The sequence below is a fragment of the Curcuma longa genome, chromosome 5, assembly GCF_044706935.1.
Source record: "Curcuma longa cultivar G26 ecotype Majalengka, Jawa Barat chromosome 5, ITB_CL_G26_1.1, whole genome shotgun sequence".
Taxonomy (NCBI): Eukaryota; Viridiplantae; Streptophyta; class Magnoliopsida; order Zingiberales; family Zingiberaceae; genus Curcuma; species Curcuma longa.
In genome coordinates, this window is record NC_133865.1 from 3225361 (window position 1) to 3287094 (window position 61734).

The 61734-nt window shown below is 36.7% G+C and overlaps 2 protein-coding genes across 2 annotated transcripts; both read left to right on the forward strand.

The window, feature by feature from the left end:
• Window positions 1-3382: 3382 nt before the first annotated feature.
• LOC141829176 (zinc finger BED domain-containing protein RICESLEEPER 2-like) lies at window positions 3383-9456 on the forward strand. The gene is made up of 5 exons (XM_074716593.1): window positions 3383-3720; window positions 3811-5087; window positions 5176-5225; window positions 8488-9006; window positions 9079-9456. Exons 1-5 carry the CDS (start codon window positions 3428-3430, stop codon window positions 9454-9456), a joined length of 2517 nt encoding a protein of 838 aa, XP_074572694.1. The 5' UTR covers window positions 3383-3427.
• A 16934-nt stretch (window positions 9457-26390) lies between these two features.
• LOC141829268 (ABC transporter B family member 6-like) lies at window positions 26391-55014 on the forward strand. Its single transcript, XM_074716702.1, has 11 exons — window positions 26391-26967; window positions 34356-34410; window positions 34492-34667; window positions 34811-35011; window positions 36150-36409; window positions 36492-36802; window positions 36895-37115; window positions 37190-37530; window positions 49931-50709; window positions 50788-51029; window positions 53177-55014. Exons 1-11 carry the CDS (start codon window positions 26578-26580, stop codon window positions 54404-54406), a joined length of 4206 nt encoding a protein of 1401 aa, XP_074572803.1. The 5' UTR covers window positions 26391-26577; the 3' UTR covers window positions 54407-55014.
• Window positions 55015-61734: the final 6720 nt, after the last annotated feature.

A 61734-nucleotide genomic window follows, 5' to 3' on the forward strand; every position in this document is an offset into this window, starting at 1 on the left:
CTTGGTTTATGAGTATGAGTCATTACCCTCTGCTCATACTGTCTGGGTTACCCTTAGAGAAAAGTACTGCAGAGTAAGCCTTAGTAAGCTTCATTAGCTAACAATTAAATTTTACAGTTACAAAAAGCGCCCAAATATTTTTATGGCCCAACATTTGAGGGAAATGACTAATATGATTCATGAGCTAAAGACTGCTGGTCATGAGTTGACTGATGAACAACAGGTTCAAACAGTAATCCATTCCCTTTTTGATTCTTAGGAAACGATGAAACATAATCTAACACACAGTGAAAGTATTAAGACTTTTTCTGATGTCTCACACCATGTTGAATTGGAGGTAGAGAGAATTGAATCCGTAAGGATTTCTGAATAAGTTTTTGTAGCTGAAGGTTCTATTAGAACGTCTGGATCCAAGAATAAAAAAAATAGTTTAAGAAGGGAAAAAGAAAAGAAGCTGGTGCTGCTATTGCTAGGCTGTGCCAAAACAAGAAGCAATTCAAAGGGAATAAACATGGAAAGAAACCTAAAAGTTATGACTTACTTTAACTATGGCAAAAAAAGGCCACTTCGCTTAAAAATATACTGAGCCAAAAAAGGTATATCCATGTTTATCTTCCATTCATGAATATTATATTGTTAGTACAGTATTTTTAACTGATTCTTATCCTCTGTGTATTATAAATTCGGTAGCAATAAACTATATAGCTTGTGAGCGAGCTATATTTGTGGAGTATCATCGGGTAGCAACTGACAATAAATAGATATATGTAGGAAACAATGCAAGAATTGAAGTTAAAGGAGTTGACACTTGCAAACTTAATCTACGTGATGGACGTACCTTGCTTCTACATAATGCCCTTTATGGTCTTGAAATTAGACAAAATTTAATTTCTGTTAATTGTATTCTTAGATTGGGTTATTATATTAACTTTTACAGTCGATCTGTGGAATTTCGAATTAACTCTGTATTAATAGAATATGATTTTTTAACAAATGATTTCTTAGTTCTTGATATAGAACCGAATACTGATTATGAAATTGTGGTTGTTTTTCAAATATTGCTCTTACTAGTGATGTTAATATTAATAATGAAGTTTAGCATGCTAAATTAGGACATATTAGACAAGAATGTTTGAATATATTAGTTAAAGAGTGTTTGTTAAGCATTCATGCTAAGATAAACTTGTTTATGTGTGAGCATTATCTTGTTGGAAAATCAATCAGGAAACCGTTTGGTAAGGCTATTAGAGCTGAATCACCATTGTAATTAATTTATTCGAATATTTATGATCCGATGAATATGAAGGCCAGACGTGGAACTTTCTATTTCATTACATTTATTGATGACTTCACACATTTTGATCATGTGTATTTGATTTTTTATAAATATAAAGTATTAGATTGCTTCAAATGCTATATGAATGAAGTTGAGAACAATTGAATTGTAAGGTTAAAACCTTACGACTGACCGTGGATATGAATATTTATCTAATTAGTTCAAGACAATACGCAATGATAAAAGAATTATTAGACAACTAACGATCCCAAAAATTTCACAGCAAAATGGAATTACTGAAAAAAGAAATCGAACTCTTCTAGATATGATCAAGTCTATGATGATTCAAGCTAATTTGTCAATTTTCTATTGAGGAGATGCATTATTAGCAATAACTTATATACTTAACCGAGTGTCTTCTAAATTTGTTCTCTCTACTCCTTGTGAACACTGGACAGGTAGAAAATCAGATTTGAGTAATCTGAGACCTTAGGGGTTAGCTGCTTATGTTTATGATCATACTCACAAATATAGAAATAGGACTTAAGGATATGAAGTGTATCTTTATAAGGTATTCTAAGACTTCCAAATGTTATGCTTTCATTGGTGAGCAACAAGATGAAACCATCTCCAAATTAGAATCAAGAGATGCTAGTTTTCTCAAAACTGAGTTTCCAATGAGAGGTGACGACTTAGGGGTGGCAATTTTCCCCGCGGGTTCGGGGCCCCGCGGGGAAAATCCGAAATGGGGATGGGTTTGGGGAGTTTTTTCGGGTATGGGTTCGGGTTCGGGGTTTTTTTCGGGTATGGATTCGGGTTCGGGGCGGGTATGGGAATACTATCCCCATCCCCGAACCCGCCCCGATTCTTTAAAAAAGCCAACCCTAGACTGACCCTAGCCAACCCGATTCTTGTTGTGGAACCGTTTTCGTTCACGACTACCAAAGTGGTACCGCCCCTATCTGCTAGACCTTTTTCCGTGCTCGTTTGCAGCAGTAAACGGCAAACCCTAGGAAGACCTTCTGTTCTGCTGGCCTTTTTCCGTGGGGATCGAGCGAGGCGGCGTGGCGGTGAAGCGATCACTGATCGGACGCTACATCCGCGGGTTTCTCGGCTCACGTTTTTTGATTCGCTGCCGATCGACTTTGGCGTTTCTGGTTCTTTCGTTTCTTTGGATTTGGATCTGTTTCGGTACTACTTTCCGGAGCTGATTACGAGGAAGAGGTGGGATGTGAAGAGATGGAGGGAAACTTCGGCGGAGGTGGCTGTGGTGGTGTAGGAGATAATGGAGGGCCAAGCGACGGCCGGCCGCCGAATCCTTTTGCAGGACATCATCAGCAATGCTTCACTGGAACACAACGCAAGGCTGCTCTTGTTCGTCACGAGTCGCTTGTAAGATTTCAGCAGGATTGATCTCTTCTTTGTTTCCTTTGCTTGCGTATTTGCAATGTGGAAACCATGTAACCTCTCAACTTTCTTAAACTTTACTAAAATTGAGAGTGTTTACTTTGCTGATAGAGTTTTCAATTATTTATTTAGATGATAGAGTTTGTTTACTTTGCTTTCGCACACTATTAATATCTCATAACACAGACTGACCTTAAAATAAATCTGTTTTTTTCTTTACAAGATCTTGTTAATGTAAGGATTATTTGGATGAGTAAATATGATTTTTGATATTATTTCATATCCTTTCAGATGGAAATTAATGATAAAGAGGTTGAGGGTGTTATGCAAACTACTCCAACTGTGGGAAGTCAAGTTCTTGCATCAACATCATCGCATTCGCAAAATGAGAGTGTTCCAATTGAGGTAAATGAAACAACTCTAAATCAGACTTTAGATGCTGAAATAATTGCGGATACAGATGGTGGAAAGAAAAAAAAATTTAGATCTGTTGCATGGGATCATTTTGAAAAAAAGCTAATTGGAGGAAAATGGAAAGCAGTTTGTAATGATTGTAAGAAGACCTTAGGTGGTGAAACTAAGAATGGTACCAAACATTTACTTGACCACATAAAAACATGCTTGAACAAAAAACAGAAGACCATAAACCAATCTCTATTACAACCAACAAAATCCAATGATGGGACAACGCAGCTTGGGACATACCATTTCAACCAAGATCACGCAAGAGCAGAGCTTGCAAATATGATTATATTACATGAGTACCCGTTATCTATGGTTGATCATGTGGGCTTTAGAAGGTACTCTTATGCCTTGCAACCAATATTTAAAGTTGTTTCTCGGAACACAATCAAGAATGACATTATGAAGATATTCGAGTATGAAAGAAATAAAACAATGAAATTATTAGACTCAAATGCTAGTCGAATTGCGTTGACAACTGATATGTGGACGTCAAGCAATCAAAAAAGAGGATTCATGACTATCACTTCACACTTCATAAATGTTTCATGGAAATTACAAAGTCGGCTTGTTAGGTAAATTTTTCTCTTTAATTTTATACTTGTATTTAACATTAATAATATTACCATTAGCATTAAAATTTATTATATTTCATTTTTTATTAGGTTTATATATGTGCCATGTCCACATACTGCTGAGGTCCTCGCAAATGCCCTTGTTGATTGCCTCTTGGATTGGAATTTGGATCGTAAGTTATCTACTTTAACTGTTGATAATTGCACAACTAATGATGCTATGATTGAGTTTATTTTAGACAAGCTTCCTCCGAGTTCACTTATCTTAGAAGGAAAATTATTTCACATGCGGTGTTGTGCTCATATTTTGAATTTAGTTGTGAGGGATGGACTAGAATTAATCAGTGATAGTATTGAAACAATTCGTTATAGTGTCGCATTTTGGACAGCAACACCAAAAAGAGATGAAAAATTTATTGAAACAGCTCGACAATTGAAGGTTCCGTGCACAAAGAAACTGGAACTTGATTGCAAAACACGATGGAACTCTACATATTTAATGCTTAACACTGCATTGGAATATGAAGCTGTGTTTGCTCGTTTGAAACAACGTGAGACTTTATATAAAAGAGTTCCCACACAAGAAGATTGGTCAAAAGTGAGAGAGATTTCTTCTAAATTAGAGATGTTTTATGATGCCACAGAGTTGTTTTCGGGGATCAAGTATCCCACTATAAATCTTTTCTTCTCAACTATTTGCGATATTAAGTTAGCAATTGGTGATTGGCTTCTCTCAGATGATAATGTGGTAAAAACAATGGCAATAAATATGAAAGTAAAGTTTGACAAGTATTGGGATGTGATGAATTGTTTATTGGCAATTGGGAGTATTTTAGATCCGAGGTACAAGATGAAGATAGTTCAATTCTATTATCCTCTTGTTTATGGTGATATGTCTTCATATGAGATTGAAAAACTAAAGAAAAAGTTGTGTGACATGGTTGAAGAATACAAGAAGAAATTCAAACAATCACAGGAAGTGAAAAATTCACAATCTTCTTCTTCTTCTTCTTCAAGGCCTCCACTTCCCAAGCGTGGTGGTTATGCTGATAAATTTAAGATGTTCATGGATTCTAATACTAGTATTGAACATGAGAAGTCGGACTTGGATTATTATTTAGAAGAGTCTCTTTTGCCAAGAACAAGTGAGTTTGATATCTTATGTTGGTGGAAGACAAATGGGATCAAATATCCAATTTTGCATGATATTGCTAAGGATGTGTTGGCCATTCCTGTGACGACCGTTGCTTCCGAATCAACATTCAGTACTAGTGGAAGAGTTTTAAGTGCTCACCGTAGTAGCCTTCATTCTCAAACTGTGGAGGCTTTGATGTGTGCTCGAGATTGGTTATGGAGTGAAATTCAAGGTATTAAATAGTTTTCAAATAAAATTATTTCTAATACTTTCTTTATTGTTTTTCATTATAATATTTGTCATTTATTTTGTCTTATTAGATTCTACAACTTCAAATGATCAAAAATTTGACAATGATTCTGATATAGAGGTAAGTTATTTTTATTATTGTATTAAAGTGTTTTAAATTTAATTACTTTTTTCTATATGTCTTATTATGTTGTAGGAGCCGGAGTCACGCTCACTCACAAATAGTAACTGAGTAACTCCATAGAATGATGTGATGCAATGCGATGGAAGAAAAAAGTAATCTAATAATGTATCTTTTCTATTTATTAAATCATGTATTATTGCACTTATGATAGAGGGAGGGATACAGGATACTGCTAGGGAATTAAAAATAGTTAGTCTAAGTGCATGGTATATCTTGTCCTAGCACGAGACTAATTCTTCTTCCTTGTCTTGGTGCAGGTGAGGTGGGGAAAGAATGGAGTGGAAGAAGTTCTTGTGCTTGTGCCAAAATTATTTACGGATCCATGCCTTAAAGATGAAGTAGTCCCTAATATTTACTCTCCTTTTGCTTCACTAGTCCCTAATATTTACTCTCCTTTTGCTTCACTAGTTGGCATTGCACTTTTGGTGCTAACAGTTTTTTGAGAGCTATATTATTTTTCAATATCATTATACCCTTTATAAATATGTTTTAAGTTGAGCTTTTGAATTGTGTGGTTTACCTTTTTGTTTTATTTTACAGGTACCGTGATTGTTCTTATTTGTACTTTGTCGATGCATCAAATATGTTGAATTCATTTAAAAGAAAATATCCTGAAAAGTAATTGGTTTTATTTGTGCTTTGATCTATTTAATCATCCAGTTGTATTCTATATAACTTCTTTAGAGTCTGATCTAGACTTCTCCATGACTCCTATATTGGAATTTCATATTTTTGTTGCTATTTGTGCTTGTCTTCAATGATTTCCTGAGAGTCGGGGATGGGGGCGGGGATGGGGATTTAATCCCCGCGGGGTCGGGGATGGGGATTCCCCGATTAACAAAATCGGGGATGGGGTCGGGGATGGGGGCGGGGATGTAATTCGGGGGCGGGGATGGGAATGACAAACCCGCCCCCGCCCCGCCCCATTGCCACCCTTAGTGCCTCCATTATTTTCTAGATTTACCAGATTCCTTTTGACTCCCCTACCTTACACTACTTTTATCCCAAACGAGGAGATCTCAGAGTCATTTACTTTGCTGCGAGGCAGGGCTGTAACTTTTTGGAGAAGTACCCGACCTTGCATAAGGGATGGAAATATATATATATATTTCTTTGGAAAACCACTCCAACCTTACACTTGGCTGACCTTCTGGCATCCTGAACCACCTCCATAGTCTACCCTAGGTTAATATAGATTAGAGTCTTCCTTTTTGGTAGCTACTGACATCCTATCAGACCTCAAATTTAACGTAAATTCATTGGTGGATAACGAGGCTCTTCTATACCAAGTCGACTTAAGCCCTATTGCCATTCAGCTGGAGGCACCACTGAGTAAGTTCTTCCATTTTTATACTGACTAATTTATCTACCCTTTTTCAGGCCGAATCATATTGAATGCCTCAGTCAGCAAACACCTAAAGTGAGACCTCACTACCACCAATAGTTGGTGGATTTTGAAAGATGCAGCCGAGTTCTCAGTTGCAGAAGCACAGGTTGAGAAGAAAGGCCTTCCCCTGAATACTGATGCTACAACTCCAAAGAATGTAAGCTCTCTGTAGGATCTTGTAACACGCTAGAGGGGGTGAATAGCGTGTTGTCATTTTTCATTCGTTCGTTTCTATCAAAGTATTGAGCAGCGGAATATTAGAAAGAGATGTAGGGGCACGCGGATTTACTTGGTTCCTAACCCCCCAGGGTTAGTACATCCAAGGCCTATGTATGAGAGGGGTCCGTCTACTAGTTGTCTCTTTTTCAAACTTTATTCGGAGGCGAAGAAACCCGTCTTGCAGTCTGCATAAACAAATATATAAATAAAAGTACAAAGCAAGACAAGTAAAGAAATAGTAACCAAACAACTCGCCGATCTAGAAGCCCTGAGTGTCGTGCACTCCTCCTGGATCTTCCCGGTTGCAAGCATCTGACCTCGTTCGCATTCAGAACCACCACTAGAGAATAAGGAGAACTTGTAGATTGATATCTTGGTTGTGCACGTCGCCCCTCCTTTTGTTGGGTTGCAAGGGTACAAACATAGTCTCACATCTAAAGTACATAGAAAAGATCATGGGGTTAAAAGGATGGAAAATATCTCCATTGGTATGAGGCCTTTTGGGGAGAGCCCAAGAACAAAGTCATGAGGGTTTAGGCCCAAAGTGGACAATATGATACCATTGTAGAGATATTTTGATTCCATCGGTTTTAACACCTTTTATAGCATGCTCAGATCGACTTGAGCCAATCTCAGGTCCACCCCACGTAGGCAGCGATCCGCTTTCTCCGTAGCTGACTTCATTGTGCTATCCGGTGCTTAGGTCAACTTGAGTACCTACTCAGGTCAACTCCAATCCAACATGGAAGATCTTGATAATTTTTTCTTCTTCGCTGCGATTATCCAATCGCCAGTCGACTGGAGTTACCTTCCAATCGACTGGACCATCAGTCAACTGGATCAGTCGACTAGATCCCTTGGACTGATTGGTTTGGCTTTACTTTGTTTGCTTCACTTATGCTTTCTTCATCTTGCTTCCAGCTCCCGGTTCCTACAAGACAAGCATGCAAATATACAAATAATCATAAGCCTTACCTTGTGGGTCTAACTTTGGATTTCTATTAAAATCCTAGATTAGTCTGACGTCTACTATTCCACTCCAGGAATGCGTCCTTATCCACTCCAATCGGGAGAAGTTTTGCCAACAAATCCTCCAGACTTATTGGACTTCTCTGCTTAGCGTTGTCCTTGGCCCTCAGAAATTTTCTGTTGCGGCTCGATCCTTCAGATCTGCCCAAACTTCACTAACCCTCTAGTCCTCCTGACCGTACCCGACTGGACTTTGGCCATGCTTCCCGGTCCTCCTGATATTGCATGGACTTGCACCTGATGCACTTGATCTTGCTAAGACTTTTGCCTAATCCTTCAAATCAGGATTTGCCTTTGCCTATCCTACAACTAGGATTTTTCCTTGCCTAGCTTACAACTATAACTTTTTCCTTGCCCAATCTTCCAGATCAAGACTTCCACTGCCTAGTCTAACCGACTAGGACTTCTTGCTAGTCATTTGACTAGACTTCACTCACATCCATCCAAACATCAGGTCCTGTTTGGATTAACCCTTGATCAAACTGATCAGACCTAGGTGTATTATCAAACATCGAAACTCTAGACAAGATCTAGTGCTTCTTGCACCAACACTCTCCTTAAAAGAAAGATTCCGATAAAGTCATAGAGGCCTTTACCCTCGAGACAATAGTACCAGAAACTGTAAGGGAGACTCAATTAAAAAAGAGAAGTCGAGAACAAGGAGAGAGCTCTTTACCAGAGGATACAATTGAATTGAGATTAAGAGAGACCAATGTCAGTGCTCCAAAGACGCATGGGGAGCCATCTGAGGGAACCCCTTTGGTAGTCCTTCCTTTAAAATCTCTTCCTCCGGAGACTTGGACCAAGAATAGACATGATAAAGGAAAGTCTCCAGCTACTACTTCTGAGACAACTTCAGCCCCTCCTTCATCCACGAGGCCAGACAAAGAGACTGCCCCGATTACCACTCGCCCTCCCCGAGTTCCTCAAGACACCTCAGAGGAAAGACGACGTACTACCTCCGAAGAGAAAGAAGAACAATCCCGACAAGTCCTAGATGATGTCCGTCTGTACGAGATGGAGATCCTACCACATCTAGATACAGAAATTCTCTGTGAACGTTTGAATGGTTCCCTAGCGAAAGTAAGTACTACTCTTCCCTTTTCTTGGTACTATGTTTGTAGAATGTCTATATTAATATTGTCATGTATACAGATTTGGAAAGAATATCGAGAGTTAGGCCGTCGTGTTCCTCTGATGGAATCTACCCGCAGGCAGCTCGAGGCTCAAGTAGCCGAGCTAAAAAATCAACCAAAAAAACCTGCCTATGATGTGGAGGCAGCCCGAGCCCAAGCTGAAATAGAGAAGACTCGCCTGGCCAGCGAAGCAGCCAAAGCTGATGCAAATATGGGGAGGGCAGAGATAAAGAAATTAAAGAAGGATGTCAAGCTCCGATCTATGAGACTTCAACAGCTGGAGCGGCCTACAAGAAAGACAAAATTTGGGTTAAGGCTAATTTGGTCGTTATTCACTCACAATAAGGGAACTTACCCCCAGACCTACACGAGGCAGTGGCGAGAAGGTAAGACCTGAAATTCCAACTGTCTGAAGAGAAGAAGCAAAGAGAATAAATATCTTTCGACAAGGAAAAAGTATTATCTGAACTGGATTTAGTTAAGAAAGAGTTGGTAGACTTCAGGGAAGGCGAAGAGAGAAGATGGCAAAAGAAGAAAATCGCTTTCTTGACTTCCCTTGAGTACTACGAATTGTTAGGAGCTAGGACCAGCAAAATGTTGAAATATGATTTTGAAAAGGTCGATCGACAATTTCTACAGTCTGGGCTAATACTGAACGGGTCAAATTTAAGCTTCTTAGATCTATAGAAAGTTTGGGATAGCCTTCCAGAGTCCGAGAGACAAGATTGACTTACTTTTTTAACTATGTAATATTGTTTTGAGTATCTCTTTATGCCTCACCGAACTCAGTTTTTTGCAACCTAGGAATTGTAAGTTACTATCATATGTATGGGTTCAAATTCCCATTTATTCCAGTCAATGTTCATGTTATTTTGCTAATTTTCAGTATCTAATACGATGAAAAAGATTTTTATGAACTAGCATTGCATTGAACTACGTACCTGTCGGGGAGGTTAAGTGGTAGACTTGAGGCTTTACATTTCGTCCTGTTACAAGGTACAATCGTGACCTTGGAGTTCAATGTTCCAGCCTACCGTAAGGCAAATCTGCGAGCTCGGGGCTCGGTGTTCCAACCCATCATAAGGTAAATCTGTGAGCTTGGGGCTCGGTGTTCCAGCTTGTGGTAAGGTAAATCTGCGCGCTTAGGTGGCTCGATATTTTGGCCTACCGTAAGACAAATATGCGAGCTCGTTTGGTGTTTCGGTCTGTCGTAAGATAAATCCACGAGCTTGGGGCTTAGTGTTCCAGCCTGTCGTAAGGCAAATTCGCAAGCTTGGTGGCTCAGTGTTTCGGCCTGTCATAAGGCAAATCTGTGAGTTCGAAGCTCGGTGTTCTGACCTATCGTAAGGCAAATTCGCGAGCTCAGGACTCGGTGTTCTGGTTTGTCATAAGGGAAATTCGCGAGCTCGGTGGTTCGGTGTTTCGGCCTGTAGTAAGGCAAATCTACGAGCTTGGTGACTCAGTGTTCTGGCATGTCGTAAGGTAAATTAGCGAGCTCGGAGCTCGATGTTTTACCCTGTCGTAAGGAAAATCTGTGAGTTCGGTGACTTAGTGTTTCGGCCTGTCGTAAGATAAATCTGCGAACTTGATGGCTCGATGTTTCGGCCTGTCGTAAGGCAAATTTGCATGCTCGGTGGCTCAGTATTCCTGCCTATCGTAAGGTAAATTCGCGAGCTCAGGGCTTGATGTTCCGGCCGGTCGTAAGGCAAATTCGCGAGCTCGGTGGCTCAATGTTTCAGCCTGTCGTAATGCAAATCCGTGAGCTCGGTGGCTCAGTATTCTGCCTGCCTGCTATAAGGCAAATCCATAAGCTCGGTGGTTCGGTGTTCTGGCCTGTCGTAAGGCAAATCCGCGAGCTCGGTGGTTCGGTGTTCCAGTCTGTCATAAGGTAAATTCGAGAGTTTGGTGGCTTGGTATTTCGGCCCGTCATAAGGCAAATCCGCGAGCTCGGTCGCTCGGTGTTCCGGCCTGTTGTAAGGTAAATCTACGAGCTCGAGGCTCAATGTTCCGGCCTGTTGTAAGGCAAATCTGTGAGCTTGGAGCTAGATGTTCCAGCCTGTCGTAAGGCAAATCCGTGAACTCGGTGGCTCAGTGTTCCGGCCTATCGTAAGATAAATTCGCGAGCTTGAGGCTCGGTGTTTCAGCCTATCGTAAGGCGAATCCGTGAGCTCGATGGCTCGGTATTTCGATCTATCATAAGGCAAATCTGCGAGCTTGGTGGCTCAGTGTTCCAACCTATCGTAAGGTAAATCCGCGAGCTTGGTGGCTCAGTATTTTGGTCTGTCGTAAGGTAAATTCGCGAGCTCGATAGCTCGGTGTTCTAGCCTATCGTAAGGCAAATCTGCGAGCTCGGTGGCTCGGTGTTCCGGCCTGTCGTAAGGCAAATCCATGAGCTCGGTGGCTCAGTATTTCAGCCTGTCGTAAGGTAAATCCACGAGCTCAGGGCTCTGTTCCAGCCTGTCATAAGGCAAATCCGTTAGCTTGGTGTTACCTGCTCGGTTCCAGCCTATCGTAAGGCAAATCCGCGAGCTCGGTGGCTCGATGTTCCGACCTGTCGTAAGGCAAATCTGCAAATCCCGTCTGTCGTAAGGTAAATTCGCGAGCTAGGTGGCTCCATGTTCAGGCTTGTCATAAGGCAAATCCGCGAGCTCGGGGCTCGGTGTTCCGGCCTATCGTAAAGCAAATCCGCGAAGCTCGGTGGCTCAGTGTTTAAAAGAAAAACTTACATTAAATAATTATAAAATGTCCCTACAAAAATGATAAGAAAATTTATACAAGTTTAAATATGATAAGGTCGAAAGATGAGTGGCGTTCCAAGGTCTGTCAAGCTCTTTTCCTTTAGCGTCCTCCAGATAATAAGATCCGTTGCTAAGCCACTGAGTAACTCTGTCGGGTCCTTCCCACTGAGGTTCTAATTTCCTGACGTCACCTACTAGTTTTATCTTCTTCCAGACGAAATCTCTGACCTGAAAAGAACGAGGTATAATCTTCTTGTTGTAAGCCTGACACATCTTCCGACGATACAATGCTAGCTTAATTGCTGTCAATTCCCTTGTTTTAGTAATGAGATCAAATTCTATACGTCGTTTATCACCATTATCACTTTCATAAGTATGGACTCGGCTTGACTCTTCCCCGACCTCTACAGGTATCACTGCTTCTCCTCCATAGACCAGGTGAAAAGGAGTCATTTGGGTATTATCTCTTGGGGTAGTTTGGTAAGGCCACAGAATACTAGGTAGTTCATCTACCCAATTTCCTTGTACTTGGTTTAATTGTATTTTGAGACTCTTGACGAGCTCCTTATTAACTACCTCTGTTTGTCCATTGCTTTGTGGATAAGCTACGGAAGTAAAGGCTTGTACAATTCCTAACTCTTTACACCAGTCGTGTAGTCGACGCCTTTGAAACTGTCATCCATTATCAGATACTATTTTGCGAGGAATTCCATATCGACAAATGATGTTCTTCCATAGAAACTTTAAAACAATATCTTCCGTGATCCTGGCCAATGGTTCAGCTTCCACCCACTTGGAGAAGTAATCCACAGCTACTAGAAGAAATTTCTTTTGGTTAGGTCTATTGGGAAAAGACCTACAATGTCCATCTCCCATTGATTAAAGGGGCAAGAGGTAGTGGCAATTTTTAATAACTCTATCGGCTGATGAGGAAGATTCTGATGCCTTTGACAATTAAGGCAGGTACTGATCATTCGAGCTGTGTTTTTTTACAAAGTGGGCCAAAAATACCCAGCCAGTAATACTTTCTAAGCCAGAGTTCTACCTCCTATATGGTTCTCGTAAATACCTTGATGAACCTCCTACATGACGTACTCAGCCTCATTAGGCTCAAGGCATTTCAGTAGGGATCGAGAGAAGGCTCTCTTATATAGAATGTCTCCAATCAGAGTGAATCAGACTGCTCATTTTCTATCTGGCTTGCTCAGACTCGATCGGCAAGCTCCCATTTTTAAGAAAGTCAATGATGAAAATTCTCCAATCAACAATCTCGTTTGTTTCAGCGACTCGATCGATGTGAGCTATTAATTGATCATGTATTACAGGCTCCTCTTGCTCCCAACTAGTCAAACTACTGGTTAAACGAGCTAGCTCATCTGCCTTCTAACTGTCAGCTCAGGGTATTCTCTGAATAGTGACTTCCTGGAAAGAAATTTTTAACTTGTCGAAGGCCTCGGTATACCTTCAAAGTCTGTCATTGCAAATCTTGAAAGTTCCTTCTATCTACCGTGTGGCTAATTGGGAGTCTGAACAGATTATTACTCGAGTCGCTCTCACATGTTGAGTTGCTTGTATCCCGGCAAGCAATGCCTCATATTCAGCATCATTATTAGAAGCTTTAAAATGAAGTTTTATGACTATCGGTAATAAGTCTCCTTTAGGGGAACATAATAAAATTCCTACTCCACTTCTCTTTTTGGTGGATAACCCATCTATAAATATCTTCCACGTCTTTGGTTCACTGATGTTAGAGGTCTCGGTTAAAAAATCGACTAAATCTTATGCCTTTATAGCTGTTCTCGATTGATATTGTATATCATACTCTCCAAACTCTGTAGTCCATTTGATCAATCGCCCTGAAGCCTCAGGATTAGTCAATATTCGGCTCAAAGCACTGTTAGTTAATATCGTTACTGGATGAGAAAGAAAATATTATCGAAGCCTGCGTATAGTCAAAACCAAGGCCATAGACAGCTTCTCTAAAGTGGTGTATCTAGTCTCAACATCCTTTAGAAGATGACTGAAGAAGTAAATAGGTCTTTGAATACTTCCTTCTTGTTTAACCAAAACTGAACTTATGACACCTTCAAAGGAGGATAAGTATAACCATAAAGATTCTCCAGGGGTAGACTTCACTAAAATTGGTAAGGTTGCTAAATAGATCTTTAAGTCATTAAAGACTTGCTCACACTTCTCGTCCCAAATAAATTTAGCAGCCTTGCATAATATCTTAAAGAAGGACAGGCTTTTTGCTGCTGTCTGTGATATGAATCGTGATAATACAGTGAATCCGTCCTACCAACTTCTGTACTTCTCTGGTATTCAAGGTGAAACCATATTTTATAAATCTTGTACTTTTTTAGGGTTATCTCCTATACCTCTTTCAATTACTATATATCCCAGAAACTTATCATTTTTGACACTAAACAAACATTTGTTAGGATTCAATTTGAGATTATACCTCCGGAGAGTAGCACATATTTCGTTGATATCACTGATCAAATTTTCAACTTGGACTAACTTGATTAAAATATCGTCCACGTATATTTCAACATTACGACTTATCTGATGACAGATATTGATGTTATCGCATTTGTTGCCATGGACCTTCGAAATGTCGTAACCGGCTGACCCCGCCCGTGGGGGCTTGCAAATCTTATCCATGAGTCTCTGATATGTTGCTCCTACATTTTTTAGTCCGAAAGACATGACTGTATAATAAAAAGTTCCTTCAGAGGTAATGAAACTGACGTTTTCTTGATCCTCCCGAACTAACAGAATTTGGTGATATCCCTGATAGGCATATAACATGCATATATATTCGTGTCCTGAAGTAGAGTCTACTAATTGATCGATACGCGACAGAGGATAACAATCTTTGGAACAAGCCTTATTGAGATCTTAGAAATCAATGCAGACGCATCATTTTGCTCCTATTTTTGGAACCAATACTATGTTAGCAAGCCAGGTGGGGAATTGAACTTCTAGGATATGTCCAGCTCTAAAAGCGTAATGACTTCATCTTGTATCACTTTGTCTTGTTCAGGTCCAAAATGTCTCTTCTTTTGCATGATAGGTCGGGCATCAGGGAGGACATTAAGTCGATGCTCCATGATATCGGGAGCTATTCCTATAACTTATTGAGGAACCCAAGCAAATACATCATTATTTTGGATGAGGCAGGTTACCAGCTCGGTTTTCAAATCAGGTGTCAGGTCAGCAGCTATCTGAGAGACTCTATCGGGCAGCTCGGACACGACCTGTACTTTTTTCTTGTGATAGTTGAGTCACAGGATTCTTTCGCGGGGTTCTTCTTAATTTTTTAACATCAATGCGCACCATGGTTGTATAGCATTTCCGAGAAACAGTCTGATCTCCTCTAACCAAACCAATTTGATCATCTATTGGGAATTTTATCTTTTGATGAAAAGTAGAGACTACTGCTTGGAAGGCACTAAGTGTCGGTCTTCCCAGCATAACATTATATGAGGATGGAGCATCTACCACTGTAAAAATAACACAACGAGTTCGTATTAAAGGCTCTTGTCCTAAAGAAAGAGGTAGGCTAACCTGCTCCAGTGGTTGTACTTCATGTCTAGTAAATCCGAATAAAGCAGTAGTCATGGATTTTAACTGAGACTTCTCTATCTGCATCTGACTGAAGGCTTCTTTGAATAATATATTGACAGAACTGTTTATATCAACGAAACCTGAGCTACATCATAGTTTGCTATTATGGCACGGATGACTAAGGCATCATCATGAGGAGTGGAGACCCCTTCGAGATCTTGTGATCTGAAGCTGATGATGGGTCATTTGGCTTTACTTCTTCTGGTACTGATACCATAACTTTCCAGCCTTCTTCTATAAGCCTTTCTGGCGCGATTAGAATCTCCATCCATAAATTCTCTCGAGATCATGTTGATGATGCCCCGATGAGGGAGGTTATCCTGTTGAGTTTGATTTGCATGCGCCTGTTCTTTTCTTCGGTCTGTCCGATGATTCTGAGGTGAATCGGTAGAATGTCTTTTCGAAGATATGATATCTCAGCCTCGGGTGGGACTAGCTTGATTTCTTTCTGAATGATTCTTCTGCCCTTCCTGCTTAGGATATTTATAGGTAGCATGTCCTAACGTGGGGGACGAGGCTCTTTTTCCCTGATGCTTTTCCTTTATCATTCGCTCAACCTCTTGTGCTAACTGCCTGCATTCATTAGTGTTATGACCATAAGATTGGTGATATGTACAAAAACGAACCTGCTCTTTTAGAGGTCTCGGGGTAAGTGTTTCTTCTAAAATAGGAAAGGAGGAAACGACATGCACAGTATGTTTTTTCTGCCAGGAAGGTACATAGAGACCACATGATACCCCTTTGTGATGCATAGGTGGAGAAGCCTTCTTATCTGATCTATAGCTGGCTGAACTGTCACCTAGTCGGGCGAGCTAAGTTTCTTCTAGATGTATATACTTTTCAGTTCTTTCTAATAACTTAGCATAATTGGTAGAAGATTTTTTCACCAGAGATCTAAAGAATTCTCCATCCATCAACCCTTGGGAGAAAACACTGGTTAGTACCTCTGTGGGTGTGGAAGGGACATCTCAGACGACTCAGTCAAATCTCTAAATATACTCTCTGAGAGTCTCTCGAGGTTTTTGCTTTATAGTGAACAAGTTCAAGGGTGTTTTCTTATATCTTTTGCTGCTAGCAAATTGATGGAGGAAGGCAGTCTTGAAATCAGCAAAGGAATGTATGGATGAATGAGGAAGACGACTAAACCATCTCTGAGCAGAGCCTGACAGGGTGGTTAAGAATACTCGGCACTTGACTCCATCTAAATATTGGTTAAGTAGGGCAGCATTTTCGAAGTGGCACAAATGATCTTCTGGATCCGAAGATCCTGTGTATTCTCCTAATTGGGGTTGGTGAAAGTGTTGAAGTAGTTCCTGTTCTAGAATTTTTTTAGAAAAAGGTGTGTGAAGTAGGCTTACCTCTTCCTCCATGGTTGCCTTACTTTTGTAATCAGGTCGGCACATATCGGTTCTTGATTCGTGTGAATCTTCTTCCAGAAAAGTTATTCCTTTATTAAGGGAGTTCAATAGGGGCACGTTGTCTTCCCTTGGTATTGGTTGTCTTCAGAGAGGTCTTCTGGAGAGGGTGCAGGAACTCCCGAAGGGGGTAATAATGAATGTTGTTGTAATACCTTTATCATTGTTTGTAAGACCAACTCCTTGATCTTCTCGGGTGTGACCATCATCTTATCACCGCAACTTCTTTCTCCAACAGAATCATGCTCGCCAACGATTCCTCCGGTGTTAACTATCGTAGTGTCTCGACTCAATTTTCCCACAGACGATGCTAATTTGTTCCTGTCAATATTGGGTTAAACCCACAATAAACCTAACTTTACCCTATTTGTCATTCATCAAAATTTGAGTTTGACCGTTAGTACAAACTGCACCAACAAATACACCGTGGATGGTTCCAACACCGGTTCAAGGATTATCGAGGTGCACACTCCTAAGATAAGGTTGCGGAGAGAGAGAAGAGACCAGCAAAATACTCAGAAAGAGAGTTAGAATGACGCTGGAGGTGGGCCCCGGCAAGCCACTCCGACGCTCAAGTTAGGGTTCAGCGTGAGGAAGGAGTTTAATGACTTGGAAAAATTAGGATAGATGTGTGTGTACCTGTGCCCATGAATATGGGTCACCTTTTTATAGTAATTGATGTCAGAATCAGTTTTAGGAAACATTCCGAAATACTTGTTCTTATTTAAAAAGATCTCTTTAATTTTCATAAGTTCCGTGAATACGCTCCTATATTTCCAGAAGCGATGGTCCTGGGATCTCCGAATTATACGGGAGCATCATCCTTCATACGCTAAGGTTAAGATAAGAATTCCAAACGAATATCGAGGCTCATGGCACGAGGTGGGCACGTGATGCCGAAAGCATACTGAGCTCGGAGTAGGAGGTCGGCACGTGATGTAGGGAGCATGCCGAGATCGGAATAGGAGGTCGGCACATGAAGACAAAGAGCATGCCGAGATCGGAGTAGGAGGTCGACACATGATGCAAGGAGCATGCCAAGCTTAGAGCAGGAGGTCGGCACATGATGCAGAAAACATATCGAGACCGAAGTAGGAGGTCGGCACGTGATGCAAGAAACATGTCGAGACCGAAGCAGGAGGTCGGCACGTGATGTAGGAAGCATGCCGAGACCGAAGCAGGAGGTCGGCACGTGATGTAGGAAGCATACCGAGACCGAAGCAAGAGATCGACACGTGATGTAGGAAGCATACCGAGACCGAAACAGGAGGTCGACACGTGATGTAGGAAGCATGTCAAGACCGAAGCAGGAGGTCAGCACGTGATGTAGGAAGCATGCCGAAACTAAAGCAGGAGGTCGGCACGTGATATAAGAAGCATGCCGAGATCAGAAGCAGGAGGTCGGCTTGTGATGTAAGAAGCATGTCAAGACCCGAACAGGAGGTTGGCACATGATGGGAGGTCGGCCCGAGGTGTCAATGGTACGCAAGGACCGAAGTGGGAGGTCAGGTTTGGAGATTCGTGCATAAACCTTCAAAAATTGAGCAATGATTCTGCTTACCCTTCCTTTCTACACTTCCCTATACCTATCTCCACATGTTGTCTACGTAATCACCAAAGAATCTTACTGGATCACACACTTTTAAAAATAATAACACCATCTATAGAAGAGGTTTTAAGTTTTTAGATGACTCTAAAGCATTAAGCAATAATAAAGTGATGTTCAAGATATTCTTCAAATATCAATAGTAAGAGGTTAGAATCGATCCTTTTTAGCATTTAATTATCATATTTATTTAGTACAGAGTAGATGTAAATTCTAACAATTCATAGATTTAATTCTAAATTAAAAAGTTCTAATTCTAAAAATTAAATCCGAATTCCACAATTAACTATGTTTCAAGTCCAAGTCTAATGATACTATCCTAAGCTCCAATACTATATTTAGAGATTAAATTATATTTTTATATTCGGATCAATAACTAGTTCAAAGTTAAAGGTCTCAAGTCATAAATTTAATTTCAAGTTCTAAAAATTTAAGTCTGAAGTTCCATATTTAACATTGTTCAAAGTTCAAGATTTCAAGTACAATATTACATTTAGATATTTAACTAAGTTATGTTCAAATATTTAAGTATATTCAATAGTTCAAGGTTGTACATCTCAAGTTTATAGATTTACTTATAAGTAGAGAGAATTCCAAGTCTAATATTAAATCCTAAATTATAAGACTTATACAGAGATTAAGTTATAGGTTCTTATTTAGTTCTATGTTTAGAGATTGAGATAATTTAAACATCAATTAAAGTTCATTTTTTACAAATGATAAAGTTCTAAGTTCAAGGTTCTAAGTTTAGAGAACTATGTTGAAACCTAAAGTCTTAAGTTTAGAATTTTAAGATCAGCGATTAATAATTAAGTTCAAGATTCTAAGCTCAAGGCATACATATTTAGTCCTAGGTTCTGAAATAAAAATTGATATGTTCTAATTTTTAAAATAAAAAATTTTATTATTATTTTATATAAATAAAATAATTAATAATTAATAGACATTTCATGACTATCCAATGAATAACAAACTATAATTTTTTTGTCATAAAACTTACTCTCTTAAATGACTCTGGAGTTTTTATACGGAATTTTAATATATATTTTCATCTACTTCTCCTAATGTCCTACTCAATGAATAAAAAAATTAACAAAATTTTCAGTTTTAACATGAGAAAAAAATTCAAATTTTAAATAAATAATTAACTCCTTAAGCTCTTTCCAGAATAATAAAAAATTAAAAAAATTAGATCAAATATTTGAATCCCAAAAGATAATTTATATAATGAAATATTTAATAGTTAATAATTCAAACATTAAATGATATTAATTTCACATAATTAATCATTAATCATGATGTTTATATTATAAATATTTAATAGTAATAAAAATCTCACTCCATTTTGATAGATTCTACTAACCATTTAATTTTTTACTCATTTGTATTTGTCTCATTTTAAATTTACTGTTCCACAAACTGTACAAGTGGTAGATGAAGACTTTGCTCCTTGGGCATAGTTACGATAAAGCAGAATTATTGAAGTGGACAAAGGTTAAATCTCGATGAAGCCGAAGTAATACTCTCCTTCGTCGTGGTCAACTGTAATTTTTTAATTTTTCTCCTCACGGATAATCATGGGATTGACCATGTAGGATCGCTAGGATAGTGAATTCCACTTTTAACTAAAGAAAAGTAGACGAAGGCTTTAGCAAGTGACATTTTTTTATTTTTAATTTATATTTAATAAAATAAAATAATTAAACATATAAAATATCATATTATTTACCTTTAATAAATTTCAATATACTAAAAATACTTTTTAAATATTCCTAATTTTTTAAATTTTAAATATAAAATAAAATAAACAACGCTTAAATTCTCCGCATCGAATCTTCCCTTAAGTTCTCCTTTTGTTTTTTTGTTTTTTTACTTTCCGTTATGGACTTTATTGGCAATTAATTAAGTCTTAACGATAACGCAAATGCCACTTTTCTTTTAAAAAGTTTGATTAGGACAGAATCTTTATTGTCCAACAAATAAACAATTTGCAGTTGATTAGGTCTCGAGTCAAGTAGAGCGAAAAGGGGGCTTAATGAAGCCATTTGAAATTTGAATATCTTGTCGAATTTTTTTAGATTAAAACGTTGCAAAGAGCATTTATTTCAATTTCAAATACTAATTTGTGGAATTACCTACTAAGTCTCTTGACATTGCAAAGAGTAGTTATAACAACCGCCAACGCTCTCCATATTTGAAAATGACTTTTTTATTTTTTTTTTATCCCCGTAAGTGTTCAAACTACTAAGATCGTTGGACTATCATATCATGAACTATTACGTTTTCAAATTTATTTGATGGACGAATTAGAGAGAAGATTGCTCATCTTTAAAATTAATTGGATGCAAATTCAGATACTTAAATTATTAAATAAATCTTTTATATAGTTTTTGTAAGCTACGCTTGTGTTGAAAGAAAGATGCACAATCGAAATGGAAGGAATAGTTGTGTTGCGGAGAAACAAATGAACAACAACTTAGCTTGAGGAGGGGAACACATGCGCAACACAAGTTAATTTGGAGCCATAACTATGGGGCAAAAATTAAAAAAGTGCTACGATATAATATTATAACAACTATTAATTAATTAATTATTATTATATTATAATAATCATTTAATAACTATAATATTATTAAAACAAATTATTAAATAATTGTTAAGATAATTTTATAATGATTTTAATCCTATGACTTCAATTAATTTAAATAATATAAAAATAGTTTATATTTTAATTAATTTATTTTAATATGTTATAGTAGTTACATTTAGTTGATATTGGAAGAAGTGTCTTTTGACGATTGATATAATTTTTTATTGTCTTTTTAATTTTGCACTTTTAAATATGATATTTTGATAATTTACTTAACTACATATCTAAATTTCTTAAATTTCTAAACGGCTAAATTAAGTATTAATTTCTCTAAAAAAAACTTTTTAAAAAATTTTGTATTTCATGGTCTCTTAGTCTAGATTTGATGGCCAACTCAACGGTTTGCAATTCCATAATCAAGTCTGAGATAGACTTATATTTTCTTCTGCAGGTTGATGGAGAGATATTTTTTTAACAAATAATATATGATGGCATGTAATAATTTAAAAAATAAGGTTTATATTTTGAATATTTAAAAAAGTTAGGTGAGCAGTTCATTAAATTATCAAAATTATCAAGATTGTCTAAGATATTATATATATATATATATTATCAAAAAAAACCTATCCACCAATATAAATGCATGTTTTTTTTATCGATCTAGAGAATCAAAATAAATCCAAAACAAATAAATTTAATGTATGGAAGAATTTTTACCGTTGTTGTTAAAAAATATTTATATATTTATTGCAGTGTTTTATCCATATCTTTTCCCTTAAATTATGTGTATGTTAAAACATTTCCAAAAGAATCTGTAACATTAAAATATTTATTCTATGGTTTATATACGCTTGTATGATGTCTATATTTAATTTTAAAATTTATAATATTTGAAGCTCGCATAGTCCCATTATTAGCAACCTAAAAATGGATCTAGTTCTTTATCATTTAAACTCATATAATGCATTTTTATTGCAAATTGAAACAATCAAATATTAAATATAAACTCCTTTCGTTTTTACGTCTTCTATTTTTAATTTAGATAAATTAAAATTTTTGTACTAACTTTGATAATGGCTGACTAATTTAAATTAAAAAATAAAATCCTAAAACTACATTGTTAGGTAAAATCCTTGAATTGCTAATGGCCTAAGATGCAGGATAGAATAGGATGCTTGAGACATATGAAGGTTAATCACATCTAGACGGGTCCAGGTGAATTGACCCAGCAAATGGCCTAGGTCAATCTCTATTTTATGTGGTTTTCGAACTTGGGTGAGTCGAAGTCGTGTGGGAGTGTCTATGTGCGTGGGACAAGTTGTGGACGAGTGGGGAGGCCACACTTAACCAATACATGGGGAGAGTCGGGGACTCTTATTTTTGCTCTTCCTCACTTCTCACTTATATAAAGTAATACAGTAGTTGGAGAGAGGTATGTGATTACTCGTTGTCTTAATTATTTTATCACTTTCTCATTCTTAAAGCCTGACTTAAGTATCGGAAGGGTTTTATCAAGGTCCGCTTTAGTGCCCTTCTAATGTTCATCTATCGAGTGCAGTACTCCGGTGATCATAGCCTCAATTGGAGGGAGTCAACTCACACTTTCCTCGATCCGAGAGTTATTGGTGTTTTTATGTAGGCCAGTCGACTCGTCGACCTACTGATTCGCCGACTCATCGACTCGCTAACTCGCTGACCTATTGTCCTTATGACCACTCGACATTCAATCGACCTATTACTAAGCAAACCTGTGAAGATCATGTTGGTGCAATGCAATCAGTCTCTAGGATTTTAATGTTTGACAATGTATATGTATTTAATCAAGTTTGACCAAGAATTGATTCAAAATAAGACTTGATGTTTAAAAGTGATCTAAGTATAATCAAGTCAAGGTCGATATATATATCAGGTGAAAATTACTAGATGACTAACAAAGGTAAAGTCTAGTCAGATGTAAAATTGATCGGATGACAAGAGGTGATGACCTGCAAAGGTAAAGTCTAATTAGCTCAATGGTTAGTTAGCTCAAAGGTTGAATGACTAGTAAGAAAAAGTTCAAACATATCAAGGGTGACTGGATGCTTGGCAAGGGAAAACCCTAGTAGGTTAAGAGAAAACTGGATGTTAGATAAGAGAAAATCTAAGCAGATCAAGGCTGACTCGATATCTGGCAAGGGACAAGTCCAAGCATGTTAAGGTGATTAGATGCTTAATAAAGAAAAATCCTATGGGAGTGAATCCTAGGTTTTGGAAGAACTCCAAGCAAGAAGCTTAGTAGGTCAGGTAGACGTACAAAAGTAGACTTGAACCTAAGATGGTAAAATCTTAGAAGAAGTAAACTTCAAGCAAGAGGTAAGCCTAGCTAGTAGGCAAAGTAGACTTACAAGTTAAGGCTTAAGTCAGTCTAGTAGATAGTAAATCAAGTAGACTTATATGATTAGACTTGGTTGTTTGCATGCATGCCCTATAGGAACTCGGAGCTGGAAGCAAGATGGAAAGTAGATGAAGGCAATCGGATGCAACCAGACCAAGTCGAGGTGAATTAGACTTGACTTGGGTCGAACCAGACCCAAGCCAGTTTGGATTGACCTATCCCAAGGATATGTAGATTAGTTGGGTTTGATTCACCAGGTTCAGATCCAGACTCGGATCGATGATGTGGCAAGGATTGATAGACCAGTTGGGTTCGATTGATCGGGTTCAAGTCCTGGACTCGGATCGATGATGTGACAAGGATCGATAGATTGATCCCAAAGATTGGTAGATGGATAAACTTGATAACGATGAGATCGTAGATCACGATGAACTCGACTATGGGGATCAAGTTTGCCCAAGATCGGTAGACCAATCAAGACTGATTGGTAGACCGCAAAAGGTCTATCAAAGCAACCTTGAGCACGATGTTCAAAGCAACAAATTATTGCTACTACTCCTCGTCTCTGTGCTCATAATAATGCTAGAAGCTTTGCGATCAAGGAAGCTCTAGGAGGAGAGACGCTCGATAAACTCGGATCACTTCAACGAGTTTATTTGTTTTCTTATTGCAAGTATGATTATTAATTTGTATATATATTCTTATGTTGATACTTAACTTTTAAGAAAAGTCTCTCCGTCTTCTTATTAAAAGCATTCTTGTGTTGGAAAAGAAAATGTTAATAGATGAGATGTCTCTGATACATAAATCTTGGAGTATCAATTCTGAAAAGTTAGGATCCAAGTAAAATATGATGTATACTCTTATATTCTTTCTTTAAGTTATTTATCTATTTCCATTTAGACTAACTTTATGAAAGAATGAGCAAAATAAAAATTCTCGATATATCAATCCCACCACCACCACTATCTTACAGATTAATCGTGTCCGAGCTGACTTAGAGACAAGTCACTTCAACCTCACTCTGATTCTCGATCTCCACCGTGTCTTAGTTCCCAATCTGGTATTAGTCCATCCTCATCTCGATCGGGTCAATCCACAAACAAAAAAAATATTTTTTTGCATGTTAACTTAAATTTAATATAAAATATAAATTTAAATAAAAAAATAAAAGTTTCTCATAATTTGAAAACGATCGAAAATAACTATCAGCGAAAAAAAAACAAAAATAATCATCCTAGTATACGACGGCGCTTCAAGTCAATTCACATGTTGTCGAGTCAACCGTCTTTGACGTGCCAATAAAATTCTTTAATCAATAATCAAACACCAAAAATAGAATGTAGATTAATTTAATATGCACAGTCAAATAAATAAAATGAATCAATAAATAAAAAGATATAGAAGATGTGTATGAGTTTCTCTTTAGATATGCATTAAATAATCCCATTAAGTGCTGCAAATATGGAAGAAAATACTTTTTAGTGACAAATTTAATCAACAAACTAATTAAAGCTCATACTACCTTCCTTTCATAATATCCACTCCCTCGGCACTGTGTTTGTGACGCTAGGTGTCCTATTATTATAATCCATTAGTGCTTTTCATATTTTATTTCACAGTCGATCAATAAATTCGTTCATTTTTAAAATTAATTAAATATTTAAATTATCCAAATTAATATTTACTTTTTTTAAACCAGTCTTTGTTTTTTCTCTATTTTCTCTCTCTTTTCCTCCGATGGTGCGAGGTAAACGAACAAACACCATTCCATTTGCGGCTGCTTTCTGACTCGGACAGACAAAAGGTCATTATTATAATTATTTTATTCTGCCCCTCGAGGTTGTAGTTTTTAAAAAATACTCTAAAATTTTAAAATTATCAAAATTTCACTTATAATTTATTATTATTATTATTATCATTTTATTTTCCACCGTTACCATTATAAAAAAACATATAGTTCCAACTCTTAATTTATAATGGAACATATCAATTCGTTAAAAATCTATTATATAATGAGGTAAGACGGAATGGATCCATCAACTTGATCTATTGAAAAATCTTCAATTCAATTCAATTTAAGACGGATTACGAATTAGATGGACTAACCCACAAGTCTATTAAAAAATAAAAAATATTAAAAATTTTAAATTTGAATTGTAGTTTAAATGGACTAAATTAAAATTTTTAAATTTGGATTGCAATTTAGACAGATCAAACCCACTAATTCATTGAATTTTCTTCTTTAATTTTAAATTTTAAAAAAATTATTTTTTTTCAATCTGCAGATCAACTTTTGCGGGCCACGGGCAGACTCACATGGGTGGCGAGGGCGATCCACATGAATCACGGACTGACTTACACGGGTCGCAAACCTAGACAAGTCGATCTACTTGAATCCATTTTAAAATAGATTGATAAAATTTTAATCCAATCTGCTTAAATTATTCGGTGGGACAGACCAATTCGACATGTCTAATCTAAATTGATAGGTCTAAATATTTTTATCAAAACTATTTTATATAGCTTTAGTTAAAATGATTCTAACCAATTTTAATCAATTGTTTTATATTATAATAATTTTGCTTAAAATTATTTTAGTAATATTTAACTTTTCGATCAAGTTAAATCAGCTTTAATTAAATTGGAGTAGTTTTTAATATTTAAACGATTTTAAATAATTTTAATTATAATTTATTTTATAATTTTGAGTATTTTGGAGTAGTTGCTACAGTTTGTCAAAATATGAATGGCCTTTCGATTATTTTTAATAAATGACGTACTGTTTTGTTGATAATGAAAATAAAGGGGCTGTTATAAAATATTTTAAACAATAATATGGCTGATTTCATTATGGAAGGTATCTTTACAATACGTATAAACTTTTGGCGTAAAATGAAAATTTTCCTAAAGATTTATATTTACCCGCTATTGTTTATTATGTTTACTATTATTATCATGTTCTTCGTCCTGGAAGAGGAAAGCGACGACCTCTCGTCAGCCACCGCTGCTGTGGACGACCAAACAAGACCGGCGTAGACGAAAGTAGAGAGAAAGGGCGGAGCCGAAACCCTAGATCTGGCGTCCCTCTGGGGGTTTCGATGCGGTGCTAGGGTTTAGGGTTTTCTTCAGCAGCCGCAGCGGGAAGAAGAGATCGCGGCGAGGATGATGGGCTCCAGGGGGCTGTTCGGGTGGTCTCCGCCCCACGTCCAGCCCCTGACTCCGGTTTCGGAGGTGTCGGAGCCACCTGAATCCCCCTCGCCGTACACGGAGGGCGGGGCGGACCCGGTGGCCCCGGAGGACGAGGGTGGTGAGGAGGACATGGAGGAGATTGAGCCGCCTCCGGCCGCGGTTCCGTTCTCTAGGCTATTTGCCTATGCGGACCGGGTGGATTGGGTGCTGATGGCAGTCGGCTCCGTCGCGGCGGCCACGCACGGGATAGCGCTGGTGATCTACCTGCATCTTTTCGGGCAGGGCATCCATTTATTGCGCTACGAGAGCGGGAGATCCGGCTTACACCATGACGGTGACCTGCTGTTAAGGAAAATGAACGATGTGAGTTGGATTCTTGTGCCTCTATCCTGCCTTTTATTTACGAGCTCTTTTCCTCTTTTGCATCTTCATTGGCGGACAAGTAATTAGTTCCTGGATTTTGTTTCCAGCCCGTTTGAGTGTATTTAACTTCGTAGGATTATCAGAAATAGTTAATTATATACCCATTTGAACCAGTTAATCCTTGAAGCTTTGAGTGATAGATTAACCTTTGATTGGGGGGACATCAAGCTACAGTAAACACCTGTGGCCCTTCCCTCACTCTGAATATATTTTTCAATACAAACTTTTACTACTAGGAAAGATGTGGAACTATTGTATTTCTTTTGGCCGCTTTCGGTAGTTGCTTCAAATAATTTCTATTGATACTGGACTATAATTATGCATTTTAAACTTTTAGTTTCTTTTACTTTTGTAATATGACGTCATCATTAAATCATTCTTGCCTTATTTCTCTGGGGTCAACTACTTCAATTTTATCTTCCTATTTGAGCTTTATGTAAGACTACATCACTTACAATATTCAAATTAAATTATTTTTTGATCTTCCCTTGCCTTTTACACATTTCAATTTAATGGATTTAACTCATTTAACTATAGAAGCTATTGCTTGTCTTTGAACATGTCCATACCATTTCAATTTATCATCGCTCACTTTATCATTACTGACAATAGTGGTTTTTATTTTATATTTTATACCGATATTTATGTTCATCTCAACATTCACTTCTCTATTTTTTTTTTTTTTTTTTTACATATTTGTTACTTTCTAACAATCCAACACTCCAAAATATGACACACCATCAAATGTTTTCTAACTTCACATTGGTCATTGAGTCGGCTAGGTACTAGTTCCATTTTAAACTTAAATAACAAAATTTTCTGAATCAGATTCAAAATTTTATGAAAGAAATATAAAAAATATTTAGAAATTGGGAAATTGTGTTGGCCAGTTTGTGTCGTTCTAATTTGACGCCAGTTCTTGTTCAGTTTGACTAGTGTTGACATGTTTTCCCCCTAAATTTACCACTTTAAAAAAATATAAACGATAACTTAGAAATAGGGAAGTTGACCAGTTTGTGTCATTCTAATTTGACACTAGTTCTTGTTTAGTTTGAGTAGTTTTGACTTGTTTTCCCCCTAAATTTATCACTCTAATTGGAATAGTTTGACAATGAAATTGTGATTGAATGGATTAATAGATGATTCTTACATTGGCTTCACCCACTCCTTTTTTTGTCCCCACACATTGTTGACAATTGCATAAAAACCTTGTTGATGAATAAACTAACATAAATGATTGCCATGTGTTCACTTGGACATTTCCTTCTTGATGCTCATTGGCCATAAAATGATGCTTCCAAAGTGATAAAAAAGAGGGATTACTAGAAATGTAAAGCTCTTTATTCGGTGTCAACCAGTGGGAAGCTATTGTCTCTTGCCAATTACTAACTAATGATAATTGTTTCCTTCATTGAGTACATAAAATATTTCTTGGAGAATTGTTTTTTACATGACTAATTTGATATACGAGAACAATTCATTTCAATTGGTAAGGAAGATCTCAGATCTTAGTTAAGATGCCATCTTTGTTAAGGAAGATCTTGGACCAAAAACATAGTTTAGAGATTTATAATCACAACAAGTAGTCTAGTACTCTTCAGGAGGAGGAAAACTATCAAGAAAGTTATCATTAAGTTCAAATAATCTATAACTCCTTGTTTTAGAGAGCTCATTAGCTTTTAAGGCATCTACAACTACATACCTTGACTAGCCTAATCAAGGGACTACTAAATTTTCACTTATTTATTCTCTAGAACTAGTGACATCTTTTGACTCTAAAGGATCGCCTTTTCATTTTGGTGTGTTTGCATTAAATTGGACATAGTTTATATTATTGTTCAAATTTTTGAGCCATGTTGAAGTTTCGAACTCTGACTGGAACGAAGTTTCGGTATTGTGCTGATGTTTCAATACATGGTGTTGGTAGTTGATTGAAGTTGAAGAAGGAAATAAAGCATAGGAAGGAGATATTGTTTGTGTTGAGCATAGTTTTAAATCTTGTACTATGCGGGACGGAATTTCGATAAATTATTGAAACTCGATACTACTCAATATGGACAATATCTCCTTCCTTTGCTTCATCTCCTTTAACCTCTATCGACACGATATTGAAATAATATCTTTCCTATTGAAGATCGAAATTATGACATGATTTAATATTTTGAACTTTGGTAATTTACCGGGATATGTTTTGACAGTTTCGCCTGACATGATACAACATTTTACACCTTGGTTTAGATCATTTATCTTTCTTCACAAGTTGTTTGTTCCTTTTTTTGTATAAATCTAAAAGAAATATCCATTTGGTAACTAGTATTACATATAATGGAAAGATTCAAGATGGAAATAAATTGAAGTTCAGGTTTTTTTGGTTAACTTACCATTTCAAATGCACTTCTATTCCTCTTACATCTACAGAAGTTACATATTTAATTAATAATCTTGATTCTCCTTGTTTGCAAGTGGGAAGTACTCGATCCAAAATTTGGCCACCAATGTGTTATCAATTGATATTGATAGTTAATGTTAGTAGAATAATACAATTGATTGAAAATGACTATACTAAGGTATTAGTAATATTTGGATTAAAATCTTCATCATTCTTTGATTTTTGCCTCATAGCTCATTCTCTTCTAAAGAGTTCGATTGCACCCTTTTATGCCTTTGATTCCACACTTAATGGTAGGATGCAAAAAGAAAATCTTTGTATACCATCCATGATAGCAGCATTAAATTATCTTCATAGAATCTCCATAAGATTAACAAATATTAAGGTAATAAGAAGCAACATGAAGTGTACTATTTAAGTTTCTCTTTACATGTTTATCAATGAGATTCACATATGCATTGTAAGAAGACTCCATATTCTTAAAAAGGATCATTATATTTTAATAAACCTATTCCAGATGTATCTTAAGACATCCCACAACAAGTGAAGAGGTCAAGATATCTAATGATTTAGTCTTCCTATGCTTAATCTCTAAAGGCTGTGAAGGTGTACTTAGACCTTTAGAACTCTTTTTCTAAGATTGTTAAAGGAGTTATAATAACACTAAAATCTTTAATGAAACATACATAGAAAGTTGTAAAGAACATGAAAGCTTTGAGCTTCTTGAAGATATGACCGTTGGACCAATTCTTGATTACTCAAATTTCCTCAAGATTTGTTGAAATGCCCCGTGCAGAGATAATAAACCTAGGTAAGAAAACTTAGAGTCGTAAGAAGAAACAGTTCTTTACATGGATAAACAACTTTTTGATTCTAAGGGTTTTAAGAATGAGTTCAATGTATCGTAGGGGGTGTTGTGTGTCATACTTTATATTAGGATGTCATTAATTTAGACTACATGAACTATTTCTATAAAAGGGTTTCATAACTTGGTTCACTACCTCATAAAAGTATCAGGGGCTTTTGAAAGTTCAAAGGGCATGACCAACTGCTCATATAGTCTTGTATCTTAAAATTAGGTTCCGCTTGTGACCAATCCTAATACTAATTTTGTTATCCATTATCCAAGTCAATCTTATGGAATCATTGAGCTCCTACTATCAAATTAAGTATTTCATCAACTCTAGGAATAAGAAATCTATATTTAACAGTGTTCGTGTTGATGACATGATTATCAATATATTTTCTCCAAGAATCATGTGCTTTAGTTGTCAATAAAACATGGATGACACTAGTACTTAAGCTCTCCCTAACGAAGCCTTTTTGTAAAAGTTCTTCGATTTGCTTATTTAATTCAACATTTTTATATGGTCATATGGGGGATTTAATAGTTGTGATCTTGGAACCAAGTATATGACATGAAAGATCATACACATAAGTGGGGAATTTCATTGGTAACTCTTCATGAGTTATCCTAGAACTTTTATAGAATCTTTTTGACTTATGGGAGTGGTTGTTTGGTGAGGAACTAGGGCTAAGATCTTATGCTACTAAAATTCTCATTATCCTCAACTCCTTACCTTTTATTTTAAATTGAGATAAACTGAGAAATTGAAGGGTTTGCTTAGAAGGTGGGCTTAGCTTTGTCACTAGCTTGCTTTGTTATAGGCTTAGCATTGGGCTCAGGGTCGTTAGGGTTGGTCGAGTACAATTTAACATTTTGCCCATTTTAATTGAATAAATAAGTGTTTCCTCTCTCGTATTTGTCACTAGCCTGGCTTTGTTATAGGCTTAGGATTGTCTTTGGGTCGTTTGGGTTGGCTGAGTACAAACTAACATTTCACCCATTTTAAAAAAAAAGGGGCAGCCCGGTGCACGAAGCTCCCGCCATGCGGGGTCCGGGGAAAGGATCCATTGTACGCAGCCTTACCTTGCCTTTGGCAAGAGGCTGTTTCCAGGATTTGAACCTGTGACCTCTAGGTCACATGGCAGCAACCTTACCGTTGCGCCAAGGCTGTTTCACCCATTTTAATTGAATAAATATGTGTTTTTTCTCTCGTAATGAGTAATAAAGAGATCTTAAAGGCAAAGGCTGATCTATGATGACATGAGAAAAACTCATGGGTAAAACATTGCATTTACTTTATTGGTATATGAGCCTATCCTGAAAGGGTTCAGATACTGGTGACTTTGATATTGTTTGATGTAACTTGTATTTTAGAGAGAGCTTGTGTGGAAACTACATCGATGCAACTTCCACTGACAATGACAATTTTGCAAGCCTTGTTTTCACACTTTGCGTAACTATTGAAGATGCTAGTTCGTTGCCGCATATCATTAATTGTGGGTGTAAACAAAATGTAATAGTATGTGCAACCTTATAGTCTTACCCTCACCTCCCTTAGTCTTTAGATGTTCATTTAAGGGACTCGGAATAAGATACTATGTTACTTCATTTTGAGGGTTGTGTTTGGGATCTTATGGTAGAATTTTGTAAGGCCATTTTGATACTATGTGACTCTTGCCATGACAATTATAGCATTATATACTATAATTGAGATTCTCTCGTCTATTAGGGGTTTGTGTGACAGCTTCTGCTCGCTAGATGACAACTACAGGGTGACTCGAGCTAATTGCTTTTTTGATTTTAGTGACACCCTATAAAGAGGAGTCTAATGGTTGGAAGGTAGAGGTGCTAAGAATTGCTCAATCTTTATGGCCTTATGCCAAGCTTCTTCTATTGATGTTGAAGCAAATAACCTAACTTTTTATTAGACTTTAGTCAAAGTCTATTGATGAAATGGATAAGGGATTCTCTAGTCTAATATAGGATTATGCAAGTCCTCGAACTTACTCTGGTGCTCTATTACTCTTAGGGATAATTGTGTGAGGCTAATCCACATGGATCATTCATGATCTTTAAAGTTTGTTGGAATGTACTTCTCTATCGATTTTTGTTTTATCTCTACCTAGGTTGTGATGGGTTCTATCTCTTAGTATGCAATAATCCTAACCATTTTGCTAGTACTTCTTCAGCTAGTTAACAAATTTAATTTTAGCAAATCATGCTTTTTGATTTGGCTCATATTCTACAAAGTTAAGATGGTCTTCTATTTTAGCGACCCGATTGAGAAATATGTTTGGGTCTAGACGACCATTGAAACTAGGGTCTTTAAGTTTGAACAACCAGGTGGTATTTCTTCCATAGTGGAATAATAATAATGATTTATTTGACCTTGCTATATGAGGCGTATGATCTATTGGCTTAGAATCTTTTTTCCTTTAGTAATTTGTTGAATACTCTCACAACATGCTTGTTAAATTGTCTAGTTCAGCTATTCTAGATTGTAGGGTCTTAGACTCGTATTCTAATAGTTTACATAATCTACCATCTACATATAGTGGCTTTTTTTTATTATGACCAATGTAAAAGTTTGACAAATAATGAAAATTATAACATTAACTCAATAAATCAAAGGAACAAGTATAAACTAAGCAAATTAAAAAGATAGTATTTTTTTTTGAATGGGAGAGAACAAATGGTATGTGAGAAAATAATAAATGCCTAGCAATCAACTAAAGAAACTAAATTAAACAAGAAATTTTTAAATGAAAGAATGAAATTATTGAGTTGATGTGAGTATCTTGGCTGTGAAGTTGGCACCATGTGACCTTTGAATAAAATTTTCTGTTTGAACAAGATCAAGAATTTTGACAGGGAGATAATCACGAATTTACAAATTAGAGGTCTAATCTGGAATATTTCCAGAAGTTTTAGGATGTTTCGTGTGTGGCCTAAGGTGCTAGAAATGTTTTTTCTGAACATGCTCGGCATTGCCATTAGGGATAAAGGAGGTTGGAAGCTTGCAGTCACCAATATTTTAAGTAGTGGGGGCTGGGGCTAGGCTTTAGTGTTGTGCACAAGAAACTGAGAAATAGCAATTTGTCAGCTCGATGTCATGCAGGATGAGTGTGATAGTTGTAGTGGCTGGTCAGTGGCGGACAACTGCAATAGAGGTTGGAGGAGAGCTACAATGGAGTCTACAGGAGAACTAGGGTTTCTATGATTCATCTGCAGTGTCATGGAAGTGGGTGGCATGGACTGCTGTGGTGGGCATTGATGATGCTGGTTGTAGCTTTACCGTGGGAGATCTAAGGCTTGACGCAGAGATAATGATCCAGTCTGACTCCTCGAAGAAGGTCATAGAGGGCTTTCGATTGGTATTTACAGTGAGACTAAAGCAATGGAGAGGAAGCTGGTGTCAAAAATTGTATTTGCTGGAACTAGTGGCTGAAGTTTTTCCTAGGGCACAAGTATGGAGAGGAAGTTTTTTTTTTTTTTTTTTTTGATAAACTGGAAAAAGGACGGAATGGGATCAATCAGTATAGATGCTGAATTAAGGGTTTGACTTTGATGCCAATTGACGTAGCACTAAGACAAAGCAAATCTCACAGAGAAGGAAAAACAGAATCCTTAGTACAGGAATACTTTTCTAGATTTAATCCTATGAAAACTAGGAAACAACTAAATAATTCAGGAAATATAATAATCATTAGTTGACTACCAAAACAAATGAATTATCGAATAACTCAATTGATTATCAAACCACTCGATATTCAAAATTCAAATATTATTCCTAATGTGCACCAACTCCTTCAAATACCTAAATTTCTTCACAGAAGCACTGCATTTGTTTTGTTTGAATTTGTTGCTCCTCTATGGATCTTTGGTTACATATCCTGTTGCTTATACATTAAAGTTTTCTTCTTCTAGTAATCCTCATCCTTTGATCAGAAAAGGATATTCTTGATGGTGAGTTTCTAGTTAAATTGTTGAACTGTATTTAAAAATTTCTTTGTTCTTTATTTGCTTTGTTCTTAATTATTGTATAAATCAAACCTGTTGTTTGAGGCTTTAATATCCGGATCTCATTTGCAGCATGTGCTGTACATCGTTTATATTTCTATTTCTGTTCTGGTTGCTGGTTGGATAGGTATGATCAAAACAAATTTGAATATGTCAATTCTCAGTAGCTTGCAGTTCTTCATGCATATAATGATTGACTTGATTGTAGAGGTCTCTTGCTGGATTCTCACTGGAGAGAGGCAGACTGCAGTCATAAGGTCAAAGTATGTCCAGGTCTTACTAAACCAAGACATGAGTTTCTTTGATACATATGGGAACAATGGAGATATAGTGAGTCAAGTACTGAGTGATGTCCTGCTCATCCAGTCTGCTCTAAGTGAGAAGGTTGTAAGACGTTGTGATAGACAATTCTCTCTTTTACTGTCATGCTTACAAGAAAGAAAAAAAAGATCTTGATTTTTTTTCTTCCAAATTTCACATCATGCTGTCATTCTGTGCTAATGATGCAATTTTGCATTTTGTTACAGGTTGGAAACTATATTCATAACATGGCAACGTTCTTTGGTGGCCTTATCATTGGTTTGGTTAACTGTTGGCAGATAGCACTTCTAACCCTAGCAAGTGGTCCTTTTATTGTTGCAGCTGGAGGGATATCTAATATTTTTCTCCATAGGCTTGCTGAAAATATTCAAGATGCATATGCTGAAGCAGCAAGCATAGCAGAACAGGTTTTCATTTACTGTAGTTAAATCTTATTTCCTTTAAGCTTTTGATGTGTGCCAGTACTACTTTGGTTTGAGTACTCGTTCTTTTCCTACTTTTGACCTTTCTTAGAGGCATTTCTGTATCACTTAAGCAAGTTGCTATGATTATTAAGGTTAGGTCCAGGATCACCAATACTATTTGACTGTGCTTGGTTGATCCAAAAATGCATTACAGGATTGCTTTTAAAAGAAACAAAATAAATTAAGATTGGTCAAGAGTGGTCATGGTTTGTTTGAATTAGCCCGATAAGATTCTAGAGCAGTTGGTCCAAATATTTGTAAAAGAATAATATCTTTGGTTGGTCTATTTGGACTCTATCCTGATCAAGGATACTTTCCTTGCAAAGCAACCAGTTTGATTTATATATTAATTTTGTCCATGTTAAGTATCCTTTGATCAAGGTTTAAAATATTAAGCCGTGCCGAGATTTCGGTCCCGGACTGGAACAATACAGTTTCGATACTGTATTGTACCGTGCCGGTATAGTTTCGGTATTTTTAAAATATAAAATATATTAATTAAAATAAAAAATTTAACCTAAATATTTAAAATAAAAATAGAATATTTTTAAAAAATAATAAGATAATTTTATGGGTTTTAATAAAACTTATTTAAATTATCTCCAACTATAACTAGGAATTGATTATTAAAATCTGATCAAATCTTAAGTTTTAAAACCGAAACAAAAAGTCGAAAAATCATGACTACTGTGGATGTGTGTGATGGGGGCGCGCGCGCAGGCGCCGTCGGGCCCGCGCGACGCCTCCGGTGGCTTCCTCGGGCCCGTGCGGCACCTCTGGTGGCATCACCGGGCTCGAGCGGCGCCTCCGGTGGCGTCTCCCGGTTGGAATTCCTATGCTGGTGCCGATCCGTCGATGGAACGAGATTTTTCGCCGGTATCGCGTGATACGGCTCGAGATTTTAATCCCTGCCTTTGATTGTCTCTTTTGGTTTGAGGTGATTAAAAACTGTACTAATTCATTTATTTTTTGTATGGATAGATCTTTAGGAATACAATCACATGTGAAGGAAAATGCATTAATCAGTATTTTGTAGCCTTGTGCTTCAGTAGCTAAAATGTTTTTTTTTTTTGTTTTGCAGGCTATCTCATACATTAGGACATTATATGCCTTCACAAATGAAACACTTGCAAAGTATTCCTATGCAACTGCACTTCAGGCTACGCTTAGATATGGTATATTGATTAGTCTTGTACAAGGCCTTGGTCTTGGATTCACATATGGACTTGCTATATGTTCTTGTGCTTTACAACTTTGGGTTGGGAGGTTCCTTATATCACATCACAAAGCTAATGGTGGTGAGATCGTGACAGCTTTATTTGCTGTAATCTTAAGTGGACTGTAAGTGTCCTATGTGTGAAAACAAACTTCATTCTTTCTTACCACTTTGTTGTAATTTTTCTTGGTATTTTGTCACATATAGTGGATTAAATCAAGCGGCTACAAACTTCTATTCATTTGAACAAGGACGAATTGCTGCATATAGACTTTTTGAGATGATAAGCCGTTCAAACTCTTCTATTAATCAGGAGGGAAGCGTTCTAGCTTCAGTGCAAGGAAATATTGAGTTCAGGAATGTATATTTCAGTTATCTTTCTCGGCCAGAAATTCCCATATTGAGTGGTTTCTTCCTAACTATACCTGCTAGAAAGGCTGTGGCTCTTGTTGGTCGCAATGGTTCTGGAAAGAGCAGTATTATTCCTCTGATGGAGCGATTCTATGATCCAACACTTGGTTTGCTTATTTTTTCCATCTTTCCCTCTTTCACTTTAGAGGTAGATCTTTTAAATGGAGTAGTTGAGTGACATCTGGATGCTTTGATGCAGGTGAGGTTCTTTTGGATGGGGAGAATATAAAAAATTTGAAGCTGGAGTGGTTAAGAAGCCAAATAGGACTAGTTACCCAGGAGCCTGCTTTGTTAAGTTTGAGCATCAGGGATAATATTGCTTATGGAAGATCTACTACTTCTGATCAGATTGAGGAAGCCGCCAAAACAGCTCATGCACATGGATTCATTAGTTCCCTTGCAATGGGATATGAAACACAGGTACATTTTGCAATTAGTTTCACCTTAAGCTGTGATGTAATCTTCTTCTGCCATATGTAATTAATGCAATATAGGTTGGCAAGGCTGGTTTAACATTGACGGAAGAACAAAAAATAAAGATTTCAATTGCTCGTGCTGTGCTTTCAAGTCCTTCCATACTTTTACTGGATGAGGTCACAGGTGGACTTGATTTTGAGGCAGAAAGTGCTGTTCAGGAAGCTTTAGATATTCTGATGCTGGGAAGGTCCACTATAATAATAGCCAGACGCCTTAGTCTTATCCGTAATGCTGACTATATTGCAGTAATGGAAGAAGGTCAACTTGTGGAAATGGGTACTCATGATGAGCTACTGAGCCTTGATGGCCTGTATGCTGAACTTTTGAGATGTGAGGAGGCAGCAAAGCTTCCTAAGAGGTAAGTTGGGACCAAAGTTTAAATCTCCCATATGACTTCTTTTTAGCAGGAAATATACCTTAAATAATTCATACTATCTTATCAGAGGGCTCCCATTTCTCTTGCGAGTTTAATTTGATTTGGTTAATAACCATTTCAGAAGTTTTAGTTTTCTTGTTGATTATAGTTTAACCACCAACATGGATAAAATGTGTTGCTTTAAATATCTTCATGACCAAGTAGACATCTTTCTTATCTGTTACACGATCAATAGCTTGATTGTACTATTTTCATCTATGACTAGAATTGAATTCATATTTCTGGTTGTTGTGGTGACCCAGATTTGACTATTGAAATTCCACTCCAAGAATCCATGACACAGGACTTAATTATCAATGTGAGACTTCATATTATCTCTAAAATTTGCATGTTATTATTGTAAAATAATAATACAATGGATTTCTCTTTTTTTCTATTAGAAGATATAAGTCCCTATTTATACATGAATATAGGGACATATTTTAGGAGAATTATTCTAAAAAAGAAAAACAAAATATTTATCCTTAACAGAATATTTATCCCTAAATATTTTAACAATTCCTAAATATTCTAACACTCCCCCTCAAGCTGGAAGATATAAATTATATGTACCCAGCTTGTTACATATGTAGTCAATTCGAGGATGTCCTTTGTCTTCATACAAAATACCCTTTCCTGGAGCACCTCTGATATATCGGATAATGCTTGTTACAGCATCTCAATGTTTCTTGCATGGAGAGTTGACTTACTACACTTACTGTAAAAGAGATATCCGAACGAGTAACAGTAAGGTAGCTTAGTCTCCCTACTAATCGCCTGTATCGTTCAGGATCTGAAAGAGACTCCCCCTGATTTGGCATGAGCTTGACATTTGGAGAGCTGGAACTTGCTAGCTTGCTGCCGTTACTGGAAGAGGGCAGTTGCTTCGGAGAAGAGAGGCGCACGACCACGGGAAGAGTGGCGTCGCGAGGAAGAAACAGAAGCTCGCGACCATGGGAAAAGTGGAGTTGCGAGGAAGAAACGAGGAAGGAGTGCGCGACCACGGGAAGAGTGGTGTCGCGAGGAAACATGCTGCTCGTCGCATCGTGGAAGACGCGCGATGAGGAAGCCACTGCGATTGCTGCATCGCTACGAGGAAAACATGTGAGGAAAATGCGACGACGAGGAAGGCGGCTCGCGACGAGGAAAACACATGCGAGAAAAACGCGTGGTGAACAAAGAGAGAAGGAAGTTGCTGCAATTGCTGCGTCGCGACGAGGAAAACACGCGACGAGGAAAGACGACAAACAGAAACGCACGCGAGGAAAACGCGTGGTGAACACAGAGAGAGAAGGAAGAGGATTGGTTTGGGCCGATAACCCTAAACCTAAGAAGGGAGGAAAACCCAAACATAAACACGAGCACACGCGAGGAAAACGCGTGGCGAACAGAGAGAGAGAGAAGGAAGAGGATTGGTTTGGGCGGATAACCCTAAACCTAGCCTTCGTCAACCTTTTTCCACAGAGGATGTTCGACAGCTTGAATATCGTCTTCGATTTGAATGAGATGCGTCTCATAACCCTGTCCAACAAGCCAAAGTTCAATGTGAGAGCTCCAAGAGGAATAATTCTTACCATCCAACAACTCGGAAGAGAGTGGTGCAGTGATGTGGTTGGTAAAAATTGAGATATCCGACTTCAGGGTGCTGGAGGAAGCCATGAAGAGTTGAGAACGCGAAGCTCCTCAATGTGGTTGGTTCAAAGAGCTGTTTGCTGTTTTGTGATTGCTGTTTGCTGTTTTGGCTTGGCTGTTTTGGGTTTGCTAGGGTTTGCTGTTTGCTATTTTGCCTTCACGCTTTTGTCCGGTGCAAGGTGCAGCGCTTGTATTGCTGAAAGAGGACAGCAAGTAATTGCTGTTGTTGTTTGCTGTTGATGTGTTGCTAGAAACGGGCAGGTTGCTGGTCTGGTGGCTTGAAGAAGAAGGGAATTTGGGCTGCTGCAGGATCCTGTGCAGGAAATGAGAAAAGAAGGGAGAAGCGGCTGCTAGAAATCCAGAGATGGTGCTGTTAGGGCGCGTCGAAGAGGGCAGCGCTGAAGGAGCTAGAGAGCGAAACCTTCGTGATTCGGAAGGGTTCCGATTCGAGAGGCGAAGTCTTTGCGATGAATCAACGCGCCGGAGAAGAAGATTTGGGCCTTGATTACCTTGTCGTCAACAAAGGAGACGGCAGCGATCGCAAGCGGAGGAGAAGGCAGCGAAGAATCCTAGCCACTGGATCTTCTTCTTCTTTCCTCTAGCGGCCTTCGATCAGAACAGGGAGGCGCGCGCGATTGGAGCGGCGAACAGAGATTCGCAAGCGCAAGGCGCGTGGCGGCGGCAAAAGAGAGAAGGAAGAGAATTGTGGCTTGGTTCGGCGGATAAACCTAAACCTAAGCCAACCTTCGCTCTGATACCATGTAAAATAATAATACAATGGATTTCTCTTATTCTATTACAAGATATAAGTCCCTATTTATACATGAATATAGAGACCTATTTTAAGAGAATTATTCTAAAAAAGAAAAATATAATATTTATCCTTAACAGAATATTTATCCCTAATAGAATATTTATTCCTAAATATTCTAACAATTATTAACTCTGCACTGTCCCTCAATTTGAACATAGATATCTGCTTCCAACTTGTTAATGAAAATAGGAAAAAAGACAAAATTAGAGAAATAAGAGTATCTAGGACGCTTAATGAAGATAACAAAGGAGCATTCCAAAGTTGAGATATTGCAAGGTGTGAGCTGTATGATACTTTAATACAGTCTACTTGACTCATTAAAGTACTCACATCTACTTGACTAAGGAGAGGCTTTCACTTGAAAAGTAGATTTAGGATATTGGCAGTAGTACAGTTACTATCAAGAAGAGATTAAGTTTCCAATTATTTTAGTACTCCAAGAGAGTTGGATGTTTAGGGAGGCAAAGTTCGGCATTGGGCAAGAAGAGAGATGATAGAACTTGGAAGATACATTCACTAACTAATTTCATTTAAACCATTTACAAAATATCAAAAACGAAAGACAGTTGAAAATTGATTGTGAAATTTAGAAACCCAAAGATACTTCAATTAATTGAGATGGAGGAGAGAGAATAATTTGGATTGGTGAAGAATTAATACTGACTTCTTAACTAGTGCTATCTATTTTTGAGGAATTTATGATCAAAGTTTAAAATATCGAGTCGTGCTTAGGTTTCGGTCCTAGACCAGAACGATACAGTTTCGATATCATATCGTACCGTACCGGTATAGTTTCAGTATTTTTAAAATATAAAATATTAACTAAAATAAAAAATTTAATCTAAATATTTAAAAATAAAATATTAAAAAAAAAATAATAGATTATTCCTAACTATAGCTAGGAATTGATTATTAAAATCTTATTAAATCTAAGTTAAAAAAAACGCAACTGGCCACGCGCATGATTGGGGGCGCCCGCAGCCTGCTCGACGCCTCCGGAGGCGTCGCCGGGCTCGCGCGATGCCTCTGGTGGAGTCGTCGGGCTCGGGCGACATCTACGGTGGTGTCGCCCAGCCCAGGCGACGTCTCCGGTGGCGTCGCTGGGCCCGAGCGATATCTCTGGTGGTGTCGCCGGGCCCGGGCGATATCTCCGGAGGCGTCGTCGGACTCGGGTGATGCCTCCGGACCGTATCTCGACCGGAACGCTTGTGGCGGTGCTGCCCGTCGGCTAAACGAATTTTTTCGCTGATATCGCACGATACAACTCGAAATTTATATCCTTGTCTATGATGTTTTTATTTAGTGTAGGCTCCTCCCTTTTTGTATTTTTGTTTTGTCCAATGGTGCTGATCTTTTCTTTCCTGCAGCGCTCTCTCTCTCCATTCTTTAAAGAAATAAATAGGTTCTTGTAAGAAATGACTCAATTTTCAGTAGATTTGGCCTACCACCACCAAGGAAGCATATTGGTTGAATCAGGCTGAAGTTGTGGTCGTTTATGACATTGGGTAGAAGATACGTCTGAGTTGGTGACCAACAACATAGTAACATTATTGCAAGAATATATTATTATAAACTTATTGGGAATTCTGCATCAACAAGTTTAGGTGTCGGTAGCAACTTATTATGAATGAAGGTTCAGATTACCTAAATACCTTTGCACATTAAAATAATTGAAATAACAAATCTATTACGCAATATTAGCTAATTCACCATTGCAAAAGTTAAAATCTGATATACAATTTTGTCATTATTAATATAAAAGATCCAAAAACGTCAATTATATTTAATATCAACATCAGTTTGAAAGATATAATACTAATCTATGCCATAATCCCATGTTTGGAAGAAGTTGAATGGACCAATATTGTTGAATAGAAAACTGCAGAATTACATCGATACACACATATGATTGCATCATGATTCTAATCTAACAATATTGCATTAATCTATTTAGCATTATATATCCAAATATTACATAAAACAGAAAAAGTTTAACAAATAGAAAATAAGAGAACCTTTGGTAATGAGATGCCAAAGTCAGCTTGATCTTTACTTTGAAAAGGTATATTTTCTTCTATAACCCTCTCTCAAACGGAAGGTAAGAGATCTGAATTTTGCAAAGGTGAAAATGGGGAAAAAATATTAATGGAGAGGAAAAAGATAGATTAAGAGCATGTTTGACCTTATCTTATGAAAGAGCTTACAAAAAAAAAAATCTTTAAGTTTTTAAATAAGTTGTTAGACAGTTGTACTTTTAAAGCTCTTCTTATTTAGATAAGTTGTTTGGTTGAATAATTTACAAAAGATTTAATATTATTTGAAATTACTATAAAGGGTAACACTTCAATCAATATTCACAATTAAAAAAGGTAACTTTTAATTTTTATTCATTAAAGGACCAGTTTCTTGCAATCTAAAAAGATCTTTTATATAGTATAAAGTTTATAAAAACTAATTCCTTATGATGAAAAAAGAGTTCTATAAATAATACATAGATAACACAAAGTTGAATGAGAGCATCCATAGGAATAACTCATGAATCAATGATTTTTCCCCCATCAATGTTGTAGCTATTTGATTGCGAACTCTTTCCATATGACCTTCTATAAGTTGTTGAAACTATTTCTTCACCATATGGTGCTTCTTCATTCACAAACTCACAATCTAGATTGCTATAAGTGAAGAAATGCTTGTCTGGGTGCTAAAAAATTGAAGATATCACCTCCTAAAATCACAAAGAAATCTGCTTCTATCTTCTGAATCTTGTGTCTTCTTCTAGGTAAATTGAATCCCTAGTCTTTCTGCTTAGAGATCATTTTTTTGCTTAAGAAGTGGTACTATTGGAACAAAAACAAATTATGTAAAAAAAGTGCCATGTTTTCAAAAAAAAAAAAAGAATCAAAAGCTCCCCTACCCCAGCTTTTACTTTATCTTGTTTTTTTTTCCTTTAAAAAAAGCTGCTGGGCCAAATAGGCACTAAGTCATTAAGGTTTCCATATGTATTCTTAAAAGAGACATACAAGACAATCTACATCCATATATATGTGTAGCATTGTCAAAACCTAGAATGATGATATTACTCTCAGACACGAGATGTTAGATAAGTGAATGAGCAAAGGTTTTATGGCCATTCAAGAGTAGAGAAAAATAAATGGAGGAAAGAGCTTGTAAACCAAAAAGAAATACATTGAGTTCTAATGCCTACTATTAAACCAACACAAATGATGAGAAAAAGAAAAGGTCAGAAAAGTGGATGAATAGTTTTGATATTTACTCGAAATAAGGAAAAGAGGATGCTAGAAAAGGTTAGATAATGATTAGTCTAGCTTAAAGAGTTTTAATTAATAGAAAGAATTGGTGAAAGTTCTACAACTTTGTGATTAGAAATTTAATATCTACTCTAAACTATGGTTTAAAATTTTGAGCTGTATTGGAGTTTTGGTTTATGACCAGAATAATACAGTTTCGGTATCCTTTCGTATTGTGCCGATACAGTTTTGATATTTTTTTAAATATAAAATATATTAATTAAAAAATATTATTATAATATTTGATTACTATTAATATTTATTATTAGGTTAAATTAATATTTAAAAAATTAAGATTGAGTAAAAATTAATTTAGGAATAACTAAAGTTTAGATATAATGATTAGGATCAAATAGGTTTAAATTAAATCAAATTTAATTTATTTTAATCAGTTTAAGGAAATTCAAGAAAGGAATAAAAAAATTAAAAAGGAATTTTTTTTCATATATTTAAGGATAAACGAAACTTGCCAATGTCGGTCCCAAGCTCGGATGAAAAGGACAACGGTTGTATGTTAGGTTACTAGCCAACATGAACTTTCAGACAAATTTCAATGAATGAATCTATCAAACTATTGTGCTAATGTTAAAGATGTTTTCTGGAAGGAATGTGTTGCAGGGTCCGATTGTAATGTCTCGGCAAGGACCGTTACATTTCCATGAGAACTTGGGTGTAGTTTTAAATATGCAAGAGTTCTCACACCATAGATTGGGTAAGAACAAATATTATAGGAAAATTAATTGTCTAAGATTTGGAATATGGAATCTAGAAACGCTCACTGATACAATAATAGAGGTAGTAGATACGATAATTAGGAGAAGAATTAATATTTTGTGTGTACAAAAGAGAAAATAGGTAGGAGAGAAGGTAAAGATGATAGAGAATTCAGGTTTTAAGTTATGGTACACGGGAAGGAGTAAAATAAGAAATGGAGTAGGTATTGTTCATGATAGTTCGTTAAATGATGAAGTAATATTAGTTAGAAAGGGGATAAGATTATAACTCTCAAGATAGTGACGGCGAAAGAAATTAATGTAATTAACTTATATGCACTTCAGTAAAATTAGATGAGCACACAAAATTTAGATTTTAGGATGACCTACATGCCTGTCAACCGAAATGATTTTAATAGAAGATCTAAATAGACATATAGGAGCGAAAAATGAGGAAATGAAATGGTGCATGGAATAAGAAATAAAAAGGAGAAAACTATATTAGATTTTGCGATAGCATATAACCTTATACTAGTTAAGACATTTTTTAAAAAAAAAAAAGAACACTTAGTCATGTTTAAAAGTAGGAATAATAAATCACAAATTGACTTTTTTATGATTAGGAAGAAAGATAGCAAGATTTGTAAAGATTATAAGATATTTTTGGAGAAAATTTAACTATCCAGCATTGGTTAATAATGTTGGATATACACCTCAAACATAGTATCAATAGAAGGAAAATATGCATAACTCTTAGAATTAAGTAGTGGAAGTTAAAAGATAGGAAGAAAAACATATTTAAGGAGATGATATGAGTACAAGTATTAGGAGCAATATACGGTGATTCGAATACGACATGGGATAAGATGATATCAAAGTTGAAAATAGTAGCTAAGAGTGTACTCAGCGAATCAAAGTGATGTGCACGACCAAGTAAAGAATTTTAATGGTAGAATGAGAAAGTGAAGAAAAAACGAATAGCCTATAAGGTATTATAATAGCTAAGAAAGAGACCAAGAAAGTAGTGAATGAAGTTAAGAATGAAACTTTTGAATGCTTATATTGAAAATTAGATAAAAAAGGAGAAAGAGACATTTACATAATAGCTAAAGTCAGAGAGAGGAAGATAAGAGATCTTATCCAAATAAGATGTATTAAAGATTAATGCAATAGGTATTAGTAAATGATGAAGAAATAAAAAAGTGATGGGAAGATGTATTTTCATCAACTTTTTAATGAAGATTGATGTGACCAATTTAATTTAGGTAATTTAAGTAGGTTAAATGAATAAAGAAATTTATATTTTTATCGTAAAATTCAAACTTCAGAAGTAGAACAAACTTTAAATGAGATGTAAAATGGAAAAATAGTTGGACCAGATGATATTCTAATAGAGGTATGGAAGTGTCTAGGGAAACAAGGTATTGAATGATTTGCAGAGTTATTCATCTGATATTAAAAACTAAAAAAATGTAATCAGTGGAAGGTAAGTACTTTAATTTCCTTATATAAGAGTAAATGAGACGTACAAAATTGTACAAATTATAGGAGTATTAAACTAAGGAGTCATATCATGAAATTTTGAAAAAGAGTAATAGATAAAAGAATAAGAAAGGAGACCACGGTGATCGAAAATCAATTTGAATTTACGTCTGAAAGGTCAACAATAGAATTTATACATCTTGTCAGACAACTGATTGAAAAGTATTGAGAACAGAAGCTAAGACTTACATATGATATTCGTCGATCTAGAAAAAACTTACGATAGAGTCTAAAAGAGATTATATAGAGAATTCTAGAAAAAAGAAGTGTTAGCATAGCGTATGCTGAATTAATTAAGGATATATATGAGAATGTAATGATAAGAGTGAAGACTTCAGGCATATTTACTGAAACGTTTTCTATAAAGATAGAATTACATCTAGAATGAGCTCTAGGTCTCTATCTTTTTACACTAATCGTGAACGAACTCACTGGACACATTTAAGATATGATATTACGGTGCATGTTGTTTGCAAATGATATTGTTTTGATAGATGAGACACGTGAAGGAGTAAATGCTAAACTTGAATTTTGGCTGAAAATGTTAGAAGTGAAAGATTTTAGGCTATGTAAAGACAGAATATATGAAATTTAAGTTTAATAATATTAGACGTAATGAGACAATTGTTAAGATAGGAGATGACGAGTTGTTTGTAACTAAGAGTTTTAAGTATTTATGATCATTTTTGCAAAAGGATGGAGGGATTGAGAGATGTCTTACATAGAATACAAGTGAGATAGTTGGAATGGAATAGAGCATCATATGTTCTTTCTGATCGTAAAGTACCTCTAATATTTAAAGGAAAGTTTTATAAAATGACGATTAGACCTGCTATGTTATATATAGTTGAATGTTAGATTATAACTCGAGCACATGAGCGAAAATGAGAATTGCAGAGATAAGGATGTTAAGGTGGATGTATGGGCATACAAGGATGGATATGATAAGAAATGAAAATATTAGAGAAAAAGTCGAAATTGCATCTATTGAGGGAAAAGTCTGGGAGATATGTTTAAGATGATATGAATATATTCTTAGATGACTAATAAATATTTCAGTTAGACGATGTGAAACTATGACAAATGTGTATATCAAAAAAATGATAATCCCAGTAGCCACATCTCTGGGGGTGGTCGGCCCGATCCGACAAATGTGTATATCAAATGAGGAAGAGGAAGATCAAAAAAGACTTCATTAACAATAATAAAATAAAATAAAATTTATTTAAATATAAATGATGATATAGTAGGGGATAGAGTCCAATGACGTAGAAGGATTCTCGCGCAAAGAATTTGTCGTGTCTGTGGGCCTCGTGCGAGGCATGCTAGTGTGTCGTTATGTCGGTCGGCGAACGGAACGAGATGTTTCGCCCTTGCCGTCCGATATGACACGAATTTTAATCCATGCTCTAAACCCGTATTTCCTACAAGGAAAGGAAATGCGGACTGAAACAATGTGGCAAAAATATTTCCCTAATAACTCTTTCCCTCAATTTTATTTGGAGATAACGAAGGGAGAGAAGGAAAAGGAGTAGGATATCTTTGACCCAGTTTGGTTCAAATTAGTATCTGTCCTTAGGGCATAAGGCTTTGTTCATGTACAGCAGGGTTCAAATCTGAGCCATCAATAGTTTTACTTATTTTAAAAAATTTTAACAATTAGTTTTTTAAGTTCAAGTTTCTTCCCTCTTTTCTTCTCTTTAAATAAATCCTGGAAAGGGAGCTCTTGTTTGCTTTGGGACAGAAAAATGTACAAACTGTTTGTAATCTCTTGTTTTCTTGACTTTTCCAAGAAATAAAACAAAATTACTCAAAGGATAATCCATCCATGCCCATGGGGGGTTTGGGTATTTATCCTTAGTTTGTTAAAGTCTAATTAAATCTTCAACCTTAGGGCTTGTTTAGTGGAAGGATAGATAAACTGAAGGATAGATGGTTAATGGGTAGATGCAGGGATTGAAATCTCGTGTTGTATCGCCCGAAAATTTCGTTCCGCCGCGGCACCGACACTGACACAGCGCCGACACAAGAGTTTCGGCCGGGGAACGCCTCCGGAGGCGTCGCCCGGGCTCGGCGACGCCTCCTGAGGCGTCGCGAGGCCTCGGCGACGCCGTCGGAGGCTCCGCCTGGGGCCGGCGATGCCGCCGGAGGCGCCGCCTGGGGCCGGCGATGCTGCCGGGGCCCCGCGACACTCCGCACAGGCCGCGCGCTGTGCGCTCGATGATTTTTCTTTTTTTTTTTTGTTTTTAAAACTTAGGTTTTAATTAGATTTTAATAATCAATTCCAAGCTATAGTTCAAAGTTATAATTCGGGATAATTTAAATAGGCTTTATTAAAACCTATAAAATTATCAAAAAAATTTTATTTTTTATTTTTAAATATTTAGATTAAATTTTTTATTTTAATTAATATATTTTATATTTTAAAAATACCGAAACTATATCGGCACAGTACGATACGATACCGAAACTGTATCGTTCCAGTCTGGAACCGAAACTCCGGCACGGATCGATATTTTAAACATTGGGTAGATGGATGAGGATTCATTCTATCCTTTCACTTGTTTTGACGATAATACATCTATCATCAATCCTTTAATTTGTTCAGGTGAACTTGAATGAAAGTTTAAGAACCGATAGCTAAATTTGATATAAAAAAAACGATAATTCCTCTCAGAATGGTGCTTCCTTGGATCTCTGTACCACTTACAACATTGTTGGAGAACATCACAAGAAGCCACAGTGATGTGTAAACGTGTTGGGTTGAAGGAGGTGGAGGAAAGGAAAACTTCTTTCAGTTGCTACATATGAGACATAAGTTGCCTATACCTTGCAAGGAGGTAGGAGAAGATGATGACCCTCCAATTATCTCCTCTTCAAGTTCCATGAACACTTACAGGGCAACAAAGTGAGAAGCTTAGAAGCAGAAAACAGGCTAAGAAGGTCAAGGGATGCAGTGAGCTAGACAATTTAGTTTGCTGGAATGTGGATTTTATGTGGGGCACCATGAGACAGAAGTCGCCTTCAATCTTTCAAGGGAGCAGCAGGATCAAGCAAATCTAAAGGAGCACGTTGTTGTAGGAGGACTAATGCAAGATTGTTGTTCAAATGGTGGTCGAGGAAGGAAAGTTGGAAGTAAAGCCGAGATATGAAGAAGAGGGGGCACAGGAGACCAGGGGCTGTCACCATGACAGAATGAGCCTCCGAACCTCTAATGGAATTGGAAAGAAGAAATCTTAGCTTAAATTATAAACATGGTTTGATAATAACTTGAGAAGAATAGAGAATGCAATTTACTATACAGCTGAAGAATTAAGACAGCCCCAACGTAATACCTAATAGATAAACTAACAATGTGGTACTAAATCATTTAGCTAGCTTAGAAAAGAAATGACAAAAACTATATGCTATAAACATGCGAAGAACTTCTGAAACTAAAAAGGTTGAAACTATAACAAATACTAATTGCTCTACTCTACAAACTACTTGAGTACAAGTTGCATGCTGGAGTGTATGAGGTAACAGGTTTGGGCAGCGCTAAGGTGATCTAAAGTTAGGGTAATTTAAAGTAGAAAAATAAAGAGGGTATTTTGAATATTATGGTTTTGACATTATCTTGCATGGAGCCAAACTACACACACACAAAAAAACAACAACTCAATTTCAAGTGTTGAAATGAAATGATACCTATCGACATGATTAACACAAATGAGACATTGTGTCAATGCCGGGTAGTACTGAGATTCAAAAATTTATTGGAACGGTACGAAGTTTTAAACCATACTGATAGCCCCATTGTTTGGGCCTGGTGCTCAAAGTGTAGTTGTCATCACCCAAACCACATGAGTAGTGGGTAATTTCATTCACATCAGCTCCGAGCCAAATTTATCCTGTGGCTGCTGTGTATAACAATTATCTCTTTTCCATCTTGGTCCTCAATATGTGAAAGAAAGTGCAGACCTTTCATTCTTCTGCCTCAATAGTGTTCAGTCATTCACTACAAATCACACCTCATTTGATAAAATCTGAATTATCATAGACCGAAAGTTAAAAAAAAAAGGATTTCTCTCTAGTTCACGTTGTTAACCTATAAATATTTTGTACTTGAAATATTTTGTGATTTGCCTGCTGAAAATGTTGGTATTCAAATAAAGCCATTCTCCTTGTTCTTTAGTGAATGATTTGTGTTCATATTGCATTTGCCTCTACAAGCACCTGAAATTTATGCATGTTTATTCTCCAAGATTTATATAGTCATTTAGTTTTTAGTCCAAGATGACTTCTTCCAAACTCTAATAATTTCCAGGGATTAATTATTGTGTGAAATATTGTAGGACACCCATCAGAAATTATAAAGATTCAAATCTCCAAACTAAGAAGGCTTCATCAGGAACACATAGTCTTCAAGAACCATCATCTCCTAATTTGTCAAAGTCACCTTCTCTTCAGAGAGGACAAGATCTTCATTTAAGTAAACAGCAAGATGCTAATTATAACTCACATGAGTCATCAAAGACTCCTAGCCCACCTCCAGAACCAAGGGTGGAAAATGGGATGGTGTCTGAAAAATGTCCTTCTATCAAAAGACAGGACAGCTTAGAGATGAGATTGCCTGAGCTTCCCAAACTAGATGTTCATTCCATTAACAGGCAATCTTCAAAAACATCAGATCCAGAATCTCCTATTTCCCCGCTTCTCACATCTGACCCTAAAAATGAACGTTCTCATTCAAATACATTCAGCCGTCCACTTAATCCATTTGATATGGTGCATGTTAAAAAGAAAGAGGCAAATAACTTTCAACAACAGAAACCTCCATCATTTTGGCGGCTTGTGGAACTCAGTTTTGCTGAATGGCTTTATGCTCTTCTAGGAAGCATTGGTGCTGCAATTTTTGGATCATTCAATCCTCTCCTTGCTTACGCTATTGCACTTATAGTAGCAGCCTATTATAGAATAGGCATCTCTGATGTTCACAACGAAGTAAATAGGTGGTGCTTGATCATTGCCTGCATGGGTATCATTACAGTGGTTGCAAACTTTTTGCAACACTTCTACTTTGGTATAATGGGGGAGAAAATGACTGAACGAGTTAGGAGGATGATGTTCTCTGGTAATTTTTTCTTTTTGCAAAGTCATTTCATGATTGCATTTTTATGCATTCTATGACCTAATTTTTATCTTTTTTTAGCAATTTTACACAATGAGGTTGAGTGGTTCGATGAGGAAGAGAATAGCGCAGATACATTGTCAATGCGATTAGCTAATGATGCAACCTATGTTCGTGCTGCGTTCAGCAACCGCCTTTCTATATTAGTACAAGATGTTGCTGCTGTTGCTGTAGCGTTTCTTATAGGTTTGCTGTTAGATTGGCGTGTGGCACTTGTTGCACTTGCAACTCTTCCCATTCTAACAGTTTCTGCTGTTGCACAGGTATGAAACTGATTATAAAAAAATGTTCATTTCCTTTCTTCATGATTATAAGTTGATATAGTTTTCATCTTGCATGCAATTTTATATTTTGAATATTATCTGTGGAAGTTATTGCTGGTACGTTCATAATCTCAATGGATTCAATTTATTTCATTTATTATATTCTTTGCAATTGAGCATCATAGATGTTGTAAAAGTGGTATTTGTGTGTAAGCTTGTATTTTTAAGGTTTTGTTTCCAGAGGAAGGAAACAACTAGGGAAAGAAAGGAGGAGGAAACAAATAGAGAGAGAAAGAGGATAATGAAAAAAGCTTATAGAAAAAATTGTTAAATATTTTCCATCCGAATGTTTCCTTAAAGAGGGAGGAAAAAAATAATTAAAACTTAATTTGTCAAAGAAAAAATAAAAAATAAAAACATAAATAAAAATAGATTTTTTTCCCTGAATTTTTTCAAGCTGAGATTTGAGTTCCATTCCATGTGAATGTGATATTTCCACCCAATTCAGATGGAAACGATATTGAGGAAACATAGAGAAGTTTCCAATCTTTTCCTTACCTCCATCAAAGGATATAGAGGAAAATTACGATTGAGGAAATCTTTTTGTCACCTTATTTACTTCCTTTTTTTGCTTGTGCACACCAAGTTTTTTATATGGTTCGGAACTCTTAGGTTCCTACTCCAAGGTATATTTCTCAGCGTGAGTCTACTACTTTGCTTCTTGTCAAAAATCTTCCGGAGATGGAGAAACTTCTTACAAATCTATTCTTACACAAATGAATAATACATGAGTAATAATAATAATAATAGCTAAAATGTAATAAACAGAATGTTACACACAACTTGATCGCCTCTGGAAGTCCTGAATACAGCAACACTTGTCCAAATACCTCTTGGATCAAATGAACAACACTTTGAGAGCTTTGAGAGTGTAGAATGAAGGTTGTGTTGAACGAAGAGTTGCTATCTCAAAGTCTGTTATATAAAGGTGTTTCGGTTGATTGGATCATGTGTCTATCACTCGGAATCCATCATTATCCAACAATGATCTCCTCGGTGTTTATCCAATCTCCAGTCACCTAATTTGCTTCCGGTCGTCTAGACTCCTCCCTTGTCAACTTTTGCGTTCAGATACACCCCACATTCCATGCTGATTGGATCTCATCCAACTATTGATGGACCTTTCGATTGCCCTGAGCCAAACTCTATCCCTGCCACGTCAGCACTTGACGTTGTCTGATGTTTATTAGAATGTTTAGTTACCTAGACCTTCCGATCACTCAGAGCTTCTAGTCGATCGGATTCACTTTCGATCGTTTGGAACCCAAACTTTCCACATATAAATATGTTGCCTGACCAACTGATTAGATACAAATAATATCTTAGTTTTTTGAACATTATGATTATTTTTTAAAATAGTAATATAGCTAGTTTTCTTCTTTAACAGGACTTTAATAATTGTTTTTTTTGTTTGTATGTGTTCCTTTAGCATGATAGCTTTTTTGTACTTGTCACTTTTTTACTAAATTCTCCATTATTCACATGGTTTCCAAGATTTGTATTTCTTGTCATTTTATTTACTAAATTCTCCATTATTCACATGTTTTCCAAGATTAAAACCATGAGAATATTGTAATAATAATACGGGGGCAAGTACAATGTTGCAAGGGTTTTTAGGTCGTTTTGATGGATCTTTCAATCTGAAATGTTATATGTATAAAACAAATTACAAAGTACCCGTTTTTTGTTTGATAAAAAAGTTACAAAGTATGACGAGCAAGGAAAGGCGTGAATTTAAGAGAATCTTATTGATCATGTATATTAACTTTTGCTATTTTCTCATTATAATTCTCATGATTGACTTTTGGAAGGTAAATGAATCTTTCTATTACCCTAGGCACTATTTTTAGTTAATTCATGCATCCAGCTATGAATATGAGGACTCAGTTGTATAGACATTGGCTTTCTTCAATCCTCTACTATCATCAAGTTTCTTGTATTAGATGAGTATTGATTTGTGCTATTCGCACATGTTTCTCGCTGTCAGAATTGTCTTTTGCTTATACTAATGCTGTTTTACCAGTCTTATAGATTCATGTGAGTGCATCTGCTATAATATCCTTACTATTTTGTTTCTGTAAGTGCAGAAAATGTGGCTTGCTGGATTTTCAAAGGGAATTCAAGAGATGCACAGGAAAGCCTCTTTGGTCCTTGAGGACGCAGTACGAAATATTTATACTGTTGTTGCCTTTTGTGCTGGTAACAAGATTATGGAGCTGTACAAATTGCATCTTTCTACCATATGGAAACAGAATTTCATCCTTGGAATGGCGATTGGTTTTGCTTTTGGCTTCTCGCAGTTCCTTCTTTTCGCCTGCAATGCGCTTCTTCTTTGGTACACAGGTAGGTCAGTACACAATGGCCGAATCAAAATAGAGACAGCTCTTAAAGAGTACATTGTCTTTACTTTTGCAACCTTTGCTTTGGTGGAGCCATTTGGTCTTGCGCCTTACATACTAAAGCGACGGAAGGCTCTTACTTCAATTTTTGAAATCATAGATCGTGTACCAAAGATTGATTCAGATGACAATGCTGGTATAAGCCCTCCCAATATATATGGAAGTATCGAGTTCAGAAATGTAGATTTCTTTTACCCAACACGACTGGAGACGATGGTTTTAAGTAACTTCAGTCTTAAGGTGAGTGGGGGGCAAACAGTAGCAGTAGTGGGGGTATCAGGGTCTGGAAAGAGCACAATAATATCACTAATCGAGAGATTCTATGACCCTGTTTGTGGTCAAATTTTGTTAGATGGACGAGATCTTAAGCTTTTTAACTTGAGATGGTTGCGGAGCCACATGGGCTTGGTTCAACAGGAACCAGTTATATTTTCAACAACCATAAGAGAGAATATAATTTATGCAAGGCACAATGCAACTGAAGCTGAGATGAAAGAAGCTGCAAGGATTGCAAATGCACACCATTTCATCAGCAGCTTGCCACATGGTTATGACACTCATGTGGGCATGAGAGGGGTTGATTTGACTCCGGGACAGAAGCAAAGAATTGCCATTGCTAGGGTGGTACTAAAGAATGCACCTATACTGTTGTTGGACGAGGCAAGCTCTGCAATAGAATCTGAGTCAAGTCGAGTGGTGCAGGAAGCACTTGACACATTGATCATAGGGAACAAGACAACCATTCTTATCGCACATAGGGCAGCGATGATGAGGCATGTGGACAACATTGTGGTTATAAATAGTGGTAGGATAGTTGAGCAGGGCACCCACGAGTCATTGTTGCAGAAGAATGGATTGTATGTTAGATTGATGCAGCCACATTTCGGAAAGGTCCTTCGTCAGCATCGGCTTGTTTAGGCAAATTTTCTTCTGTGGGACTTGTAAATTATACTGGAATACCAAGTTGTCTCCCACCCAACCTTTGGTTGTGAAAAAGCTTCCTTGCCTCTTGCAGTGTCACTAGCCTCAGCGCCATGAAATGTTGAATCACGCCGGCATTGTCTATTACAAGAGCAGATGAAATGGAGAACTAATCTGACTTGTAACATTGTTGATCACCATGGAGTTGTGAAATGTGCCACAAGGGGTTGGGAAAAGAAGTAGAGTTATCGGAGGTCAATTGGACAATCAAGGCAGCATGTGTCGAGTGTTGTGCATTAATTATTTTGGAGGTTAGGCGCTTTGTTCCGGCAACTGCTGCCTCCACACTGTATTGATTTGTAAATTCAAAGGTTTGAATTTAAGGGGTGTCGTATTTTTATGCTAGTGTTACCGTGGTAGAGAAATTTGTTTGTAATTTGAGAACCCACTAACGTTTTTGTGTAGAAATGGTATGGTTTAGCAAGAATAGAGGGCTTATTAGTTTCTCGAATCAGGTAGACAACCGAAAAACTTGCTATGATTTCTGTTGTGAGTTTTGAAAATGTTTACAGCAAATTGTTTTGACCAATTATAGATATGTTGTGTATGACATACAATAAGGCCGCTTCTACCTGAACCTGTTAAGTTGTTCAGAGGTTCACCTGAGTTAGTCTGTCGAGCTTTATTGTAGAACAACAAAAGATGGGATGGGACCGAGAGAACAATTATGAAGTGCAGTGCAACTTAGTTAAAATTGTTTAACATCCGAGTATTGGTGTTTTCTAATAGATCACAAAAAGTTTGTCAGCGACTAATGTAGCCATGGGAACTTAAGTTGGATTGGATTCGGTTGACTGGTCATGATGGTTGAGTTCAGTTTAAGGGCTTCGAAAGACAAGACTGGGAGGATAACAGTGATGTACAGTGAAGCTTGGTTACAGTGGTCTACCAATGTGGGTATAATAAATTATAATAACCACCGTCAAGGTTTAACTCCAATCTCATATCGGACTGTCGAGTGTCGACAGGAAGATATGGCGAGTGGAGTTTGGTTGGCTTAACGCTTTGAATGGAAGAGAAAGTATTAACGGGGGAGAAGAAGAGAGGGAAAGGAAGGGGAAGTAAAGTATTTATATTTTTTTTTATAAATATATAAAGTTATAAAAATATCTTCATTTCTTAAAAAATTAACGTATTTAGAGGACGGATGAGAAATTGTAAAATTATATGGAATATGGAAGATTCTAAAATAGATAACGGATGCTTTTTGGATAAATTTTTATTCTTAGAGGAGGAGAAGAAAAAAAATTATGATTATCTATCTCTGTCCTTTTGAATCTTCTCTTCGAAGAGATTTACAACGAGGATGAACACCGACATTGTAGAATGTTAGCAGTTGGACACTGACGGTAAAGATGTGTATTTTATGAGGAGCGATAGCGCCTAAACAGATGAATTAATTTAAAAATTAATATTTTAAAATAGAATAAAATTGAAATAAAATATTTTGAGTTTCCTTTCCCATTCCTTACACCCCAAATTGAAATGTAAGAAATTTTAACGATGCATGAGCATACAAGGATAAAACTTACCCTTCTCTCTCATTCCTTTCATTAACTCACTCTATCTCAAATAGAGGTAAAAATTCTCCTTCATCTTATTTACCGTTCCCTCACCTCCTCCCTTCAGAAAAAAGGTGGAATCCGTCACCCAATGACTCCACACGGTCAGCCCCACGACCATTTGTGAGGAGGTAAATCGGGAAGCTACAATTGGTCAAGACGGAGGAGGACATTGCCTCGGTTTCACCGATATTCGACCTTTGCCCACTTCAACAACTCTGCTCCGTCGTAACCAACTCAATTATACCTTAGAGTCATCCTCACTTCCTCCCAAACATAGCCTAAGTTACATCAATTGAGGTTAATTTCATTGAATTCTAAAATGGAGGAGTTGGCAATGCCCTTTCCAGTAGTGACCAATTACAACTTTCCGATTTATTTCCTCATAAATGGTTGTGGAATCGATTGTATAGGACCGTTGAGGTGACAAATTTTATCTTTTTTACTGTTAGAGATATATAAATACTAACCCGCTTGAGTTTGAGTTATTCGATCTTAGTTTTAGAACTCACATTTGGTTTGACCAAAGAAATCATAATGTCCCAACCCAGAGTTCAACTAGTCAATTTTTGTCGAATCTGTATAACCAATCCATTTGAAAAAAAATATGGTTGAGTTTTACTTTAGGTCCTAAATTTTCAAAAATACCCCTCACGACATTTTTATAGTGGGAGAAAGGGGGTTAGATTATTTTTTAATAATTAACATTATGAAGAAATAATGACTTTGCTCAAGCCCTTAAACCCTTTGGGTTTTGTTCTAGCTTCTCACACTCCTAATTGAATTGCTAACTCTCCTAATGCATCTCGAAATCTCATTCTTTTCATCTTTCATTCTTGCTCGCGTTATCACATCGACGCCCTTAGTCATTCTTAATTGTTGCCCCAATGTTGTTTGATCATTAGTTGCATCTTCTCCGATTGATAATTCATCTGACATCATCAGTCATTCAATTCTAACTATTCATTCATCAGTCAAAATAACAATTTTCACTAAAGACTAGAACAATAAAGCCAATAAGCGGCGATATTTAGTTTTTCATCCAATTAAATTAAGGACTTTTTATCCTTATAGTCATATTAATATGTTCATTAAGTCGACCCCATAACTATTTATGAGGAGGTAAATTAATAACTGCATTAATTGCTAAAAAACATTTTATCCTTAAGTCATATTAATGTGTTTATTAAGTATTATAAAAAACAATAACTATCTAATTGCTAAAAAAATTCTTACTCGTACCGTTTTAGTATTGTTACTCCGATAATATCGCCTTTCCGGCACTTGTAACTGCAACCCAAAATTCATTGACCTGCTAGGAGATAATGATAAAAAGAGGTATGCTTATACAAATTCTAAATTATTTTCAACTTCTATATTTTTATCTTTTTCCTTGAGCACTCGTGATGACTTAGGGCATCGGAAGGGGCTTGTTAGGTAACTCCTAACGAGCTCTTTGACGCGTGTTATTGTCGTAGATTCAACTACGTCACGAGAAGAAAACATCATAAATGATCACAAATACGATGCCATAGATTTTTGCTACATCAAGTATCGTGGTCATGCTTGCACCATTATGTAACAATCAAATCGCATTAATTAGAGCAAAAATTGCATGAGTAGATTGCAATCTAAATGAGTAGCTTGCAAGAATTGAAGTATGGTTTGGAAATTATATCTTCTTAGTTTTTTTTTTTCAAATTTTTTATTCCTAAAATTTAGATATTTATTTAGTCAATACATTATGATCCTATATCCAATTGTTTGTTCTTAATTAGTTTGATCGGTATGATTCTTAATTTAACATGCAATCCAACTAATTGATCCATTGTTTAATGAGCGATCCAAATTAAGCTTCTGGTTTGATTTTCAGTTCAATTATGATAACTATTGAATTTAGGAGAATGAAAGTTAGAATTGAGGGCAGTTCTTTGAATGGTTGAAATGAGATTATATATAAAAATATAAAAAATGTGTTTTAGCTTTTATTTCTCGGCTTGATAAAAAAAGTTCTATTGTCCTAAACATAATCTAAGATAATCATAATTTATCGGGACAATGATATTTTGATGTGTTGATAATAGTGTTCAATTTTGAAAGTTACTATGGATATTATAAGTGAAGTAGATTGATTAGAATATATTATAATATTTTTAGGCTGATAGGCAGATGGACCAATAAGAATTTAAAATCAACTCGTAAAGTTTGGGCAAATATAATAGCCCTAGGACAAATTTGAGTTAGCTATTATGGAGCAGATATTGCTATGGTTAAAAGTTGAATTTTGATGAAATAAAAAAAAATACTTTCTCCATAGTGACCAACTATAATTTCTCGATTTACCTCCTTATAGATGATCGTTGGATCAACTGTGTGGGACCGCTTGGATGACAGATTTCACCTTTTCCTATAATGGGCAAATATAATAACTCACTTTAAATAAAACGGTTAAACAAGCCAATCCATGGTGGGGTAGATCAACCCAGCATAAACCTTTCATATGGCACGACGGATAAGGGTCGACCTACTAACTTGATGGATAGAGAAATCTTCAATCCAACCTAACCTAAAAGGGGTGTGGGTTAGACGGATTAATCTACTGGCTTATCAAAAAATAAAAAATATTTAAAATATTAAAAATTATAAGTTTAAATGATAATTTAAATAGATTGAATTGAAATTTTTAAATTTTGATTGCGATTTAGATGTTCAAGCCATACATTGAGTTTTTCTTCTCCAGTAGTTGCTGTCCATGAGAAACACCAGGTTGCCAACGTCTCATGTTGGCTGGTGCTTCCTATTCCTGATGGCTCAATAAAAACTTGATGGATGAAGGCGACCGACTTCATTGGGGTTTTTCTAATCAACAGAAAACAAAAAAAAAGAGCGACTGCACGCGGAGAAATCCCGATCCTTAGTAAGGAAAAACATGATCAGGGGAGGAGAATAACAGCCGCACTTAGGTTTGTTTTCCAAGGAGAAAAAAAAAAACGTGAATGGCTCGAGATCTCCCTCACGTCTTGTGAAAACCAGAGACCAATCTAGCAACCGGCGACTCTCAATCAGGAGAAGGTAATCACACAAAACTAGCAACCAGCGGCGCCCTAGGGTTTTCGGTCGCTTCGATCTCACGAAGGAGGTGGCGCTAGGGTTCCAGATCACAGCTGGGAAATCACGATCCATCCTCTTAGCACACGCAGTCGACATCCTCTGCTCAGGAACGAAGGGAGGCGGCTGCGGATCTTCCTTCTTCTCGTGATCAGCAGCGAGAGATCTAATCGGGAAATCGCACTTGGGAAGGAAGGAGGGCAGCGCTCAGCTAAGGTTTTTCCTGCATTCTCTCCCACTCGGTCGGTGATGCTTTAATTGTGATTCACGTGATTTTCTCACCTGCTAAATCAGGATCGAGCGAAGACACTGTGGTGCACGATCAAGATCGGGTGGAGGAGAAATGCTCCCGGCACGCTATCGGGATTTGGTGGAGGAGAATGCTCTACTGCGCGATCGGGAGGAGAAAAGGAAGCTGTGTTACTAGGATTTTCTTGTTATTGTAACGAACTCATTGAACCAGTACTTTAGCAAATCGAATTTATTTTTAGTTCAAAACTAAATCACTTGATTCAATAATTAAACAATCTCTGATTTAATCCAAATTAGTTATATTCATTTCGTCTTCACAAGACAAAGCCTCTCATCTCTTCTATTTTGCCAAAATATCTTCCATCATGAATTAAACCAAGTTAGTTCATTTCATCTTCGTAAGAAGAAGTTCATTATTTTGTTCTTTGTCTAGTTTAACCAAACTTTATTTCTCTCGAACTGAGAATCAAATTCTCAAACTCGTTTTAAGTTCTTTAGAGAAACTTATAGTGCGTGTGACCCAATAGGTTCTCGATTATGTTGGCCGTCTATAATTAACCATTAATTATGGAACGATCATGAGTGACACCTAGTAATATATTATGATCCCCAATTGATCAAAAAATCAATGATTAATTCTAGAACCATTTCTATATTTTTCAACAGTTATAATAAAACGTGTCTCGTTTCTTTCACCATTTTATACCTACTTAGTTCAAGATATGGTCTATTTATGGTAGCTCCCACTGGACTGACTACGTCACACCTAACCCAAGTTTTCTTTCTTATCTCATGGATTCAAGTTACTTATACATGTGTCCAAGAGTGTCGTATTCTTGACATGTAATGCTTTGGCCAAACACTTTCAGTAGCAATCCTAACAAGCGGTTGCAGGGTATACATCTCCTTTTCAAGGAGCGGTGAATCCTCTATGAGCTATTCAAACACCTTCAGACACTTTGACTTATACCTAATAATCCCGAGTCCACATCTTCTTGGAGATGTCTGCTTAAGATGTCAAAGTATAAGACTGTATGACTAAGGTGATTTGAATACCTCAAGTCAAAAGAAACTCGCACTTAAGATTCATAGCATTTTTTAACCAAGGTGATTTGATTTGAGTGCATATTTTCTATGTGTTTAATTGGATCTTAAACTTATTTACTGAATGCCCGTAATAAAATTCATAGCATGAGAGAATTTATGATTGAATCACAACTAGTGAGCATCTCTACATATGCAATTATGAATGTGTTAAAATTATCCCTAGTCGAGAAATTGATGAGCACAAACGTCATCGATTCTGTTGAGACTAATATGTTTAAACTCCTTGGTTTGCCAAGCGACTGTTCTCACTGATTGGAGACATTGGATGTTGAGAGTTAAACGTGGATGTTGGTTAAAGGTAACCAGTTCATTGGAGTGACCTACCATGAGACTTCATATGGTTCAATACATATGTCAATGAAGATTTCAATGCAACTTAAGTACGAGTTTCCTTAGACTTACGGTATTCAAGTTACCTTGATTATGGAGGCTTATACTTTATCATCTTAAGCAAACATCTCTGAGGAGATGTGGACCCAAGATGATTGGGTATATGTTGAAGTGCCCAAACGTGTTTGAATAACCCACAGAGGATTCACCACTCCTTAAAAAGGAGATGGATACCCTGTGGCCGCTTGTTAAGAGTGTTACTGAAACTTTTTTGCCAAAGCATCATATGTCAAGAGTATGACACTTTTGGGCACATGTACAAGTAATTTAAATTTATAGGATAAGAAAGCAAACTTGGGCTAGGTATGACGTAGTCAGCAAGCAAACTTGGGCTAGGTATGACGTAGTCAGCCTAGTAGGGATTGACACACATAAACCATATCCTGACCTAAGCAGGTATAAGACGGTGAAAGGAAGAAGACACATTTTATTTTAGCTGTTGAAGGGTTTAGAAATTATTCTAGAATCAATCGTTGATTTTTTTATCAATTATGGAGCATGATGTACTACTAGGTGCCACTCATGATCATTCATCAATTAATGATTAATTACGGACGACCAATATAATAGAGAATCTATTGGGTTACACACACTACAAGTTCTCCGAAAGACTTAAAATGAGTTTGAGAATTAAATTCTTAGTGTTGGGATGTATACAAGAATCCTAGCTATCAATGTAAATAAAACATTCTGAAATGAGAATTACTTTTGGTCAATGTTTGCATTTAGTTTTTATGCAAGTGTCCACTTAATCTATATTGTAGATAAACATGGTGTGCGGAGTCACACACAGAAGACCATGTTATCAGTACCTTATAGATTATAAATAGTATTCACAACCAAGAT

Bases quoted from the DNA above. Each gene is read 5' to 3' on its own strand.
- LOC141829176 (XM_074716593.1), top strand. From the start codon at position 3,428: ATGATTATATTACATGAGTACCCGTTATCTATGGTTGATCATGTGGGC. The intron at 5,088-5,175 runs GTATTAAATAGT...TTGTCTTATTAG, and splicing joins GTTATGGAGTGAAATTCAAG to ATTCTACAACTTCAAATGAT. The intron at 5,226-8,487 runs GTAAGTTATTTT...TCTCCTTAAAAG, and splicing joins ACAATGATTCTGATATAGAG to AAAGATTCCGATAAAGTCAT.
- LOC141829268 (XM_074716702.1), top strand. From the start codon at position 26,578: ATGATGGGCTCCAGGGGGCTGTTCGGGTGGTCTCCGCCCCACGTCCAG. The intron at 26,968-34,355 runs GTGAGTTGGATT...TCTCATTTGCAG, and splicing joins TGTTAAGGAAAATGAACGAT to CATGTGCTGTACATCGTTTA. The intron at 51,030-53,176 runs GTATGAAACTGA...CTGTAAGTGCAG, and splicing joins CAGTTTCTGCTGTTGCACAG to AAAATGTGGCTTGCTGGATT.